Source organism: Sciurus carolinensis, chromosome 1, assembly GCF_902686445.1.
Source record: "Sciurus carolinensis chromosome 1, mSciCar1.2, whole genome shotgun sequence".
NCBI classification, from domain to species: Eukaryota; Metazoa; Chordata; class Mammalia; order Rodentia; family Sciuridae; genus Sciurus; species Sciurus carolinensis.
In genome coordinates, this window is record NC_062213.1 from 110,345,686 (window position 1) to 110,417,774 (window position 72,089).

The 72,089-nt window shown below is 35.9% G+C and overlaps 1 protein-coding gene and 2 pseudogenes across 1 annotated transcript; 1 reads left to right on the plus strand and 2 right to left on the minus strand.

The window, feature by feature from the left end:
• Window positions 1–22,133: 22,133 nt before the first annotated feature.
• LOC124965507 (transcription factor A, mitochondrial-like) lies at window positions 22,134–22,916 on the minus strand. Its single transcript, XM_047526499.1, is given in 2 exon segments — window positions 22,134–22,372; window positions 22,375–22,916. Coding segments are annotated over 2 exon segments (741 nt in total). The 5' UTR covers window positions 22,877–22,916.
• Window positions 22,917–35,440: 12,524 nt separating this feature from the next.
• Window positions 35,441–36,186, minus strand: LOC124972076 (ATP synthase F(0) complex subunit B1, mitochondrial-like; annotated as a pseudogene).
• An 11,805-nt stretch (window positions 36,187–47,991) lies between these two features.
• On the plus strand, window positions 47,992–54,997 carry LOC124990952 (olfactory receptor 6P1-like; annotated as a pseudogene).
• The last annotated feature ends 17,092 nt before the right edge of the window (window positions 54,998–72,089 follow it).

Here is a 72,089-nt window from a genome sequence, read left to right on the forward strand (position 1 = left end):
AGCTAACAATCAATTTCTTTTAATTCTGCTTTCACCACTCCTACAACATAGTATCTGTATAGACTCACTTCTTCTCTCATTAACATTATATCCTATACCCCTCCCTATCCTATTTGTCCACCATTAAAAACAGTGGTCCTTATTGCAAACCTATTTGTTAAGTTGTAGATAATAATTGAACTCATAATCTCTGTTTATTAAGACAATAAGGTTAATATCTTAATAGGGACTACTTGAGTTAAGGATGCATATAGCTTGTATGGTGTGCTGCTAGTATTGATCTGTCACTTTAAGGTGAGGTATTGAAAACCTGCAGGTACTCTATAAATCTATAGAGGGGAAACTGCAATACCTTAGATCCCCACTGCCAGAAGGGAGTATACATGAACAACATGAGACAACAAGGGAAGAAAGTGTCCCAAAAAAGCCTAGATGCTACATCCATAGAATCCAGTGACAGCATGGCAGAAGAAATGTCAGAAAGGGAGATCAGAATGTACATAATTAAAATGATCTGAGAAGCAAATGATGAGATAAGGGATCAAACACAGCCAATGAATGACTGCACCAATCAAGAGTTAAAAGAGCTAAGACAGGAGGCAAAAGATCATTTCAATAAAGAGATAGAGATTCTGAAAAAAAAAAAAAGAAATCCTTGAAATGAAGGAAACAATAAACCAAATTAAAACTGAATAGAAAGCATAACCAACAGGCTAGATCACTTGGAAGACAGAACCTCAGACAATTCAATCTTGAAAAAAAAGTTGATCCAAACAGAGAAGATGGTAAGAAATCTTGAATGGAAACTGTAAGAATTATGGGATATTATGAAAAGACCAAATTTAAGAATTATTGGGATTGAGGAAGGCAGAGATACAAACCAAAGGAATGAATAATCTATTCAATGAAATAGTATCAGAAAATTTCTCAAATTTGAAGAATGAAATGGAAAATCAAATCCAAGAGACTTACAGGACACCAAATGTACAAAATTACAACAGATCTGCACCAAGACACATTATAATGAAAATACCTAACATACAAAATAAAGATAGAATTTTAAAGACTGCAAGAGAAAAGCATCGGATTACATATAGGGGGAACAAATATGGACATCAACAGATTTCTCAACCCAGACCTTAAAAACTAGAAGGGCCTGGAACAACATATTTCAAGCTCTGAAAGAACATGTATGCCAACCAAGAATCTTATACCCAGCAAAACTTACCTTCAGATTTGACAATGAAATAAAATCCTTCCATGATAAACAAAAGTTAAAAGAATTTACAAATAGAAAGCCTACAGTACAGAACATTCTCAGCAAAATATTCCAGGAGGAAGAAATGAAAAATAACAATATAAGTCAGCATAAGGAGGAAATGCCTGAAAGGAATAACCAAATAAATGAGAAACCAAGTGAAGTTAAAAATAAAAAATATGCCAAAATGTCCAAGAATATAAGTCATATCTTAATAATAACTCTTAATGTTAATGGTCTAAACTCATCAATCAAAAAACATAAACTGGTAGATTGGATTAACAAGAAAGACCCAACAATATGTTGCCTTCAAGAGACTCACCTCATAGAAAAAGATACTCACAGACTAAAGGTGAAAGGATGGGAAAAAACATACCATGCACATGGACTCTGCAAAAAAGCATTGGGTGTCCATCCTCATATCAGATAAAGTGGACTTCAAGTCAAAGTTGGTCAGAAGGGATAAAGAAGGACATTTCATACTGCTTAAGGGAACCATAAATCAGCAAGACAGAACAATCATAAATATTTATGCACCAAACAATGGTGCATCCATGTATGTCAAACAAGTCCTTCTCAAATCCAGGAACCAAATGAACCACAATATGATAATACTAGGTGATTTTAACACACATCTCTCACCTTTGGACAGATCTTCCAAACAAAAATTGAACACAGAAACCATAGAACTCAATAATATAATTAATAATTTAGACTTACAGACATATATAGAATATTCCATTCATCAATAAATAAACTTTCCTCTCAGCAGCAAATGAATCCTTCTCTAAATTAGACCATATGTTATGCCACAAAGCTACTCTTAGCAAATACAAAAAATAGAGATATTACCTTGTATTTTATCAGATCATAATGAAATGAAATTAGAAATCAATGATTAAAAAAAAAACAGAAACTACTTCAACACCTGGAGATTAAATAAGTTATTGAATGATACATGGGTAACAGAAGATATCAGGAAGGAGATAAAAAAAATTCTTAGAGGTAAGTGAGAACAAAGATACAACATATGAAAATCTCTGGGACAGTATGAAAGCAGTACAAAGAGGAAAATTTATTGCATGGAGCACATTCAATAAAAGAAGGAAAAGTCAACAAATAAATGACCTAACATTACAGCTCAAAGTCCTAGAAAAAGAAGAACAGATAAATACCAAAAGTAGTAGAAGACAGGAAATAATTAAAATCAGAGCTGAAATCAATGAAATTGAAACAAAAGAAACAATTCAAAAGATTGACAAAATAAAAAGTTGGTTCTTTGAAAAAATAAACAAAATTGATAAACCCTTAGTCACACTACCAAAGAGAAGGAGAGAGAAAACTCAAATTGCTAAAATTTGTGATTAAAAAGAAAATATCATGAGACACTATTGAAATACAAAATATAATTAAAAGCTATTTTGAAGATCTATACTCCAACAAAATAGAAAATCTTGAAGACATCAATAGGTTTAGAGATGTATGATTCACCCAAGCTGAACCAGGAGGACATACACAATTTAAATAGATCAATTTCAAGCAATGAAATAGAAGTCATCAAAAGCCTACCAACAAAGGAAAATCTGGGACCAGATGGATTTTCAGTTGAGTTCTACAAGACCTTCAAAGAAGAACTCATTCCAATACTTCTCAAAGTATTCCATGAAATGAAGAGGAGAAAACCCTTCCAGACTCATTCTATGAAGTTAATATTACCCTGATACCAAAACCAGACAAATACACATCGAGGAAAGAAAATTTCAGACCAATATGTCTAATAAACATAGATGCAAAAATTCTCAACAAAATTTTAGCAAATTGCATACAAAAACATATTAAAAAGATAGTGCACCATGATCAAGTGTGCTTCATCCCAGGGATGCAAGGTTGGTTCAACATCTGGAAATCAATAAATGTAATTCACCACATCAACAGACTTAAAGTTAAGAATCACACGATTATTTCAATAGATGCAGAAAAAGCATTTGATAAAATATAGCATCCTTTCATGCTCAAACACTAGAAAAAATAGTGATAATAGGAACACACCTCAACATTGTAAAGGCTATCTGTGCTAAACCCAAGGCTAAAATCATTCTAAATGGAGAAGAACTGACAGCATTCCCCCTAAAAACTGGAACAAGGCAGGAATGCCCTCTTTCACCACTTCTATCATCCTTGAAACTCTAGCCAGAGTAATTAGACACACCAAAGAAATTAAAGAGATATGAATAGGAAAAGAAGAACTATTTCTATTTGCCAATGACATGATTCTATGTTTAGGGGATCTGAAAAATTCTACCAGAAAACTTCTAGAACTCATAAATAAATTCAGTAAGGTAGCAGGATATAAAATCAACACTCATAAATCTAATGCATTTTTATTCATAAATGATGAAACCTCTGGAAGAGATCTTAGGAAAACTACCCTATTCACAATTACCTCCAAAAATAAAATAAAATAGTTGAGAATCAATCTAACAAAAGAGGTGAAAGACCTCTACAATGAAAAGTACAGAACACTAAAGAAAGAAATTAAAGAAAACCTTAGAAGATGGAAAGATCTCCCGTGTTCTTGGATAGGCAGAATTAATGTTGTCAAAATGACCATACTACCAAAATCGCTATGCAAATTCAATGCAATTCCAATTAGAATCCCAGTGATGTACCTCATAGAAATAGAGCAAGCAATCATGAAATTCATTTGGAAGAATAAGAGACAGAAGGGCTAAAGCAATTCTTAGCAGGAAGAGAGAAGCGGGGGGTATCACAATACCAGACCTTAAACTATACTACAGAGCAATAATAACAAAAAAAGCATGGTATTGGCACCAAAATAGACAGGGAGATCAATGATATGGAATAGAGGTCACAGAAACAAATCCACTAAATACAGTTTTCTTATACTAGACAAAGGTGTCAAGAACATAAAATGGAGAAAAGATAGCCTCTTCAACAAAAGGTGCTGGCAAAACTGGAAATCCATATGCAGTAAAATGAAACTAAACACTTATCTCTCATCCTGCAAAAAACTCAACTCAAAATGGATCAAGGACCTCAGAATCAGACCAGAGACCCTGCACCTGATAGAAGAAAAAGTAGGGCCAAATCTTCATCATGTCAGTTTAGTACCAGATTTCCTTAACTTGACACCCAAAGCACAAGAAATAAAAGCAGGAATCAATACTTGGGATAGATTCAAACTAAAAATCTTCTTCTAAGGAAAGGAAATAATCAATAACATGAAGAGAGCCTACAGAGTGGGAGAAAATCTTTCCCACTTCAGATAGAGCACTAATTTCCAGGATATATAAATAATTCAAAAAACACCAAAAAACCCCCGAATAATCTAGTCAATAAATGGGCTAAGGAACTGAGCAGACATTTCACAGAAGAAGAAATGCAATCAATCAACAAATATATGAAAAAATGTTCAAAATATCCAGTAATTTGAGAAATACAAATCAAAGCTACTCTAAGATGTCATCTCACTCCAGTCAGCATGGTAATGATAAAGAATACAAGCAACAATAAGCATTGGTGAGGATGTGGGGACATGGTACACTCATACATTGCTGGTTGCACTGCAAATTAGTTCAACTACTCTGGAAAACAGTATGGAGATTCCTAGAAAACTTGGAATGGAACCACCATTTGATCCTGCTATCTCACTCCTTGGTCTATATCCAAAAGACTTAAAATCTGCATAGCACAGTGACATAGCAACATCAATGTTCATAGCAGCTCAATTCATAATAGCTAAGCTTTGGAACCAACCTAGATGCCCTTTGATAGATGAATGGATCAAGAAACTATGGCATATATACACAGTGGAATATTACTCAGTCATAAAGAATAATAAAATTATGGCATTTGTAGGTAAATGGATGGAGTTGGAGAATATCATGCTAAGTGAGATAAGTCAATCCCAAATAATAGAAGGTCAAATGATTTCTCTGATAAGTGGATGATGATACATAATGGGGAGTGTGAGGTAGGCAAGAATGGAGGATGAATGAATTGTATAGAGGAAAATGAGGGATGGGGAGGGAGTGAGAGAAAATAAAAACAACAGAATGAGACAAACATCATTACCCTATATACTTGTATGATTAGGCAAATTGTGTGACTCTACTTTGTGTACAACCAGAGAAACAATAGTTATACCCTATTTGTGTACAATGAATCAAAATAAAGAAAAAAAGAAAAACAATTATGAAAACTAGCAAAGGGAGTAACTACACCAAAGGAATAGTCAAAGGAGAAACTGATAGAAATTAAAAGTCGGAAATAAACCAAAATGACTGGGAATACAAATTATATCCCAATAACAAACTTGAATGTTAATGATCTAATCTCATCAATCAAAAGACATAGACTTGTGCCAGGTACAGTAGCACATGCCTGTAATCCCAGCAGCTTGGGAGGCTGAGACAGAAGGATTGCGAGTTCAAAGCCAGTCTCAGCAATGGCGAGGCATTAAGCAACTCGGCGATATCCTGTCTCTAAATAAAACACAAAATAGGATTGGGAATGTGGCTCATTGGTCAAGGCCCCTGAGTTCAATCCCCGGTACCAAGAACAAGACCCAACAATATGCCGTCCCCAAGAGGATCACATCATAGGCAAAGATATCCACAGACTGAAGGAGAAAGAATGGGGAAAAACATATCAATCATGAATTACATAAACAAGCAGGTTTTCATCCTCATATCAGATAAAGTTGACTTCAAGCCAAAGTTAATCAGAAGGGAGAAAGAAGGTCATTTCTATCTACTGAAGGGAATTATACATCAGCAAGTATAATGATTGTAAATATTTATGCCCAAACAATGGAACCTCTATGTACATCAAATAAACCATTGTCAATTTCAAGAATCAAATAGACCACAATAAAATAATACTAGATGACTTTAACACACCTCTCTCACTACTGGAAATATTTTTGAAACAAAAACTAAATAAAGAAAATCTAGAACTAAATAATACAATCAATAATTTAGACTTAACATATAAATACTGAATATTTCATCCATCAATGAGTGAATAAACTTTTCTCTTGGCAGCACATAGATTTTTTTCTCTACAATAGACCATATCTTATGCCACAAAGCAACTCTTAGTGAATAAAAAAAAAAAAAAATGGAGATAGAACTCTGCATTCTATCAGATTATAATGGGTAAAATGGACTAAATTAGAAATTAATGATAAAATAAAACATAGAAGCTACACTAACACATGAAGACTAAATAATACACTATTTAATGGCAAATTGATAGTAGAAGAAATCAAGGATGAAATGAAAACATACTTACAGGTAAATAAGAATACCAATGCAAATACCAAAATCTCTGGGACACTATGAAGCCAGTAGTAAGTGGAAAGTTCATTGCATTCATCTCATTTATTAAAAGAATAAAAAGCCAACAAATAGATGACCTAACATTACAATTCAAAGTCCTAAAAAAGAACAAGTCAACACCAAAAACAGTAGAAGACAAGAAATATTTAAAATCAGAACTGATTTCAATGAAATTGAAACAAAAATATAAAATTGAACAAAATAAAAATTTTGCTCTTTAAAAAAGATAAACCCTTAGCCACACTAAAAAAGAGAAAGAGAAAAAACTCAAATTACTAAAATTCATGATGAAAAAGGAAATGTCACAATGAACACTACTGAAATATGGAAGATAATTAGAAGTTATTTTGAAAATTTATACTCCAATAAAATAGAAAATCTCAAACACATTCACAAACTGCTAGAGACATATGATCAACCCAAATTGAATCAGGAAGACACACACAATTTAAACAGAACAATTTCAAACAATGAAATAGAAGATGCCATCAGAAGTCTACCAACCAAGGAAAACGCAGGACGAGACAGATTCTCAGAAGTTCTACAAGACCTTCAAAGAAGAATCAAGACCAATATTCCTCAAATTATTCCATGAACTAGAAAAGGAGGGAACCTTTCCAAATTCATTCTATGAGGCTAATATCAGCCTGCTACCAAAACCGGACAGACACATCAAGGAAAAAAAACTTCAGACCAATATCCCTGATGAACATAGATGCAAAAATTCTCAACAAAATTCTGGCAAATCACATGCCAAAACATATTTAAAAGATAGTGTACCATGATCAAGTGGGGTTCACCCCAGGGATGCAAGGTTTGTTCAACATATGAAAAAAATTGCATCAATAGAATTTAAAAAACGAATCATATGATCATCTCAATAGATGTAGAAAAAGCATTTGACAAAATACAACACCCTTTCATGTTCAAAACACTTGAAAAACTTGGGATAATAGGAACATACCTTATCATCATAAAAGCCATACATGCTAAACCCAAGTTCAACATCATTCTAAATGGAGAAAAAAATGAAAACATCCCCTCTGAAAACTGGAACAAGATATGGATGCCCTCTTTCATTATTATTATTCAACATTGTCCTTGAAACTCTAGCCAGACTAATTAGACAGAAGAAAGAAATTAAATGTATGCAAATAGGTAAAGAACTCAAACCATCACTATTTGCCAATGACATGATTCTATATTTAGAAGATCCAAAAATTTCCACCATAATCTTCTAGAACTTATAAATGAATTCAGTAAAGTAGGAGGACATAAAATTAATACGCATATATCAAGTGCTTTCCTATATATCAGTAATGAATCCACTGAAAGAGAAATAAAGAAAATTAACCCATTCACAATCAGTTCAAAAAATAAAATAAAATACTTGGGAATCAATCTAACAAAAGAGGTGTAAGACTTGAACAATGAAAACTACAGAACACTAAAGAAATATTCTAAGAAGATAGAAAGACCTCCCATGCATAGGGTAGGTAGAATCAATATTGTCAAAATGGTCATACTACCAAAACCATTATACAGATTCAATGCAATTCCCATTAAAATCCCATGAAATTCTTCACCAAGCAATCATGAAATTTATTTGGAAAAATAAGAGACCCAGAATGGCCAAAGTAATCCTTGCAAGAAAAGTGAAGCAGGAGGCATCACAATATAAGTCCTCAAACTATACTACAGAGTTATATTGATAAAAACAACATGGTATTGGCACCAAAACAGCCATGTAGACCGATGGTACAGAATAGAAATCACAGAGAAAAACCCACATAAATACAGGTATCTCATACTAGACAAAGGTGCCAAAAATATTCACTGGAGAAAAGATAGCATATTCAACAAATGGTTCTGGGGAAAATGGAAAGGTATATGTAACAAATTAAATGAAATTAAACCTTTATCTCTCACCCTGCATGAAACTCAACTCACAATGGATTAAAGACTTAGATGCTAGAACAGAGAGTCTGAGACTACTACAAGAAAAAGTAGACCCAAATCTTCACCATGTCAACCTAGGATCTGACTTCCTTACCAAGACCCCTAAAGTGCAAAAAGTTAAATGAAGAATCAATAAATGGGTTGCATTCAAAGTAAAAAGCTTCTTCTCAGCGAAAGAAACAATCAATAATGTGAAGAGAGAGCCTACAGATTGGGAGAAAATCTTTACCACATGCACCCCAGATAAAGCATTAATCTCTAGGATATATAAAGAACTAAAGAAACTTAATACCAAAAAACCAAACAACCCAATCAATAAATGGGCTAAGGAACTGAACAGACACTTCACAGAAGAAATATAATTGATCAACAAATACATGAAAAAGTGTTCAATATCTCTATCAATTAAAGAACTGCAAATCAAAACTACTCTAAGATTTCATCTCACTCCAATCCGAATGGCAATTATCAAGAACACAAGCAACAATAAATGTTGGCAAGGATGTAGGGGAAAAGGTACACTCATACATTGCTGGTGGGAATGCAAAATGGTGCAACCATTATGGACAGCAGAATGGAGATACCTCAGAAAACTTGGAATGTAACCACCATTTGACCCAGTTATCCCACTCCTTGGTTTATACCCAAAGGACTTAAACGCAGCATACTACAGTGATGCAACCACATCAATGTTTATAGCAGCTCAACTCACAATATCTAAACTATGGAACCAACCTAGGTGCCCTTCAACAAATGTATGGATAAAGAAAATGTGATATATATGTGACGTACATATATATGTAAATATATATGTGATGTAAACTCAGCAGAGTAACAGGATATAAAATCAACACATATAAACCAAATGTATTTCTATAAATCAGTGACAAATCCACTGAAAGAGAAATTAGGAACATTACCCCATTCACAATAACCTCAGGAGGAAAAAAATACTTGGGAATCAACCTAACAAAAGAGGTGAAAGACCTCTACAATAAAAACTATTGAACACTAAAGAAAGCAATTGAAAAATATCTTTGAAGATGTTCTTGGCTAGGTAGAACTAATATTGTCAAATGACCATACTACCAAAAACATTATACAGATTTAATGCAATTTCTATTAAAATCCCAATGATTTTCTTCATAGAACTAGAAAAAGCAATCATGAAATTCATTTGGAAAAATAAGACTCCCAGAATAGACAAAGCAATGCTTAGCAAGTAAAATGAAGCAAGAGGCATCATAATACGTGACATGAAACTATACTAGAGAGCTGTAGTAATTAAAATGACATGGTATTGGCACATAAATAAACATAGACCAATGTTATAGAATTGAAGTCACAGAGACAAAACCAGAGATAAATAGGGTTATCTCACTAGACAAAGGTGTCAAAAACATACATTGGAGAAAAGATAGCCTCCTCTATAACGTGCTGGGAAAACTAGAAATCCATATGTAGCAAAATGCAAATAAACTTTTATCTCTTACCCCGCACAAAACTCAATTCAAAGTGGATCAAAGACTTAGGCACTAGAATAGAGACCCTGCACCTAATAAAAGAAAATGTAGGCCCAAATATTTATCATGTTTAGGACCAGTTTTCCTTAACAAGATTCCTGAAGAGAAAGAAATAAAATCAAGAATTGACAAATGGGATGCATTCAAACTAAAAAATTTCTTCTCAGCAAAAGAAACAATCAGTAACGTTAAGAGAGAGCCTACAGAATTGGAGAACATCTTTACCACATGCACCTCAGATAGAGCATTAATCTCCAGGATATATTAAGAACTCAAAAAACATAACACCAAAACAACAACAACAACAAAAATAACCCAATCGATAAATGGGCTAAGGAACTGAACAGACACTTCACAGAAGAACAAATATATGAAAAAGTGTTCAACGTCTCTATCAATTAGAGAAATGCATATCAAAACTATCTGTAAGATTTCATCTCACTCCAATCAAAATGGCAATTATCAAGAACACAAGCAAAAATAAGTGTTGGTGAGGATGTGGGTAAAAAGAGTACACTCATACATTGCTGGTGGGACTGCAAATTGGTACAACCATTAGGGAAAGAAGTATGGAGATTCCTCAGAAAACTTGGAATGTAACCACCATTTGACCCAGCTATCCCACTCCTCGGTTTATACCCAAATGATTTAAAATCAACATACTACTGTGATGCAGCCACATCAATGTTTATAGCAGTCAATTCACAATAGCTAAACTATGGAACCAACATAGAGATCTTCAATAGATGAATGAATAAAGAAAATATGATATAAATATATATATCATAATATATATATAATATAAATATATATATATAAATATAATATATATATATATATATATATATATATATATATATAATGGAATATTAACCTTAAAGAAGAATGAAATGATGGCATTTGCTAGTAAATGTAGCTGGAGCCTATTATGCTAAGGAAAATAAGCCAGTCCCCTAAGAACAAACTGAGTAATGTTCTCTCTGATATATAGATACTGACCCATCATGTAGGGCTATGGGACTAGGGAAGAATGGAGGAACTTTGAATTGGGCAGAGGGGAGTGAGGGGAGAGGAGATGATGTTGGGATGGGGAGAATGGTAGAATGAGATGGACATTGTTACCCTGTATACATGTATAATTGCACAACCAGTGTGACTCTGCATTGTGTACAGTCAGAGGAGTGAGAATAAGTGCTCCATTTGGTACAATGTATCAAAATGCCTTCTACTGTCATATATAACTAATTAAAACAAATAAAAAATAAAAAACAAATAAATAATCTAAAATTATTCTTTAAAAACATAAAAAAAATGTAAGCACTAGTAGAAGAAATAGATATTCAAAGAAGATATTAAATAGATATTCAAGCAGAAATCAACTAGAGACTAGAAAGACAATAGGAGGTCAGACCAAGATGGCAGACTAGAGGATGACTGCATCTCATGTAGCTCCAGAATTCAGGATGCAAGAAGAGGAGGTATTAAGAGACTCGGGACCAACTCAGAGTTGCCAGGTGAGTCTCTCCCACTGGGCAAGGCTACCTGTGGATTGGGCGGCAGGCTCAGACCGCAGGCAGCTTCTCGGAGCAGGGTTGCCCAGAGAGAGACTTCTGCACACAGCTAGGATCCCCCTGGCCTGGGCGGTAGGCCCAGACCACAGGGAACATCGTAGAGGAGGGCTGTCAAGGGAGAGACTCACTTGTAGGGCAAGGCTCCCTGAACCGGGTGGTAGTTCCAGAATGACGGGAACTTCTTGGAGGAGAGCTGCCCAGTGACTTCCCCACAGGGTGAGTTTTCCCCACCAAATGAGGCTTTCCCACCAGGGTGGTAGAAACAGTGACCCAGGCCCAGAACAACCATGCCTCAGCCTGCAGTCTAGTCCCCCATTGGCTGACCATCAGTCAACAAGTTGAGGTGCCTCTGCCCACTAGCAAAGAATATACCCCACCTGAAGGCCACCACCCCTAGAGGGGCAGCTTCCTTGTGGAGCACTGCATTATCAAGTTCCTCCAAGATTTCAGGCTACTGAAGGCTAGGAGGTGAGTTATTGGAAATCTATAGGAACACTATAAGTCAACAGGGGATTTCTGCAATATCTCAGAGTTTCACTACTAGAGGGCTACATACCTGAGCAATATGAGAAAACAAGGGAAGAAAATGTCTCAAACAAACCTAGATGCTACATCAATAAAATCCAGTGACACCATGGCAGAAGAAATGTCAGAAAGGGAGTTCAGAATGTACATAATTAAAACAATCAGGGAAGCAAATGAGGAGATGAAAGAGCAAATGCAGGCTTTGAATGAATGCACCAATCAAAAGTTAAAAGAGCAAATACAGGAAGCAAGAGATCATTTCAATAAAGAGAAGTACTGAAAAAAACAAACAGACAGAAATCCTTGAAATGGAGGAAACAATAAACCAAATTAAAAACTCCATAGAAAGCATAGCCAGTAGGATAGAACACCTGGAAGACAGAACCTCAGACATTGAAGAAAAATTATTTAATCTTTAAAACAAAGTTGACCAAATAGAGAACATGGTAAGAAATCATGAACAGAATCTACAAGAATTATGGGATATCATGAAAAGGCCAAGTTTAAGAATTATTGGGACCAAAGGCATGAACAATATATTCAATAAAATAATATCAGAAAACTTCCCAAATCTGAAGAATGAAATGGAAAATCAAGTAAAAGAGGCTTATAGGACTCCAAAAACACAAAATTACAACAGACCCACACCAAGGCACATTATAATGAAAATACCTAACATACAAAATAAAGACAGAATTTTAAAGACTGCGCCAAGAGAAAAGAATCAAATTACATTGGGGGGGGAATCCAATATGGATATCAGCAGATTTTTCAACCCAGACCCTAAAAGCAAGAAGGGCCTGGAACAACATTTTTCAAGCACTGAAAGAAAACAAATGCCAACCAAGAATCTTATACCCAGCAAAACTTACCTTCAGATTTGACAATGAAATAAAATCCTTCCATAATAAACAAAAGCTAAAAGAATTTACAAAAAGAAAGCCAGCATTACAGAACATTCTCAGCAAAATATTCCATGAGGAAGAGATGAAAAACAACGATGCAAATCAGCAAAGGGAGGACCTATCCTAAAGGAATAGCCAAATAAAGGAGAAACCAAGTCATGTCAAAAAACAAAAATGAGTCAAATGACTGGGACTACAAATCATATCTCAATAATAACCCTGAATGTTAATGAACTGAACTCATCAATCAAAAGACATAGGTTGGCAGATTGAATTAAAAAGAAAGATCCAACAATATGCTGCCTGCAAGAGACTCATCTCATAGAAAGAGATACCCACAGACTAAAGGTAAAAGGATGGGAAAAAACATACCATGCACATGGACTCAGTAAAAAAGCCAGAGTATCCATCTTCATATCAGATAATGTGGACTTCAAGCCAAAGTTAGTCAGATGGGATAAAGAAGGACATTTCATACTGCTTAAGGGAACCATAAATCATCAAGACAGAACAATCAGAAATATCTATGCCTCAAACTATAGCTCATCCATGTATGTCAAACAAATCCTTCTTAATTCTAGAAATCAAATAGACCACAACACAATAATACTAGGTGATTTTAACACACCTCTCTCACCACTGGATAGATCCTCCAAACAAAAATTGAATAAAGAAACCATAGCTCTCAATAACACAATCAAAAATTTAGACTTAACAGACATAAATAGAATATACCATCCAACAAAGAAAGAATACATTTTCTTCTCAGCAGCACATGGATCCTTCTCTAAAATAGACTATATTTTATGCCACAAAGCTGATGTTAGCAAATATAAGAAGATACTACCTTGTATTCTATCAGATCACAATGGATCAAAATTAGAAATAAATGACAGAATAAAAAACAGAAACTACTCCAACACCTGGAGATTAAATAATACACTATTATATGATGAATGGATAACAGAAGACATCAGGAGGAAAATTTTAAAATTCTTAGAGGTAAATGAGAACAAAGACACATCATATCAAAATCTCTGGGACTATGAAAGCAGTACTTAGAGGAAAATTTATTTCATGGAGCTCATTCAATAAAAGAAGAAAAAATCAACAAATAAATGATCTAACACTACAGCTCAAAGCCCTAGAAAAAAAGAACAGAGCAACACCAAAAGTAGTAGAAGACAGGAAATAGTTATAATCAGAGCTGAAATCAATGAAATTGAAATGAACAATAGAAAAAACTGACAAAATAAATAAGTTGGTTCTTTGAAAAAATAAACAAAGTTGATAAACCCTTAGCCACACTAACAAAGAGAAGGAGAGAGAAAACCCAAATTACTAACATTCGGAATGAACAAGGAAATATCACGACAGATGCGAGTGAAATACAAAACATAATTAAAAGCTATTTTAAAAATCTACACTCCAACAAAATAGCAAATCTCAAAGACATCAACAGGTTTCTAGAGGCATACGAATTACCTAAACTGAACCAGGAGGACATACACAATTTAAATAGATCAATTTCAAGTATTGAAATAGAAGTCATCAAAAGCCTACCAACAAAGTCCAGGACCAGATGGGTTCTTAGCTGAGTTCTACAAAACCTTTAAAGAAGAGTTCATTCCAATACTTCTCAAAGTATTTCATGAAATAGGAGCAGAGGGAACCCTCCCAAACTCATTCTATGAAGCCAATATCACCCTGCTACCTAATTCAGACAGAGACACATCGAGGAAAGAAAATTTCATACCAATATCCTTAATGAACATTGATGCAAAAATTCTCAACAAAATTTTAGCAAATTGCATAAAAAATATATTAAAAAGATAGTGTACCACAATCAAGTAAGCCTGCCCTAGATTTTGAAATGTCCTTTACCTTATTGGAGTATTTTTGGAATCCCCTCTTCAGTCTCCCAAGCCACTGGGATTACAGACATGTGCCAACTGAACTCAAGTCCAAATAATCTTTAAGTGAATTATGAATCTATGTCAATCAGGTTTTCATTACTATAACAAAATACCTAGGGGGGGGGACAAATTAGAGGAGGAAAGATTTATTTTGTTTTTAAAAATTTTTTTATTTGTTCTAATTAATTGTACATGACAGTAGAATGCATTTATACATTTTGATAGATCATATATAAATAGCATAATTTTATATTTTTCTGATTTTACATATTATAGTATCATATCAGTCATGCAGTTATATATGTACATGAAGTAATAATGTCTGTTTCACTCTACTATCATTCCTATCCCTAAACCTCTTCTCCTCCCTTCACTCCCCTTTACCTAATACAAAGTAACTTTATTCTCCCCTAGCCCTGCATCCTCTTATTGTGAATTAGTGTCCATATATCAGAGAAAACATTTAGCCTTTGGTTTTTTGGGTTTGGTTTATTTCACTTAGCATATCCTCTAACTCCATCCATTTACCAGCAAATGTCAGAATTTCATTCTTCTTTAAAGCTGAGTAATATTCCATCATGTATATATAACACATTTCCTTTATCCATTCATCTGTTGAAGTGCACCAAGTTTGGTTCCATAGTTTAGCTCTTGTGAGTTGAGCTGGTATAAACATTGATTTGGCTACATCACTGTAGTATGTTGCATTTAAGTCCTTTGGGTATAAACCAAGGAGTAGGATAACTGGGTCAAATGGTGGTTCCATTCCAAGCTTTCTGAGGAATCTCCATTCTGCTGTCTTTAATTGCTGCACCATTTTGCATTCCCACCAGCAATGTATGAGTGTACCTTTTCCCCTACATCCTCACCAACATTTATTGTTGCTTGTGTTCTTGATAATTGCCATTCTGATTGGAGTGAGGTGAAATCTTAGAGTAGTTTTGATTTGCATTTCTCTAATTGATAGAGATGTTGAACATTTTTTCATGTACTTTTTGGTTAATTTTGTGAAATTTCTGTTCAGTTCCTTATCCCATTTATTGATTGGGTTATTTTTTTTTGTTGTTTGTTTGGTTTTTTTTTGGTGTTAAGTTTTTTGAGTTCTTTTTTTTTTCTTTTTTTATTTTATTTTATTTGTTTTTTGAGTTCTTTATGTATCCTGGAGATTTGTGTTCTATCTGAGGTGCATGTGGAAAAGATTTCCCCCCATTCTGTAGGTTCTCCCTTCACATTATTGATTGTTTCTTTTTCTGAGAAGCAGCTTTTAGTTTGAATGCATTCCATTTGTTGATTATTGATTTAAGTCCTTGTACTTAAGAGGTCTTGGTAAGAAAGTCAGATCCTAGGCTGACATGGTGAAGATTTGAGTCTACTTTTTTTTTTCTAGTATTCACAGGGTCTGTTCTAGTGCCTATGTCTTTGATCCACAGCGAGCTGTTTCGTGCAAGGTGAGAGAGGGTTTGATTTCATTTTGTTACATGTGCCTTTCCATTTTTCCAAGCACCATATGTTGAATAGGTTCTTTTCTCCAGAGAATGTTTTTGGCACCTTTGTCTAGTATGAGATACCTGTATTATGTGGGTTTGTCTCTGTGACTTCTATTCTGTACCATTTGTCTACATGGCTGTTTTGGTGACAATATCATGCTGTTTTTATTACTATAGCTGTGTAGTATAGTTTGAGGACTTATATTGTGATGTCTCCTGCTTCACTTTTCTTGCTAAGGATTGCTTTGGCTATTCTGGGTCTCTTATTCTTCCAAATGAATTTCATGATTGCTTGCTCTATTTCTATGAGGTATGTCATTGGGATTTTAATTGGAAATGCATTAAATTTATATAGCACTTTTGGTAGTATGGCCATTTTGACAATACTAATTCTGCTTATCAAAGAACATGGGAGGTCTTTCCATTTTCTAAGGTTTTCTTTAATTTCTTCCTTTAGTGTTCTGTAGTTTTCATTGTAGAGGTCTTTCACCTCTTTTGTTAGATTAATTCCCAAGTATTTTATGTATTTTATTTTTTTGAGGCAATTGTGAAAGGAATAGTGCTGTTTATTTCTCTTTCATTGGATTCATTACTGATGTTTGATTTATGGATTTGATTTTATATCCTGCTACTTTGCTGAATTCATTTATGAGTTCTAGAAATTTATGGCGGAATTTTTTGGATCTTCTTTGAAACATGTCATTGGTAAATAGTGATGGTTTGAGTTATTCTTTACCTATTTGTATACCTTTAATTTATTTCATCTAATTGGTCTGGCTAGAGTTTCAAGGACAATGTTGAATAAAAGTGTGAAAGAGGGCATCCTTGTCTTGTTCCAGTTTTTAGAAGGAATGCTTTAAATTTTTCTCCATTTAGAATTATGTTTGCCTTGTGCTAGCATACATAGCCTTTACAATGTTGAGGTATTTTCCTGTTATCCCTAGTTTTTCAAGTGTTTTGACCGTGAAGGGGTGCTGTATTTTTTCAAATGCTTTCTGCATCTATTGAGATGATCATTTGATTATTTTCAAGTCTATTGATGTGATGAATTATATTTATTGTTTTCAATATGTTGAACCAATCCTGCATATCTGGGATGAACTCCCACTTGATTGTGGTGTGCTATCTTTTAAATATGTTTTTGTATGCAAGTTGCCAGAATTTTATTGAGAATTTTTGCATCTATGTTCATCAGGGATATTGGTCTGAAGCTTTTTTTTCCTTGATGAGTCTTTGTCTGGTTTTGGTAGCAGGCTGATATTAGCCTCATAAAAGGAGTTTGAAAAGGTTCCCTCCTTTTCTATTTCATGGAATAATTTGAGGAGTATTGGTCTTGATTCTTCTTTGAAAGTCTTGTAGAACTCAACTGAGAATCTGTCTGGTCCTGAGTTTTTCTTTGTTGCTAGACTTCTGATGACATCTTCTATTTCATTGTTTGAAATTGTTCTGTTTAAATTGTGTGTGTCTTCCTGATTCAATGTGGGTAGATCATAAGTCAATTTGTCAATGTGTTTGAGATTTTCTATTTTATTGGAGTATAAATTTTCAAAAGTTTCTGATTATCTTCTATATTTCAGTTGTGACCATTGTGATATTTCCTTTTTCATCACATATTTTAGTAATTTGAGTTTTCTCTCTTTTTCTTTTTGTTAATGTGGCTAGGGGTTTATCATTTTTATTGGTTTTTAAAGAACAAACTTTTTATTTTGTCAATTTTTAAAAATATTTCTTTCATTTCAATTTCGCTGATTTCAGGTCTGATTTTAATTATTTCCTGCCTTCTACTGTTTTTGGTGTTGATTTATTCTTCTTTTTCTAGGGCTTTGAGTTGTAATGATAGGTCATCTATTTGTTGACTTTTATTCTTTTAATAAATGAGCTCAATGCAATGAACTTTGCACTTAGTACTGCCTTTATAGTTTTTTTTTTTAATATAGGTGTTTGGTGCTATAAACTTTCCTCTTATAACTGCTTTTGTTGCATCCTAGAGTTTTCATGTGTCACGTGTTCATTTTTGTTTTTCTCAAGACATTTTTATTTCCCTTTTGGTTTACTCTTTGATCAATAGGTTGTTTGGTAGCTTGTTGTTTAATTTTCACATATTTGTGAAATTTCCTGCTTTAAACCATAATAGTTGACTTCTAGTTCCATGCCATAAAGATCAGAAAAGATTATTTGTATTATTTACATCTTTCTTACATATCTTAAAACTTTAAACCATAATAGTTGACTTCTAGTTCCATGCCATAAAGATCAGAAAAGATTATTTGTATTATTTACATCTTTCTTACATATCTTAAAACTTACATATCCTAGAAAATATTTCTTGTGTTTTTGAAAAGAATGTGCTATTGGATGGAATGTGCTGTGTACTTCTAGGAGGTACATTTGATCTAATGTGTAGTTCAAGTCCAATGCTTACTTGATACAATGCTTATTTGATATTTTCTGTTGGGTGATTTGTCCATTGTTGAAGGTGGGCTATTAAAGTCACCTACTATTTTTGCATTGTTCTATATTTCTCCAATCAGATTTATTAATATTTCATTTACATATTTAGGTGCTTCAGTGTTGGGTGCATACATATCTATATGTTATATTCTCTTGAACTGATCACCTTGTCTTAAAGTAATGATTTTCTTTTTCTCTGATTAAGGTTTTTTTCATTTAAATTCATTTTGTCTGATACAATTGTAACTACTCCTGCTGGTTTTTTTTTTTCCATCCTTTTAATTTTAATCTATGTGTATCCCTAAAGCTGAATTAAGTCTCTTGCAGGCATCATATAGTTGGAAGTTATTTTTTTAAGAAATCTATTGAGCAAATTCTGCTTTGATTATAAAATTTGATCCATTTACATTTAAAACAAGTATAAAGAAGGACTCATGACTGACATTTTATTGATTGACAGCTGATTTATCTATCATTTTTCCCTTTTTTCCTGTCTTCCTTTGAGATTTGTTTTTTTTTTGTGTAGTAGTATGCATTTGATTCATTTCTCTTTTTTGTCTCTGTTATAGACTTTTTATTTATGATTAACATGAGGCTTACATTAAACACATTACAGTTATAGCATGTTGTTTTAGGTTGTTAACAACTTAATTTGATTGCATACAAAAATTTTCCTCCCCCAATTTTGTTTCTGATGTTACAATTTATATCTTTTTACATTGTGTATCCATTAAAGATTTTTACAACTGCTGTTAATTTAGTTGCTTTGTTCTTTAACATTTGATCATACACCTATGTCATTAACATACCACAATTTTAATATTAAGATATTCTAAATTTAGCTTATATTTAACTTTACTGTTGAGTTTTCTATTTTCAAAATGTTTATTAGTAAATTAGTGGATTTTTTAAATTTAAAAAATTCTTTTAACATTTCTTGTGAGACAAGTCTAGTGGACAAACACTCTCAGTGTTTGTTTGGAAATGACTTTATCTTGCTATTACTTATGAAGGATAGCTTTGTCAATCATACTATTCTTTGCTGGCTGGGTTTTTTCCCTTTTATTTCCAATACATTTTCTCACTCTCTCCTGGTTTTCAAAGGGATTTTTTCTGTTGAGAAGTCTTCTGTTGACCTTTGGTGGTTCCCTTACATATGAAAATCATTTCCCTTACTGCTTTCAAGATTATCACTTTGACTTGACAATATAATTACAGTCATACCTCACTTAAAGTATGGGGAAACATCCTGAGCAATGCCTCATTAGGAAATTTTGGCATTGTGCAAACATCTTAGAATATACTTATAAAAACCTAGACAATGTAGTCTAGTACACACCTAGGCATTCCTATATGTAATTCACCATTGACCACCATCTTATGTGCAATTCATCATTGCCAGAAATTCTATTATATTGTGCATGACTGTATAATGTGCCTTAGTTCTTCAAATATGTCTTGCTGGATGTCCTTGGACCTTCATGAATCATGATGTCCACATCTTTTCTAAGATTTGAAAAGTTTTCCAACAGTATTTCTTTAAATGAACTTTCTTTCTTTTCCTCTTGCTCCTCTTCTGGAAGTTCCATAATTGTATATCATTGTGTCGGATGGTGTCCCATATGTCCTTTGTGCATTCTTCGTTCTTTCTCTTTGTCTCTTTCTTTCTTTTCTTTTTATTTGTCTTTTCTTTCCTTTTTCTTTTTTTTTTTTTTAAGGTACATTTTATTCAGCCATAGCAAATAATTTGAGACTCTTATTTCACATAACATGGATCTTTTTCATTATACTGCAACATAACGTTGAGACTGAAGATTACTTTCCTTGCTAACAGTGAGGAGCAATTGTTTACCTTATATAGCTTATGTAGGTTTTTCTCTTGAGTGCCGATTCTAAAACAAGAACATCTGAAGCAGCTAAAAAAAACTATCCTAACATTACAATACATAAGAACCTTAGTCACTGTGGACTATGCTATAAAACATGAATTGGCAAATTGTATCCATAAAGGGTTAGATAGTATGAATTTTAGGGTTTCCAGATTAGTCTTGGTAGCAGCCAGTAAACTTCGTCATGATAGCACAAAAGCAGTGATACATGATAAGCAGAATGAACATGACTGTGTTCCAATAAAACTAAGCACACTAAATTTCATGTTAATTTTTACATTCATAGTCTTCTTTTTAAAAAATCATTTAAAATATAAATAAGATTCTTAATTTACAGGACATGAAAAGTAGGCAGAGGACTAGATTTGACCCATATACCATAGTTGGCTGTCTTTTATGAAGACCTTTATAGTTATGCAAAATGCTTCAAATTCCTGACGGAGACTTGCATGTTTTAGATTTCTCATTTAAAAATTTACCACATTTTTTTTGGTGTGCGTGTGTGTGAATAAACATACTAACTTAAAAGAGAAATAATAATTCAGAAAAAATAAAATTCCCTCAAGAAAAAATGTTCCATTTACAAATACATAATTCACAAATGTATAAAATGAAAAATTAGAATTTTTATTCTATGCAATATAAAATAGTATGCATAGATTTCATATATAATTTCTTAGTTTTTACTTTAGTTAAAAGAAAGACAATGAGAAAAAGGTTTATAAATGTAAGTCCCTTTTATAAAAAGTTACTATTGAAACCAACTGTTACGTACATGTACAACCATCAACTCTGAATAAAATATGAATTATACCCAAGGAATAGGAATTTACCTAGATGAGCTCTGGCTGCTTTTTTAAAAATGCATAATTACATCATAGAACACTCTGTCATCTATAATATGTCACAACTTTGAAAAGAAACTCCTGCTTCCATAAGGAAACAATTCTCTTTCCATAATTGTCTTCCAATATAAAAAAACTTCACAGACTGGTTTACCTTTATCAAAGGTAAAATGATTCACTGCTCCATTTGTATGGATTATCTTGATCCTCAGTAGTTCTTAAACACAAAATAAAAGTTTGCATGAACTTTCAACTGTTTAGGTTGTCAAAATACTAATACAAAATGTATTCAACTAGCAGAAGCTCATGAGCTAAAGAAAAAGGAATTGCATATAAAATGTTCACCAACTTTATCCTTTCTAATTTTACACAGCTTCAGGTTACTGAGACCTAATTGGTTTGTTGTGCCTAATTGTCATGAACACAGCTCCATCTTTTATCTTAACACTCCTCCTCAATGCCATCTTTTGTTTGGCTCTTCATTTTGCGATGTATAAGATTACTTCGTCCAACTTCAATCATTTGTTCTTCCCAAGATTTCATTTCATTATCATAACGAATTTTATCATCTTTAGCAAGTTGAATATATACTTGCTTTTGAGAATTAGATAGATTTTTCCAAGTTTCATTCACAGATTTCAGCTTTGCCTGCGATGAACCATCCTTAACTTCTTGGAAGCTTCAGATACAAAAATGTTATAAGCTGAGCGAGGTCTCTTTGGTTTTCCAAGCATTGTTAACTCTCTCTTTTTTATTAAAGCTTTCTTTCTTAAACGTTTTTGCATGATTTCTTTTTCCAAAGATATCATTTGACTTGGAGTTAGCTGTTCCTGAATTCCGTTTATCTCTTCTTTGTATGCCTGCCAGTCTGCCTTATAAGCATCTTCATATATTTTTTTCTGTGACTCAGGAAGTTCCCTCCATAGCTCCGCAATTCTTCTAATTAGTTCTGATACTTTCAGATCTGGGTTCTGAGCTTTAAATATGGGTAGCTGTTCTTTAGAAAATCGAAGGTATGAACTCATAGGTTTCTTTGGATAACTACCCAAGGTGGATGAAAACCACTTCGGAAAATACACAAAACTGAAGGGTGAGCGCAGACGATTTCCACAGCCGGAGCACAGCTCTACTCCAGACTTTCCCAAGTCCCTCAGCACACCCCACACTCCCCGCAGGAGCGCCATGGCAGCGGTGATGGCCGACAAGGCAGTGGCCGGGTCCAACTCCCCCAGGACCCTCCTTGCGAACCGTAACGGCCTCAACAATGACAACTCGCTGCGTGTGACCCGCCTGGATTTGTTATCATGCCCTTCTTTCCTTTTTCTAAATGCTAATTTCAAATGACTTACTTGTCTTTAAGTTCACTAATTCTTTCTTCTGCATATTCTAGTCCAAAATTAAAACTATCTATTAAATTTTTCACATGTCATTGTTTTCTTCATCTCCAGCATTTCCATTTTGTCCTTTTATATGTTTGCTATTTCCTTATTAAACCTCTAATTTTGTTCATGCACAGTTTTTCTAATTTCATTTAGTTTTCTATTTTCTTACATCTCATCGAGCTTCTTTAAGATGATTATTTTGAATTCTCTTTCAAGCAATTCATAGATATCCATTTGTTCAGTTCAATTGGTAATGCTTTATTGGTTTCCTTTGATGCTGTCATGTTTGCCTGATCCTTCACTATTGATATAGCTTTTCAGATGGATTTGTGCATTTGAGGAAGCAAGCATCTCTTCCAGTCTTTATATATACTGATGACATCAAGGTAAGAAATTTTATTGTTAGGGTTCCCTGGCTAATGGAATTGCCTACAAGATTGTGGATAAATACAGTTGAAGCTAGGTCACATGGCTGCTACTGTGTCTACTTTAGGGGTCCATTGTTGAAGGGCTCGTTACCAAGGTCTGTAGTGAGTGTAGATTCTATCCTGTCCCTGGGTGGACTTGAGAACCTACAAGAACCTTGGTGTAAAGAGATATTCTTTTGATAAATGTCTGTTTAGTTCTTTTGCCCACACATTGATTGGGTTATTTGGTAGATTTTTGTGGGGCTTAATTAATATTTTTAGTTATTTTTATACTCTGGATATTAATCCCCTGTTGAAGGAGTAGTTAGTGAAGATTTTCTTTAAGTCTGTATGTTCTATCTTTTTATTAATTATTGCCTTTGCTTTGCAAAAACTTTTTAATTTGATTTCATCCACTAATTGATTCTTGGTTTTATTTCTTGAGCTTTAGGGTTCTTGTTAAGGAAGTCAGTTTCTGCACCAATATGTTGGAGTGTTGAGCCTGTTTTCTTCTAGTTGTTGCAAAGTTTCTGGTATTATTCCTAGGTCTTTGATACACTTTAAGTTGACTTTTTTGCAGGGTGGAATATAGGGATCTAGCTTCATTGTTCTACATACGGACATCAAGTTTTTCTAGAAATATTTTTTTAAAAGATTTTCTTTTCTCCAACATGTATTTTTAGCATCTCTCTTGAATATTAGATGGTTTTATCTATGTGGATTTTTTTTCTGTGTCTTCCATTCTATTCCATTGTTTTTCCTGTCTGTTTTGATGCCAATATCATGCTGTTTTGTTACTATAGTTCTATAGATAATTTGATACCAGGTTTTGTGATTCATCCAAGATTACTCAAAAGAAGAAATAAAAAGGCCAACAAATAGGTTCAAAAATGTTTAATCAGGGAAATGCAAATGAAAACTACATTTTTTTTTTTTAAGTTTATGTTTGTTTATTATTATTGAATTCATGGATATTTACATATTTGATGAGTTTAAATAACAATGTCCACATTTATTCTTTTTGGAGTCTGATTGTCCTACTTAGGTCAGTGGAAGTCCTATGAAGTTGGTCCTCTGTCCTTTGATGTGACTCCATTTGGTCTTTTTTTTTTTTTTTTTTTTTTTTTTTTTTTTTTAATTTATTTATTTTTTTTACGTTTACATAGGGTAATGATGTTTATTATATTTTTCCCCTCCCCCCCACCCCTCCCACCCCTCCCACCCCTCTTTTCCCTCTACACAGTCCTTCTTTCCTTCATTCATACTGCTCTCCTTAGCCTAACTCTAAACCTAACCCTAAACCTAATGCTAGCCCCTCCCACCCCCCATTATATGTCCTCATCCGCTTATCAGCGAGATCATTTGTCCTTTAGTTTTTTGAGATTGGCTTATCTCACTTAGCATGATATTCTCCAATTTCGACCATTTGCCTACAAATGCCATAATTTTATCATTCTTCATTGCGGAGTAATATTCCATTGTATAAATATGCCACAGTTTCTTTATCCATTCATCAACTGAAGGGCATCTAGGTTGGTTCCACATTCTGGCTATGGTGAATTGAGCAGCAATGAACATTGATGTGGCTGTATCTCTGTAGTATGCTGATTTTAAGTCCTTTGGGTATAGGCCAAGGAGTGGGATAGCTGGGTCAAATGGTGTTTCCATTCCAAGCTTTCTGAGGAATCTCCACACTGCTTTCCAGAGTGGTTGCACTAATTTGCAACCCCACCAGCAATGTATGAGTGTTCCTTTTTCACCACATCCTCGCCAACACCTATTGTTGCTTGTATTCTTGATAATCGCCATTCTAATTGGGGTGAGATGAAATCTTAGGGTAGTTTTGATTTGCATTTCCCTTATTACTAGGGATGTTGAACATTTTTTCATATATCTGGTGATTACTTGTACATCTTCTTCTGTGAAGTGTCTGTTCATTTCCTTAGCCCATTTGTTGATTGGATTATTTGTATTCTTCGTGTAGAGTTTTTTGAGTTCTTTATAGATTCTGGAAATTAGCGCTCTATCTGAGGTATGGTTGGCAAAGATATTCTCCCACTCTGTAGGCTCTCTCTTCACATTTCTGATAGTTTCCTTTGCTGAGAGAAAGCTTTTTAGTTTGAATCTATCCCAGTTGTTTATTCTTGCTTTTATTTCTTGTGCTATGGGAGTCCTGTTAAGGAAATCTGATCCTGAGCCAACAAGTTGAAGATTTGGACCTACTTTTTCTTCTATAAGATGCAGGGTCTCTGGTCTGATTCCGAGGTCCTTGATCCATTTTGAGTTGAGTTTTGTGTAGGGTGAGAGATAGGGGTTTAGTTTCATTCTATTGCATATAGTTTTCCAGTTTTCCCAGCACCATTTGTTGAAGAGGCTATCTTTTCTCCATTGCATATTGTTGGAACCTTTGTCTAGTATGAGAAAATTGTATTTATTTGGGTTTGTGTCCATGTCCTCTATTCTGTACCATTGATCTACCTGTCTATTTTGGTACCAATACCATGCCGTTTTTGTTACTATTGCTTTGTAGTAGAGTTGAAGATCTGGTATTGCAATACCCCCTGCTTCGCTCTTGCTACTGAGGATTGCTTTAGCTATTCTAGGTTTTTTATTCTTCCAGATGAATTTCATAATTGCTTGCTCTATTTCTGCGAGGTACATCATTGGGATTTTAATTGGAATTGCATTGAATCTGTATAGAACTTTAGGTAGTATAGCCATTTTGACGATATTAATTCTGCCTATCCAGGAACATGGGAGATCTTTCCATCTTCTAAGGTTTTCTTGAATTTCTTTCTTTAGTGTTCTGTAGTTCTCATTGTAGAGGTCTTTCACCTCTTTTGTGAGATTGATTCCCAAGTATTTTATTTTTTTCGATGCTATTGTGAATGGAGTAGTTTTCCTAATTTCTCTTTCTGAAGATTCATCACTTATGTATAAAAATGCATTGGATTTATGAGCATTGATCTTGTAACCTGCTACTTTACTGAATTCACTTATGAGTTCTAAAAGTTTTCTGGTGGAATTTCCAGGTTCCTCTAAATATATAATCATGTCATCAGCGAACAGGGATAGTTTGAGTTCTTCTTTTCCTATTCGTATCCCTTTAATTTCTTTGGTTTGTCTGATTGCTCTGGCTAGAGTCTCAAGGATGATGTTGAATAGAAGCGGTGAAAGAGGGCATCCCTGCCTTGTTCCAGTTTTTAGGGGGAACGCTTTCAGTTTTTCACCATTTAGAATGATATTAGCCATGGGCTTAGCGTAGATGGCCTTTATAATGTTTAGGAATGTTCCCATTACCCCAATTTTTTCTAGTGTTTTGAGCATGAAGGGATGCTGTATTTTATCAAATGCTTTTTCTGCATCTATTGAAATAATCATGTGATTCTTAACTTTAAGTCTGTTGATATGGTGAATGACATTTATTGATTTCTGAATGTTGAACCAACCTTGCATCCCTGGGATAAAACCCACTTGATCGTGGTGCACTATCTTTTTAATATATATTTGTATGCGATTTGCTAAAATTTTGTTGAGAATTTTTGCATCGATGTTCATTAAGGATATTGGTCTGAAATTTTCTTTCCTTGATGTGTCTCTGTCTGGTTTAGGTATCAGGGTGATATTGGCTTCATAGAACGAGTTTGGTAGGGTTCCCTCCTCTTCTATTTCATGGAATAGTTTGAGGAGTATTGGAATGAGCTCTTCTTTAAAGGTTTTATAGAACTCGGCTGAGAACCCATCTGGTCCTGGACTTTTCTTTGTTGGTAGGCTTTTGATGACCTCTTCTATTTCATTGCTTGAAATTGGTTTATTTAAGTTGTGTATGTCCTCCTCGTTCAGTTTAGGTAGTTCATATGTCTCTAGAAATTTGTTGATGTCTTCAAGGTTTTCTGTTTTGTTGGAGTATAGATTTTCGAAATAGCTTCTAATTATGTTTTGTATTTCACTCGTGTCTGTTGTGATGTTTCCTTGTTCATTCCGAATTTTAGTAATTTGAGTTTTCTCCCTCTTTCTCTTTGTTAGTGTGGCTAAGGGTTTATCAATTTTATTTATTTTTTCAAAGAACCAACTATTTATTTTATTAATTTTTCCGATTGTTTCTTTTGTTTCGATTTCGTTGATTTCGGCTCTGATTTTAACTATTTCCTGTCTTCTACTACTTTTGGTATTGGTCTGCTCTTCTTTTTCTAGTGCTTTGAGCTGTAGTGTTAACTCGTTTATTTGTTGATTTCTACTTCTTTTTTTGAATGCACCCCATGAAATAAATCTTCCTCTAAGTACTGCTTTCATAGTGTCCCAGAGATTTTGATATGATGTGTCTTTGTTCTCGTTTACTTCTAAGAATTTTTTTATTTCCCTCCTGATGTCTTCTGTTATCCATTCATCATATAATAGTGTATTATTTAGTCTCCAGGTATTGGAGAAGTTTCTGTTTTTTATTCTGTCATTTATTTCTAATTTCAATCCATTATGATCTGATAGAGTACAAGGTAGTATCTCTATCTTCTTGTATTTACTAACAGTAGCTTTGTGGCATAAAATATGGTCTATTTTAGAGAAGGATCCATGTGCTGCTGAGAAGAAAGTGTATTCATTCTTTGTTGGATGGTATATTCTATATATGTCCGTTAAGTCTAAATTGCTGATTGTGTTGTTGAGATCTATAGTTTCTTTATTCAATTTTTGTTTGGACGATCTATCCAGTGGTGAGAGAGGTGTGTTAAAATCGCCTAGTATTATTGTGTTGTGGTCTATTTGATTTCTGGAATTGAGAAGGATTTGTTTGACGTACGTGGATGAGCCAATGTTCGGGGCATAGATATTTATGATTGTTATGTCTTGCTGATTTATGCTTCCCTTAAGCAGCATGTAATGTCCTTCTTTATCCCTTCTGACTAGTTTTGGTTTGAAGTCCACATTATCTGAGATGAGGATGGATACTCCAGCTTTTTTGCTGTGTCCGTGTGCATGGTATGTTTTTCCCCATCCTTTCACCTTTAGTCTATGGGTGTCTCTTTCTATGAGATGTGTCTCTTGCAGGCAGCATATTGTTGGATTTTTCTTTTTAATCCAATCTGCCAGTCTGTGTCTTTTGATTGATGAATTCAGGCCATTAACATTCAGGGTTATTATTGTGATATGATTTGTATTCCCAGTCAATTGACTCATATTTGTTTTTGACATGATTTGGTTTCTCCTTTATTTGGCTATTCCTTTAGGCTAGCGCCTCTTGTTGCTGATTTGCATCGTTGTTTTTCATCTCTTCCTCATGGAATATTTTGCTGAGAATGTTCTGTAATGCTGGCTTTCTTTTTGTAAATTCCTTTAGCTTTTGTTTATCATGGAAGGATCTTATTTCATCGTCAAATTTGAAGGTAAGTTTTGCTGGGTATAAGATTCTTGGTTGGCATCCATTTTCTTTCAGGGCTTGGTATATGTTGTTCCAGGCCCTTCTAGCTTTTAGGGTCTGGATTGAAAAATCTGCTGATATTCTTATTGGTTTCCCTCTGAATGTAATTTGATTCTTTTCTCTCGCGGCCTTTAAAATTCTGTCTTTATTTTGTATGTTAGGTATTTTCATAATAATGTGCCTTGGTGTGGGTCTGTTGTAATTTTGTATGTTTGGAGTTCTATAAGCCTCTTGTACTTGGTTTTCCATTTCGTTCTTCAGATTTGGGAAATTTTCTGTTATTATTTCATTGAATAGATTGTTCATTCCTTTGGTTTGTTTCTCTAAGCCTTCCTCAATCCCAATAATTCTCAAATTTGGCCTTTTCATGATATCCCATAGTTCTTGGAGATTCTGTTCATGATTTCTTACCATCTTCTCTGTTTGTTCCACTTTGTTTTCAAGGTTAAATATTTTGTCTTCAATGTCTGAGGTTCTGTCTTCCAGGTGTTCTATCCTATTGGTTATGCTTTCTATGGAGTTTTTAACTTGGTTTATTGTTTCCTTCATTTCAAGGATTTCAGTTTGGTTTTTTTTCAGTATCTCTAACTCTTTATTGAAATGATCTCTTGCTTCCCGTATTTGGTCTTTTAACTGTTGATTGGTGCGATCATTTAATGCCTGCATTTGCTCTTTCATCTCCTCCTTCAATGCCTGCATTTGCTCTTTCATCTCCTCATTAGCTTCCCTGATCGTTTTAATTACGTACATTCTGAACTCCCTTTCTGACATTTCTTCTGCTGTGCTGTCATTGGGTTTTATTGATGTAGTATCTAGGTTTGTTTGGGACATTTTCTTCCCTTGTTTTCTCATAATGGTCAGTTGTCTGTGGGACCCTGAGATATTGCAGTTTTCCACTATTGGCTTATAGTGTCCCAGTAGATTTCCAGTGTATCACCTCCCAGCCTTCAGTAGCCTGATGTCTTGGAGGAATCTGATAAAGCAGCTCATTCGAAGAATACTGCCCCTAGCCCCCTACTGGTTCCACGTTTTGGAACTGGCTCTGTGCGGAAATGCTCTCACTGTGGGCCTGCACCGTGCAGCTGGCCGTGTGGGAAGAGCCCACTGCCGGAGTGTGGAAGACTACCTTGGGAAGACTCAAGCTGCCCTGCCCGGCTCTGCTAAGCCACCTCTATCTGGGCCTGCCACCCGGGCTGAGCTTTACCCAGTGGGCAGACTCACCCGTGGCTCCACTTCAGTCCGAGTCTCTCAATGCCTCCCCTTCTTAACTCCTGGGTTCTGGAGCGACCGGGGGTGCAGTCTCCCTCTAGGCCGCCATCTTGGATCGCCCCGTGAAGAGAGCCCGCAGCCGGAGTGGGCAGAGCCGCCTGAAGAGGTCTCCGGCTGCCCTGACCTTATCCCTGAGGCTGACTGCAGATCGAGCCTCTCCGCTGGTTCTTTGCAGGAGTACACTGCACTGCAGGGGCTCCGGGACTCGGAGCGTGCTCTGTTCAGACAGGCTCTCACTAGCGGGCCAGTTCCGTTCCGAGAACCTGGAGAAGCTGGCTGTGTGGGCGGGGCCCACCGCCGGAGTGCGCAGGACTGCCTGTGGATGACTCTAGCTGCCCTGCCCGGCTCCGATAAGCCACCTCTATCTGGGCCTGCCCCCCGGGCCGAGCTTTACCCAGTGGGCAGACTCACCCGTGGCTCCACTTCAGTCCGAGTCTCTCAATGCCTCCCCTTCTTAACTCCTGGGTTCTGGAGCGACCGGGGGTGCAGTCTCCCTCTAGGCCGCCATCTTGGATCGCCCCGTGAAGAGAGCCCGCAGCCGGAGTGGGCAGAGCCGCCTGAAGAGGTCTCCGGCTGCCCTGACCTTATCCCTGAGGCTGACTGCAGATCGAGCCTCTCCGCTGGTTCTTTGCAGGAGTACACTGCACTGCAGGGGCTCCGGGACTCGGAGCGTGCTCTGTTCAGACAGGCTCTCACTAGCGGGCCAGTTCCGTTCCGAGAACCTGGAGAAGCTGGCTGTGTGGGCGGGGCCCACCGCCGGAGTGCGCAGGACTGCCTGTGGATGTCTCTAGCTGCCCTGCCCGGCTCCGATAAGCCACCTCTATCTGGGCCTGCCACCCGGGCCGAGCTTTACCCAGTGGGCAAACTCACCCGTGGCTCCACTTCAGTCCGAGTCTCTCAATGCCTCCCCTTCTTAACTCCTGGGTTCTGGAGCGACCGGGGGTGCAGTCTCCCTCTAGGCCGCCATCTTGGATCGCCCCCGAAAACTACATTGAAAGTTTGTCTCACTCCAGTTTGAATGACAATCATCAAGTATACAAGTAATAACAAATATGATGAGAATGTGGGGGAAAGGTACACTTATATATTGTTGGTGGAACTGCAAATTAATTCAACCACTTTGGGAAGCAGTATGGAGATTTCTCAGAAGACTAGGAATATATAAAAAAATCACCACATGGCCCAGCTTTTTCACTCCTTGTTATTTATCCAAAAGAATTAAAATCTGCATACTATGGTAATATATACACATTAATATTTATAGCAGCACAATTCACAATTGCCAAATTAGGGAACTAATCCAGGTGCCCATCAGCAGATGAATGAATAAAGAAAATGTGGCATATATACACAATGGAGTTTTACTCAGCCATAAAGAAGAATGAAATTATGGCATTTGCTGGTAAATGGATGGAGCTAGAGAATATCATGTTAAGAGAAATAAACCATACTCAGACAGTCAAGGGTCAAATGTTTTCTCATGTGGAAACTAGATCAAAATAAGGGGAAATAAATGGAGGACCTCATGAAAATAGAAGGGAGATCAATAGAATAGTGGAGGAGGATTGAGGGAAAAGAAGGAGGAATGGGAAAAGGGAAGAACTGCAAAAAGAATTTGACCAAATTTTGCTATGTACATATATGAATATACACATTGAATTCCACCTATATGTATACCTATAAGGCACCAACTTAAAGATAGATATATTGAAGAAGGACAAGTGCAGTAGAGGAAGGGGGACAGGAGGAGGGAGAAAGAAAGGAAAAGAGGGGATGCAGGAACCTGTCAAAATGAACTCCGTTGTTATGTATAACTACAATACACTAATAAAAACACTTTTTAAAAAGTGATGTACTTGGATGAGAATCCATTTAAGTATCTGTAGTCAGTGAACCTGCTACTATGTGTATGGACGAATATGACTTTCTCAAGTTCCCAGGAAGACTCCTGCTGGATCACTACTGGATATTAATCCTCTGTTGGAGATTAATATCCAGTAGTGAGTACTACTGTTCTGGTCTATGTCTTCAGGATCCACATCCAGAACCCGGATCAACATGTCTGCCTAGTAAGCTTATTTCCCATTGTGTCCCTGTATGTCTGGACTAATCTCAGACCACTTCTTAGAGGGGCTAAGGTTGAGATTTAGAGCCATTTCAGGATCCACTGTGGGGATGTGGTTGAAAGAATTGCCTGCTCTGGCAAACATCTTCCTAAGGGACCTTGTGCTTCCAGCAGGACTCTTCCTTGACCACTGCTGAGAGAGCCTGAAGCTAATTCTCAGTGCTGCTTCAGGTCCACAGCCTGGGATGCCAGAAATCCTTCCATGGTTACGCAGGTCAACATGTCTCTCCTGGGTCCCTATTCTGATAGCAGGACCAAGATCATGAGCTATTTAAAAATCCAGCCATTACCTACAATTTGTATCTCTAGGACCTGGACAGTTTTCTAAAGTCTTCTTGTTTTTGGCATTAATTACATAGATAATATCTTGAAATGGAAGTTCTTTATTAAGGCAGTCAAAGAGAATTTGTATGCACTTTTACACTGTTTTTAAGAATAGGCACGGACAATAAATAGTTCTATTCAAAATCAAAGGTCTGTCAATCTCAGTTAAATTCCTGGGTATAATCTACTCTTCCAACAGTTGCAAAATACTTACAGTTGAACATAAGCTTGTATAACTCCACCAATCCAAGGGACTTTGTCATGCTCAATGCCTGTTAAAGCTGTATATGTTGAGGCCACAATATATCTCATACCTTTTAGGTTTACTTCCTATTTACCAAGTTCACCTACTTCCACTGGGGGAAGCACCAGCAATAGGCATTGAAATTAACTCAGAAGACTACATAAAACCAGGCAGCTGGTTCTCTAGAAAACTGATTTTAGCTTTGAGTCATTGACAATCACTGGCTAAGTATTCTATTGCATTGAGAATAAACATGATAAAAAATGACTCCTTGTGGCCTTTTGGACCTGGAGGCTACTGTCAACTGCCTGGCATGCACCAAATATTTGTTCCCTGAACTCTTATAGAGTCTGAAATGTACAGTGACCACCACAGTTGAAACTCTATACCCAGAGTCCTACCCTACCATGGGTGAGAGATTTCCCCCAAACAACAACCTAACAGAGCCTAGCTTAAGTGGAAATGGCACCTTCAGTAAAAAGTTACCCTGAACCAACAGGTTCTTTCTACCTTCTAGGAAGTTTTAACTTCCTCCACGACCAGCCCCTTGCCCATAGACATGAAGCCATTGATAATGGCACCTCCAGTTCCTCAACCTCTGGAAAATGGGGGCCACTTGGAATCAACTATCTGACATGGAAAGGGAGTTGAGCTACTTTAGTGATAATAGTGACATTATATCTAATGAAGTCCACTGGAGAGCCATGCCCTATCTCCTGACTTTGAGTTCCTCTTTGATAAGGGTCAGTGTCTTTGGGTTTGCCCAGCTTGCAGAAGTAAGTGCTACAACTGAGTCATATCATATCTTCATATAAGTTGGCCTTATATGATGCCCTTGCTACACAGCTTCTTCACACCTGGATTTTTACTGATTGATGGTCAGATGCTAACCATTTTGTATTCCAGCTAAGCAGGTGGATAATCCACTTCAGATTGATATATCCAAGACACAGCAATATTTTTCTCCATAGCTACCAGTTAGAAGACTTTCTTCTGAGAGGACAAAGAAGTCAGCATTTCTTATTCTGATCCTAGTTACCTGTTGCCAAGATTAAATCCTGAATGAGTGGAGTTGAGAAGATAATCCTCCCTCTGCCTCCTATCCCTGATTTATGGAAAAGAATCTCTGTATTGAGTGTTTCATTAAAAAAAATAGTACTCTGAATAGCCTTTCCTAAACTCATGAAGTGGTTTCACATCAGAAGAGACAAGTCAAGGTTATCTCAGCCTAATGCCCCCACCATCTAGGAATTTAATTCCTAGGGAAGGTTATGATGCAATAAGAATGTTGCCATTGTTTTTACCTGCATTTAGAGAACCCTGTCTTAGAGATTTTCATCGGGGGAGAACAGGCATAAAACAGATCATTTCTAAACTTGTCTCAAATATACTAGTTTTATTTGCAAAAGAGATGAGAAATTCAAGCCTAGAGCACTTTCAAGTTGAGAGTTAAAGAAAATTGGCATATATTAAAGACAAAGTAAATTGTAGAGAGTTACTAGTTTTCAAAGGGAAACAGATAGCAAGATGGATGGGAGAAGCCTTCCTATACTCTGAAAAATACCATGCATTGACCACAGAAAATATTCCTTCTAAGGACCATGATTTTATTGGATTAGTTTGCAGAGCAATATATACTTTGGGGCATCATTAAAACAATTGAACAACTGATCAAAAATTAGTGGAGTTTAGTAGGTATATATGGTCATGGAGACTGGAAGAGAGCCCTGAGAGTAACACTGTCATCTGTAATGGTTAATTTGAATTGTCAGCTTGATTGAATTAAGAGATGTAGAAGATTAAGAGGCTTCTGGGTGTGTCAATGAGGGTGTGTCTAGGAATGACTGGCAAGTGGGATAACAAACAGAAGTGGAGACCCTTCCTAAGTGTGGGCAGCACTGCTCATTAGAATGGTGGCTTAGATGGAATAAAAGTTGGAAGAACAAAGAAGCAGGAGAAAATGTGAGCTTAATTCTTCTTGAATGAGTTTTTGATTGCTGCTGTGATCACCTGAAGATATCAGATTCTCCTTCACTTTTCCAAAGCAGACTCTGCCAGTGATTCTCCAGGGAGTATCCAGAAACTTTTGGTCTTTGACTTGGATAGCATCACTTATCGCTTTTGTTTCAAGACTTCAGCATCTTGAACTGCACAGTTACTGGTTCCTCTAGCTCTCCAGACTGCAGATAGCCATTGTGGTCTATTCAGCTCCTGGTTGTGTGAGACAATCTAATAAATCGTCCTTTATGTTTTGTTTTAATCATTACTTTATTGAAAGCTGATAGAATTAAGTATAAATTTAAATTGTAACTTGGTAATCTTTCACCAGGCACTATGTTTTAATAAAAGCAAACTGCTCTTTCAAAAGTGGTCAAAGAACAACTCAAAATTCAGAGTAATGATGAGAAATATCTGACTGGCCTACAGATTTAGCTTTCTCACTAAAAGAAACTTCAACTTTTCTTTTTTAGAAATGGTAAACTATAATTTCAGTAGATAGCAATACAGAAAGATTTTGTCACATAGACTAGTTTCCATCTATTCAGTCAACTGTGTTTAGCTGTTTCAACTGGGACAGATACATTTACATAACTGGCTGAGCTTGAGCCTTTTTTGCAAGCAGCTGGAGATCTGCAATGTACTTGGCAATCCTCTCCTTTTCCTGCTATGCTGAGATTCTGTACCATGTGCTTCTCCACTCAGTTTATCATGTACTCTTGTTCCTTTTGATGCATCATATTCTGCACAGAGATATGATAATTTAGGTGATTTCTTTACCTCCATGTATACTTTATGTAGCCATTTCCAGTAAGTAACCTCCAAGGTCATAGCAATATTATTCCTCTGGACATCAAAAAGAGAGTGGTGCTTCTGAACCAGCACCTGCTGTGACTTCGCCAACTCAATTAAATTCTGGATTTGTTTGATGGAAGCCTGTTTCACCTCTTTTAGTTGGGCAATTTTTGCTCATTGAGATTATCAATAAATTCTCCAATAAGGGCATCATATTTTTTAATTACATAGACAAGTAACTCTACTATTGATATGGTAGAGAAGTTCTTTGGGGTAATCATACATTTCTTTGGATAGAAAATACAAGATAAGCCCAGTTCCACCAGTTTTAGGACAACGAAATTGGAAGAATTCCTCAGGGATCATCCCAAGATGAACCTTTCCTCTATATTCAGGAAGAGGTAGTAAAGAGGTAAGATGTGGCTGCTCTGTGTGAAAGATTCTTGTTGCCGGCAATACCCTTGGTCTCAGGAAGGCTGCATTCCTGAGATAGGGGGTTGCTGTGGTGGCAGCAGAAGTGACCACCCATAAGAGCATGGTCAGCAAATGTCCAGGCAGTAGGCTTAGTGTCCCTATGACCCCAAATGGAGACTCTGTCAGGGGCAGGAGGAAGATGGCCACTGACTAAATCCCCTTTTTATAATCATACTTCCTGTTGATTCTGTTCCTCTAGAGAATCCCAATTAATGCAGAAATTGGTACCAGGAGTGCTTCAAGAGAAAGACAATTGTAAGGATGAATTTCCTTAGTTGGTTTTGGGGTTTCTGGAGTTGACTCTCTAAATTGGTTAGGCCAAAAGTTGCTAAAGTCTTTCCTACTGGTAGTATGGAGAGAACTGATAATCCATGGTGTGAACTATTTAAAATAAAGAGATGCGTAAAGTAAATGCATTTGATGGTCCCAATATTCCACTTGTAAAAAGCAAGGAGTTTAGTGACTCTATACATGATAGCTTTGAACAGTTCTGGAAAACTAAGAAATGTGATGATTTTGGTTGGTTGCTTCTGGCTTAACTGGACAAAGTAACAAAGAAGAAGGATGAACTCAGAAATTCAGTTTCTCAGCTGCAGACACCTATAACTAATCTGAAAGCTGCTTGGTGTGCTCTGAGGGAGAATCTTCTCTCTGGTAGTCATAAGGCTGAGGTTGCTGAAAACCAAACACAAACCCTCACCATGCAATTGGCTGAAGTAAAGCATAAGTTTAACTCTCAGTCTCAAAAGGTGTTTCCGTTAAAGTAAGGGTGCTTCTTAGAAATTGGGATGGCGATGACAACATGGTGGGAATCTGAAGGGTGCTGTGGACATCGACCGCCCACATTCTGATGAGTTTATTTTTCCAGAAGTTGTTGAGCCCCCACCCTTAGCCATGACTGAGGCATCACTACCTCCACCCTTCTGTGGCATTGACTTCTCCATCTCTCCTGGAGGGAACTAATCCTGCTTTGCCTGTGGAAATAGTAACAACCTTTCATGATTCAGTTGCTCAGCATAAAAATATTGAGACTCCTCAGGACCCACATTCACCACCCACTTTTTCCTCCAGGACTATAACTATATCCAAGTCTAAGCAGGCCCCTAGAGGTGAGGTACAGAGTGTGACCCATGAGGAGTTATACTACATTGTGATAGAAATTCTTTTCAATTTCATACAAACAAAGGGCTGGGGAACATGTGTGGGAATGGATTTTAAGGGTGTGGGATAATGTTAGAAGAAACATAAAATTAGATCAGAATGAATTTATTGATATGGACCCATTAAGAAGAGATTCTAGATTTAATGTAATAACACAAAGTGTTAAAAAAGGTGCTAATAATTTGTTTAGATGGTTGGATGGAGAGGGGATCCAACCATGGCCTACTATGAATGAACTGGAAATGCCTGAAATCCCTTGGTTTACTGCTGATGAAAGAATTCAGAGGCTCAGAGAGATTGGGATGATGGCATGGATCTGTCATATATGACCTTCTCTTTCATACTTGGAGGGTCCAGAAGATGTGCCCTTCACCAAAACTATAAGAAACAAATTTGTGAGGGGAGCACCAGCATCCATGAAGACCTCTGTCACTGCTCTTCTTTGTATGCCAGACCTTACTGTGGGAGCTGTGGTTAATTAATTGGGAGACTTAAATATGATGGGAATAATTGGATCCTGGGGAGGGTCCAAGTGGCAGCCCTCAGTTGCCAAAGACAGGGTGGTCATAGTTACTGTAGTAGACAGCAAAGGGAAAGAAATGGAAAAAATGTTCTGACTCATGTAGATCTCTGGGGTTAGCTAATTAATCATGGTGTTTCTGGAAGCCGAATAGATGGGAAACTCGTCAAATTCTTACTTGACTTATGTAAGCAGAAAAATTCCAAATCAAATGTACAAAAATCTTCCCTAGATCATAATAGCAGAGAGTGGTTGGAAGTGGAGCTCCAACCACTTCCCAGATTTGAGTCAATTTATAAATCCAGAATCCCTTGAAAAAAGGGGAGGCCAGGCCCCATTGAGGAAGGACCCCTGGTATAGTGCCCCAAAATCTTTGCTGTTAATCTTTCTCCTATGCTCCCTTTGTCACCAGTTTTCCCGTTATGTTCTTTCAAGTTCCCTGACCAGCCAGGCAAACCACTGGCTATGGCCCAATGAATCAGTATATAGTTGCACATCTGGTCATTTTTCCTTCCAGGAAAAAAACACAACCATATGTACTGTCCAAAGTGCAGCCTTTTCGGGCTGGGGATATAGCTCAGTTGGAAGAGTGTTTGCCTCACAAGAGGGCCCTGGGTTCAAATCCCCAGCATCACCAAAAAAAAAAAAAAAAACCAAAAAAACAAAAAAACAAAGTGCAGCCTTAAACTTTCTTTTCTAAAAATTTCTTTCCATTGTAGATGACCACAATACCTTTATTTTATTTATTTGTCTTTAATGTGGTGCTGAGGATCAAACCCAATGCCTCACACATGCTAGGCAAGTGCTCCACCTCTGAGGTACAACCCCAGTCCTGGAACTGATTCTAATAAACTAAGATGTATGTGGAAAACTCTGGAGCACCCACTAAATATAAATACAGTGAAAAACTCATTAAAGATATAATGTTACCTTACAAAATATTCACTTAGTACAAAAGAAAGTTGTGATGGGAGAATAGAGAAACAAAAAGTCATGAGACAAATAGAAAACAAAAGTAAAATTATAATTGTAAAACCAACTACATCAATAATATCATTAAATATGGTTGGATGAGAAATTTAATTAAGAGCAAAGATAAAAATGATCCAACTATGTACTGTCTATGAAATGTACACTTTACAATCAAAGATACAAATATGTTGAAAGTTGAAGGCTACAAAAAGACATAAAGCAGAAAATCACAAAGTTATTATAGTGCCTATAATAACATCAGACAAAATAAACTTTGAAAAAAAGTGCTACTAAAGCTAAAGGATAAACTTGATAATTATAAGAGGATAAATATCCCAGGAAGATATAGTGAGTATAAATATATGCAGGCATTTAATACAGAGTGCTAATACACCTGAAGTAAAACCTGAGAAAAATGAAAGGAAAAATAGACAATTCAAAAATGTCAGTAAGAAACTTCAATACCCCATTTTTAAATAATGGGTAAAACAATAATACTGAAAATCAACAAGGAAATAAAAACTTGGAGAATTCTGTTAGAATTAACAGAATTTAAAGAATACTATTCTTAATAATAAAAGAATGTACACACTATTCAAGTTCACATGGAACATTCTATAGGATACACCATGTACTGGGAAATAAAACAAACAAAAAACTTAAAATAATAGAAGTAATATGAACTATGTTCTTTTATCAGAATGGAATAAAATTTGAAATAAATATTAAAGGAAAATTTGGGAAACTCACAAAAATGTGAAAATTAAACACAATAAGTTACAAATGGGTCAAAGAAATAAAAATGGAAAGGGAAAATAAAAAATACTTTGAGATTAATTAAAATCAACACATGATTTCAAAATTTAAATGATGAAGATTGAATTGTGTTAAAATAAAATTTACAGCTATTAATGGTATTTAAGAAAAGAGAAATATTTTAAATCAATAACTAAAATTCTTAAGTCTTAAGACACTGGAGGGTGACAAAATAAACCTAAATCAAATAGAAATAATGAGAAAAGACAGACTAAGGAGTAACTAGTGGAATATAGAATTGAAAGCAACAGAGAAAACAAATGAATTCAAAAGTTATTTCTTTGTATAAAAAAGAATAAAATTGGCAATTTTGATCAAGAAAAAAGAGGAAGCTCAAATTATTAGAACATAGATGAAAGAGGATATATTACTATTAATTTTAAAAAACAAAGAGAATCAGAAAAAATAATGTGAACAATAGTATGTCAATAAATAAAATAATTTCAACAAAAGACTTAAAAGACATAAGCTATCAAAATTTACTCAAGAAGAAATAGATGATTTAGGTAAATCTACAATAAGAGAATATAATGGATTAATACTAACAATATACTACTTTCAAAGAAAAACCCATGCAAAATGGCTTCACCATTGAATTCTATCACTGAAAGAGGAATTAACAGAAATTCTTCTCAAACTCTTTCTAAAAATAGAATAGAGGGAATAATTCTGGCTTCATTTAATGAGGCCACCATTAGCCTGTTAAGTACCATTGTCCCAGATGTGAACACCTATTAAAACTTAAATTTAGCATCAAATATAGCATTTACACTAACTTTTAAAATAAATATTGTTTGTTTTTCTAGAATTCTGTTTTTGAGAAAAGTGATAGGTGAATGATTAGAGCTTTTGAATATAAATGAAAGTATATATAAAAGATATATAAAAATATAAGCTCTAGATTATTATTTTCAACATTTTTCAATTATTTTCAACCTTTTACCTGTGTCAAATTCATTGAAATTTTCACAGAATTGAAAATTGAGAATTAATGGGTCAATTATCATACCCAAAGCAAACCAGACAAAACTAGAAATGTATACACCAAATCTTTTATAAATCTGAAAGGAAGCATCAATATACAAAAAGAAAAATACCAAATGTAATCCAGTAACATGTGAAAGAAATTATATACCGTAACACAGAGGTATTTATCCTGGGGACATAGATTAGTTTACACTGTTATCCCCCTTCCCCCAGCTCGCCAATACTCATGTTTTTAAAGTATGATACCCAATACAAGAAGGTTCAGAGGTGGCGCTATTAGGCAGTGATTAGAGTGGCAATCCCATCAATTGATTAATCCATTTGATGGATTAATAATTTCAATGTATTATGAGTAGTTACTATGCAGGCGGACATGACAAGAGGAAGTAACTCACATGGGTCATGACCTTGAACTACATTTGTCCTTGGACCATTCCTCAACTTCCTGGCTGCCATGAACTGAGCAGCTTTCCTCCACCATGCCTTCTGGCATGATGTTTGGCTTTACCTCAGACCCAGAGCAATGGATATGACTGACTATGAACTGAAACCTCTGAAAACTTGAGCCTGAGCCAAAATAAAATATTCTTTCTCTAAATTATTCTGGTCAAGTATTTTGATCACAGAATGAAAATATGATCAACACAGAAATTAGTACCAAGAATAGAATTGTTGTGACTAACCTGACAATGTAGTTCAGAATTCTTTGGAACTGCTTTGTGGGAGAAGTTTGTAAATGTTTGGAGATGGAGACTAAAGAATTCTTATAATGTCATAAAGAGAATATAAAGAGCAATTCTGCTGTGAACCCAAGAGACCAGAGTCCTGATACAAAAGTGGACAGTAAAGTCTGTACTCGTGAGAATTCTATTAAGAATTGGACTGGAGGCCATTCATGTTCCATTCTGACAAAAACTCTTGTCCACATTTTGTTCATACCATGAGATTTTATGTGAGGCTGAATTTAAGAGGATGGACTAATTAATCTGGTGGAGAAATTTTTAAGGCAGCATAGCATTGAAGCAGTGACATTAGTATTCCTCATGATTTTTAGCCAGGTTCACTGTGAGAATTGGGATGAAAAGCAAAGAGTAAATATTTGAAAAACCTGTAATTTGACCAGAGATGAAGCACATGTAAAATTGGAGCCAGGAAGGTGTGCTTGCTGAAGAGATTGTAGCCACTGAAGAGAAGCGAATTAATTTTAGCAGAGACAATAGGAAAAATGCCTTGAGGGCATCTCAGGAATCATCAAGAGCACATGCATGGCAGGCTCAAGTATGTAAAAGTGAAAATATGTTTGAGAAGAGGTCACAGGGGCATTCTAATTGCATAGGGGTTCCCAGAAAGTTGTTTCACCAGGATTCATTTCACCACTCTCAGCCATTCAGTAACTCAGAACCTATTATAGCCATAGCCCAAGGGTACCTGGATACTGCTCCAGTTGGTGTCAGATCTTGGTTTTGTCCACATGATGATGATTCTGCAGGAATGCAAGATGTTGGAGTTATGGGGCCACAGAGACTTCCACTGAGATTTCAAAATAAGACCTGGAAGACCTGACAAAGTATAGCAGGGTTCGAATTTTTGTGGGCAGCTTCTGAAAGGGTAATTTATGAAGCTGTGAGAGTGAAGCTGCAGTGGAGACCTCAGGGATTAAGGTATGCTAGGAATGTGGAATATCTGTAGAGGAGAACTACAGGCAGAAAGCAAAGTAGCCACCAAAGAGAAAGTCCATGTAAGCTGCAACTGGCAAGGCCATATGGTCAGGACTGCCAAGCACTTTGTGGTCCATGTTTCAGTATCATGTGCTCCAGATGCCAAACATGGGGACACAGGACTTAGTATTTGCCCCACTGCTTTTGTCTCAATCCTTCTTTCTATTTCCCATTCCTCCCTTTTCTAATAGGATTGTTTACTCTGGTTGTATATTGGATGTATATTGGATGTAGGTAATTTGCTTTTCATTTTTACAGAGGCTCATGGATAAGGATTGCCCTGTATCTCAGAGGAGGCTTTGGAATTGGGCTTTTGAATTATGCTAGAACTGTTAAGACTATGGGGATTCTTGGAAATGAACTGAAGATATTTTGCATTTTGAAGTAGGCACGAGTTTTAGGGGCCAGGGGCAGAATGCCATGGTTTGGGTCTGTAAATTTCCCCCCAGAATCTCATGTTTTTAAAGCATAATCCCAAATTCAGCAAGGTTTGGAAGTGGGGATTTTAGGAAATTATTAGGGCTATAACATCAACAGTGGATTAATCTATTTTAAAGATTAATCATTTAAATGGACTACTGAAGGAAGTGGGCATGGATGGAGGAAGAAGCTTACTGTGGACATGGTCTTGGATTATATATACCCCTGAAGACTGTGACCCTTTCTCTCTCTCTCTCTCTCTCTCTCTCTCTCTCTCTCTCTCTCTCTCTCTCTCATCTTTGCTTACTGACTGCCATGAATTGAGCATCTTTCCTTCACTAGGCCCTTTGTTATGGTTTAGATGTAATATCCCCCAAAAGCTCACATGTGAGACAGTGCAAGATTTGGAGGAGAAAGATTGGGTTACCTCCTTAATTTAATCAGTGAATTAATCCCTGATGGAATTAACTGAGTAGTAACTGGAGGCAGATGGGGTGTGACTGGAGGAAATGGTTCATTGGCTATGGGGTATATATTTTGTATCTGGAGAGTGCTCTCTCTCTCTCTCTCTCTCTCTCTCTCTCTCTTCACCATGTGAGCTGCTTCCCTCTGCCACACTCTTCCGTGATGATGTTCTGCCTCACCTCAAGCTCCAAGGAATGGAGCTGGCCTCCTATGAACTAAGACCTCTGAAACTATGAGCCATCAAATAAACTTTTCCTCCCCTAAAATTGTTCTGGTCAGATCTTTTAGTCATAGCAGTGAAAAAGCTGACAAATATACCTTCTTCCATGCTATGCTGTTTCACCTCGTTTATAGCAAGGAAGTCATCTAACTATGGGTGAACCTCTGCATCTGTGAGCCAAAATAAATATTTCCTCCTCTAAGTTGTTCTTGTTGTGAATTTTTCTCACCAATTAAAAGTTAATGGACACAAACATCAACAATAAGTTAATCTAACACATCAATTAGTAGGCTAAGAAGCAAAGTTTACATTTTCATCTAGCTCAAAAGATGCAGAAAAAGCATTTGACAAAATCCAATACTCTTCCATAAAAATGGCTTAAATAGAAGAAAACTCTCCCACCTGATAAAAGGCATCTATAAAACAAATGAAAACTATCAAAACAGCTAACATCATATTTAATGATCAGAGACTGCATGCTCTCTCCCTAAGATCTGGAGAAAGGCAATCTACAAACAAACCAATCTAAATACTCACCATGTACTGAAGAAGATACTAGTCAGGAAATTAGGCAAGAAATGGAAATAAAAGTCACCTAGATAAGAAAGGATGAAGGAAAATGACTTCTATTCATAGAGAACATGATCTTATATATAGAAAATCCTAAAAAATTCACCAAAAACTATTAGAACTAATATATGATGAGTTACAGTATACAAGATCCATATACAAAAATCAACTGGAGAGGAGATTTCTGGGAAGATGGAAGATTAGGAAGCAACAGAATTTTTCTCCTTGCCCAGATAGAAATTGCATTGGTAGAATCTGACTGATGTAATTATTTTAGAATTCTGTTTTACTGTAACTTCTATGTGAAAGCTTGCATGATAAATTGTGGTTAAATTTGGTTAAAGTCTTGGTAAAAAAGCAGATTCCCATCCCCCAACTCTTCAACTGTGAGGCAGACAACAATGCACAAGCTTCTGGAGATCCAGGGTGAGCAAAAAAGAGTGCTGTTGTCCAAGTATCAATGATTTATGTGCTGATAGCTGCTTCTGATCAGAGATGTAGACAAAAAACAGGAATGATCATTGTTACTTTACCTCTCCACATTGTTATAAGCTCTTTCTCTCTGGCTGGTTGAAGTGACTTTCAGAAAATATGATATTCTGGTGTCTACTTATCCCCCTTCATTTTATTCTTTTACCCTTTTGGAAGCCAGATATTGTAGACAGTCATTCACATTTAATGGCATGAACATTGAAAAATAAAGGTCACTGTGCACAGCCAGAGGGAGATATATGCTCACAGAACAGAGATGTTAAGTGCCATAGTTTGGATCCAAAAGGGCATGTGTTAGGGCTTTGTCCCTAGGCAGTGACACTGGGGGAACATTTAGTAGATGGGGCCTAGTGGAAGGAAGTTAGGTCGTTAGGGAATTGGGGAAATTCCCTTGATAAGGATATCTCAGGATTATTACCATTTTTTTTTCTTCCCGATGCATTAGATGAACAGGCCTCCTCCACATACTCTCATCATAATGTACTGTGGTTCCACAGGTCCAAAGTAACAAGGCCGAGTGACTATGATCTGAAATCAAGAGCCAAAATGATCTCTATGGTTTAGATGTGAGGTGTCATCCAAAAGCTCATGGTTAGAAAAGAATTTTCAGAGGTAAAATGATTGGGTTAACAATCACTTTTTAATCCACTGACATGGGTTAACAGGGCAGTACCTGTAGGCAGGTAGGGAGTGACTGGAGGAGGTAGGTCACTGGGGAAATGCCTTTGGAGTTTACATTTTGTCCCTGGTGCACTGAGCTCTTTGCTTCCTGATTGCCACGTCCTGAGCTGCTTTTCTCCTCCACACTCTCCCACCATGGTCTCTGCCTCACCCTGGGTCCACTGCAATGGTGTTGACCATCTAAGGGCTGATACCTTAGAAATTGTGAGCACCAAATAAACGTTTCCTTCTCTAAAATTGTTCTTGTCAGATTTTTTGATCACATTGTGAAAATGTTGACGAAAACATGACCCTTCCTTCTTTTGATTTATCTTAGGTGTTTTTCTTAAACTTTTATTTCTATATTTCAGAAAATCTACTTGAGTACACATTGAAACAAGAGCACAACAAAATAGAATGTACTTCAAATGTTGAATATACAAACCATTATAGTTCAAAGTAAGACACTGATACTTTCCCCCTTAAACTCTTATTTATTTATTTTTTAATATACTTTTACTTTTTTACTTTTTATTTGTTCTTTTTAGTTATGCATGACAGTAGAGTCTATTTTGGCATATTTATACAAACAAGGACTGTATATTACCATCTTAAACTTTTAACTAAAAAATACATAAAAAGTAAAATAAATAAGAGAAAGAAAACAAACTCCAGGTACTAGAGCTAACTGACAAAAATTTATGCTGCACCTGAACTTCCAAGTGACAGTAGAGCCAACACTGATGTGTCTTCATACATGCCAGGGCTGAGTGAGTGGCACTGGCATGTTCTAACAAAAGCCCAGAATCAGTTGTTAATTTTTCCACAATTAAGAAACTCACAGACTTAAACTACCATGTAAAATGTTACATGTAAATTCTACAGCAATGCTGTACTAGGTACAAAATTTTTAAATTTTTCTTTTAATAAAATAACTTTTTATAAACATTGATGTGGCTGTGTTACTGTAGTTTGCTGATTTTAAGTCCTTTGGGTATAAACTGAGGAGTGGGATAACTGGGTCCAAAGTGGGGGTCCATTCCAAGCTTTCTGAGGAATCTCCGCACTGCTTTCCAGAGTGGCTGTACCAATTTGCAACTCCACCAGCAATGTAAAAGTGTGCCTTTTTCCTCACATCCACATCAACATCTATTATTGTTTGTGTTCTTGATAATAGCCATTCTAATCAGAGTAAGTTGAAATCTTAGAGTTATTTTAATTTGCATTTCTCTAATTACTAAAGATGTTGAACACTCTTTGATATATTTATTAATCACCTGTATGTCTTCTGCTGTAAAATGTCTGTCCAGTTCTGTGGTCCATTTATTTACTGAGTTCTTTGTATTTTTGGTGTAAAGTTTTGTAAGTTCTTTATAAATTTTAGAGATAAGTGCTATACCTGAAGTTCATGTGGAAAAGCAGCTCAATTCACAATAGCTGGATTATGGAACCAACCTAGATGCCCTTCAACAGATGAATGGATATAAAAAAAATGTGGTATATATACACAATGGAATATTATTCAGTCATAAATAAGAATAATATTATGGCATTTGCAAATAAATAGATGGAATTGGAGAATATCATGCTAAGTGAAATAAGCCAATCCCCAAAAATCCAAAGGCTGAATGTTGTCCCTGATAAGTGGATGATGATATATAATGGTGGTGGTGGGGGGGTAGGAAGTGAGAGAAGAATGGAGGAACTTTAGATTATGTAGAAGGAAATGAGAGGGAGAGAGGGTATGAAAAATGATGGAATGAGACAGACATCATTACCCTATGTACATGTATGATTACATGAATGGTATGAATCTGCATCGTGTAGTTCCTGGACAGCTGAACATGGTAGAATTCTCTAAAATTTTCTCTGCCAGATAAACTAGTATAACATATTTAAAGTGATCCTTTCACAAAGTCTCAGGACAAAGACAAAAGAAAACACAATTTTTTTGCAATAATGTAACATAGATGACTTTTAGTTCAATTTCCAATAAAGACCTTAATTCCATCTGAGACCTCATGAGCATAACCTTTACTGTGTGGATTTCTATCAGCATTCTATTCTCCTGAAACTTCACCAGAACAACCCATTTAGATCCATTATATCATTCTAAGTTTTCTCTGCTTGTTTCTCCAAATTTTTCCAAATTCCTCCTGAAAATCAGTTTGAAAGACTTCTGAACCAAATTACTAGTTACAGTCACAGCAACTACACAACTTTTAGTATCAATTTTCAGTGTTAGTCAGCTTTTTATTGCTGTGAAAAAATACTTGAGAGAATTAACTTAAAAAGAGGGTAAGGCTATTTTGGCTCATATTTCCAGAGGTTTGAGACCATGGTTAGTTTACTCTGTTGCTTTTGGAACTATGGAAAAGCCATACATCATAGTGGTAGCTCTATGGTGGTGGAACACATGAACCTGATCACAGCCAAAAAGGAAAAGAGAGGAAAGGAAGGGCCAGGATCCCAATATCTCCTTCAAGGCAACACCTCCAATGATCTAACTTACTTCCAATGTGCACCATGTACTAAATGTTCTACCACCTCTCAACAGTGTCACAGACTGGAGACTAAGCCTTCAAGACATGAGTCTTTGGGAGACATTCAAAATTCAGACTATAGCAAGGATATATTCAAACAGTTCTACACTGAGAAACATTATAATTTTACTGTAAAGTGACTAAAACAGATGGCTGTCATTCAGGCAGTGAATGTGAGGATTTTATTCTATCTCAGAGGAGACACTGCACCCAACTTGCACATTCAGTGTATCACCTGTGTCTAGGACAAATTGTCCGTGAGGTGACTTAAACACAGTCCTGTCGGAGGAGGCAGGTCTCCGTGACAGTAGGTCCTAAGGGGCTATGTCCCTGATGAGGGACAATCCTGATGATAAAGGCTGGTCGCAGCTGCCGCTGTTGGTTTCAGGACCCATCTGTTCGACATCTGTCCTGTAATGCCACAAATGACTCAGAGACCATCATGAAGTATGAGTTTTCTTGAAATGTGCCTGGGACAGACCATGCCAGCCCAGAAGGAACAGGTAACCAGCCATTGACAAACGCCCAAGGACAGAGGTGAGAGTGAAAGTGGAGAGCAGGCAAGAAGGGAACTTGGGAAGCCTCTGTGGGAAGAGTTGCCCTAAGGCACAATGGACGCTCTCAGATCGTCCAGTGTTCCCTGTGGTTTGGAGAAATTTAAATTTCCCCAGATGTTCAATGTGCTTCAAATCTGAAAAATCTTAATGATCTAAACATTTCATAGCGAATACCTGCTATTTTAATGCTATAAGCATGAATTATGATTATGGAGATGGTACCTTTAAAATACATTTGAAACATTCACAGGTATAAGGGATGTTTTCATTTTAGTTCTTTTTAACAAACATGTCCTGATCTTTATGGGATACAGTGTAATATTTCAACACATGTTTATAATGTGTGATGATCAAAGTAGGGTAACTCATATTTCCATCTCATGATATGTGTTTGGGGTCTTTAAGTTTCTCTCTTATAGTTCTTCATAACAGACAATGGGTTACTGTAAACTATAGTCTCTTACTGTTCTGTCAAACATTGGAAATTATTTCTGTCTCACTGTGTCTAGGTACCCAATATCCAACCCTCCTCTGTCTTGTCTTTCTTTTCCTTTACACTTCATAGCCTCTAGTAATCTCTCTTCTACTCTTTTCCACTTTGAGACCAACTTTTTAGCTTCTACATATGAAAGAAAACATAAGGTACTTGTCATTCTGTGTCTGGTTTATTTTGCTTAACACAGTGTCCTCCAGAGACATGCATCTTGCTGCAATTGAGAGGATTTCATACTTTTTTAAATAGCTAAATGATATCCCATTTTGTACACATATTTTCTTTATTCTTTCATCGTTTGATGGATACCTCAGTTGATTTCAAATCTTGGTGGATTGTGACTAGTACTAAAATAAAGTTGGGTGTGCAGGTATCTCTTTGATATGCTGATTTCATTTCCTTTGACTATTTACTCTGAAGTGAAGTAGTTGGATCAGATGGCAGACAAATTTTTTTTGTTTTGTTTTCAGAGGAGCCCCCATACTGTTGTCTAATGGTTGTGCTAATTTACATGCCCACCAACAGTGTTAAGAGTTCCCTTTTTTCTATATCCTTGCCGACATTTATTGTCTTGTGTTTTTTTGATAATAGCCATCTGACTGGTCCCAGATGTTAACTCCTTATGGTTTTGATTTGCATTTCAAAAGAGATATTTTTAAGTGAGACTGTGGTAAAACTTTGGAGACTTATAATGATGTCAGATAAGGCAGGAAATTATTTATGGTTAAGGGGAAACTCAGAAAGCAAAGGGCAGTGGTAAGGAAGCAGGAGTCAATCTCAAAATCTTTTGGGGATGGTGTTCCCTTTGCCCTAAGACCAGGCCCAAAGTCATACCTACCATGTCCATATTAACACAGACTGAATTCAAATGCAATTTTAAACAACTATGGATAGACTTTAACTGTCATACATACAGAAGCCAAACAAACGAACATAGTTTTACATAAATGAGCCCATCTGGCTATACCCAGGGACATATACTTCTTTCCATAGAACATATATAGGATAGAGGTTAAGTTTGTAGTCATAACTCCATGGATAATCTGCACTTATCCAAGTGTGGCCATTTCCTAAATGTGTGGCCTTGAGGAAAAAAACACTCATATTTGTTTCAATTACAGATAAAGGTGCTTAGACCCATGGTGCTGTTGTGAGGATTAAGTCAGTATATGGAAAGAACTCAGTGTCTGGCGCACCACAATGCATTTCACTAAACCTTCCTTAATGCCTGTGGACACAGACTGAGAGGGCAATTAGAACTCCAGTCAGTTCTCAGTAGCTGATTCACTGAATTCTTAGCTAAGGCATTGAGAGTCTTCAATTTGTAATGATCACAGGAAGAATTCAAGAGAAAAAAACAAAAACAAGTTTCCTTCAAAACAGGGATGTGATGATGTATGGGGCTCTACCAATGTGTCTTTGATGAAGGTCTGTGCTGTTTCCTGGGGGAACCATAGGAGGCCAGAAAATGGAGTGTTAAAGCTTCATTTATATAACACCAGAAATTCAGAGCATTTTGCCTGTGCAAATAACCAATTAAGTGATCCAAAAGATGTTTGCGTGGTTTTAGGCCCACAGACCTATGGAATCACCAATGTTTTCTAAAATAATGATCTATTTATTTTACTTTGTAAGCTAAAACCTCTTCAGCCAAATTTTCTGTTTGTCATACTCTAATGATGTAGGAATAGCATATTTCAGCAACAGCAGCACTATTTGACAGCACTATTTGTCTCTGTCCCTGAGACAAGACAAAATATTACATTCCCAGATTTTTCAATTATTGCCTTATTTACTTAAATCATCTGATAACTATTTATTGGTCACATATCAGGTATAAAGAACTGACTTTCAAGTAGGATAGATAAATAAGAGTTTCTGCTCTTCAGTAGGAAAAGTGCCAGTAAATACATTACCTCATGGATCAGAGTCATGGTCACAGCAATAGATGTGAGGGACCTATTGGACAAAGTCTTCACAGAGACATTCATGTTTATTGCAATTATTCATGTGCAAAAGACCATAGTTAAAAAACAGTGTGGCACCTTGAAGAACTCTGATGTGCTGGAAGTTTAAATTAGATGGATGAGCAATAGGTATTAGGCTGGTTGACCGTGAAAGGAGTATTCAAAGCAGGCAGAAGATGGTTTGCTCAATACCATCAATATCCTTTAGTCCCGAGGACCTAGCAGTCGAGAGCTGCTCTTGATTCTGGAAGAACCGCATTGGAAGGAATCATCAAGCTCTTCCCCATGAGTTATTTTTAGGAATATTACTTGTCAAATGAGTAGGTTGCATTTAAAGAGCTTATCATTGGGTTGATGTGAGAATTTCAGGTTCAGCTGGCCTGTGCTGCTCTGATGGTAGAATGCTGCTCTGATGTCATGAAAATCTCCAAGTGTTAACAGAGGAGAAAGGTGGTTTCCAAACTGATGAGAAGGAAGAGGCACAGCCCAGCAGTTACAATAAATAGGTAAAGAAAGAACCATTAAACACAAGTCCATTGCACACTGATATACTTGCTGCGATAGGAACGATCTGGACAGTGTACCCAGACATAGTCTATGTAGGAGAACAGCTTCCAAAAGGGAGGGCAGGTTTGAAGCAGGGCACAAAAAAGGGGAAGAGATGGTACCCAGAAGAGATTAGGGACCAAAGTTGTCTTGCCTGTAGAAAAGTTTTGGCAATATTAAGCCAATTTGAATCATAAACAGGATTCCATTTTCAACAATTGAGTTAAAAACCAATGATAATAATAATGTGAAAGGTTACAGAGGAGCGGACAGGAAATTAGGGTTACAAGTACCTCTGGGCGCAAGGTCTCCATTTACAGGCTGGCTTTTAAAGTGGCTGCAGAGCCTACAAATGGACTAAGAAAATGAGCAGACTCTTCACAGTAGAGGATCTACAAACAATCAACAGATACATGAAAAAATGTTCAACATCTCTAGTAATAAGAGAAATGCAAATCAAAACTACCCTAAGATTTCATCTCACCCCAATTAGAATGGCGATTATCAAAAATACAAGCAACAACAGGTGTTGGCGAGGATGTGGGGAAAAAGGTACACTCATCCATTGCTGTTGGGATTGTAAATTAGTGCAACCACTCTGGAAAGCAGTGTGGAGATTCCTTAGAAAACTTGGAATGGAACCACCATTTGACCCAGCTATCCCACTCCTTGTTTATATATCCGAAGTGAAAAGTCAAAAGGAAATTGATGCTGAAATCTTTCTCATTTGTGGTAATAGTCATGAATGCACGTAAGAACTGAAAAAAAGCTCAGTCCACATTATTAGAAGATGGTTTTTCCAATAAATTTTTAATATTGTTTCTAATATAGTTTTTCAAAATTTATTATATATTTGTTATTTTGGCTAAATGTATGCTAAATATATAATATCTAGAGGAAATTATTTTACAAAGCACTTATAATCGCAAGAGTACAGAAAACAAAAAACATGTAGACAGTTATAGAGAAATTCATAAAAGACTTGCAATTATACAAAGACATTACATTACTATGAATTGTGACTATGATGAGATAAATAATGTAAAAATTCCCATATTTTAAAGACACTTATTTACATAATTTTTGAAATAAGTTTTAGTGGGTATCATGGCTTTGATATTTAGATTCCATTGAACCTATAAGGAAGTGATATAGTAGTTTCATTTAGAAAGGTCAATATTACTGATGCAGTGGAATTAAGAGTTCATTTAACTATAGAAATGTCTGATTAAAAGAATTTATCAAGCTGGCATAGTATTTTAAATTTTATTTATTTATTTATTTATCGTAGTAGGAATTTAATTCAGGGGTGCTCTACTACTGAGCTATATCCCCAGTTCTTTTATTTTTTTTACTTTAACATAGGGTCTTGCTAAGTTGCCTAGTGCCTCCTTGAATTACTGAGACTGGCCTTGAACCTACCATCTTCCTGCCTCAGTCTCCTGAGTTGCTTGGGAATACAGGCATATGCCACAGGACCTAGCCCTTTTAAATTTTTCTTAAAGGGAATAAATATAAAGGGCTTAAGTCCTGCCAAAACTGGAAATGACTGATGATATCTCACATATGACCCTAGCACAAGTCAAATCTTCAGTTTTACCAGAGGTTCTCTGGAGATATCAGGTCACTGGCAAGGTTGATAGGAGACAGGAAAGGCATAGCAGAATGATTAGGGGGATCACCTCTTTTCTTTTGCAGTCTTTCCAATTTCCTGTGGCTGCTGTAACAAATTGACACAATTTGCTGACTTAGAACAACAGAGCTTTACTCTCTTATAGTCCTGCAGTCCAGAAGTCAGAAATCTGTATCACTTGGCTGAATTCAAGGTGTTGGCAGGGTCATGCTTCCTCTGGAAGTTCTGTGGGTGAATTCCTGCTTTGTCTCTTCTAGCTTCTTGTGACTGCCAGCATTCCTTACCTGGTGATCAAGTCATTCCAACTTCTAGGGCTTGTAATCTCTTCTTCAAATCTCTGCTCCATGTTCACTTTGCTTTTCCTCTCTGTGTCTATTTCAAATTTCTCTCTCTCTCTTTTTTAAAGGGCCCTTTGCATTTAAGGACCATCTAGATAATCAGAATAATCATATCATCCCCAAATTCTTAATTCAATCACATTCAAAAAGTCTTTATACCATATATAAATTCCAGAACTTAGAACATACATACCTTTTTGTTTTTGTTTTTCAGTTTTTATCCAGAGTCTCACTATGTTGCCCAACCTTGTCCCAAACTCCTGGCTCAAGCAATCTATTGCCTCAACCACCTGAGTAACTGAAACTACAGGAACCACCACAGTACACAGTATGCAGGATATTTTTTTGACCTACCACACCAGCCCAGAAATAATGCAGTCTAACTCTGGCGCAAAGAATGTACTGAAAAAATAGTTGTTAAATGAATGGGAAAAATGTACTCTTTTCTGAAACAGAGTTTCCTAATTTCTATTCTGAATTGTTTCTCTAGTTGTGAAGGAACACTTTTCAAACCAACCTTCCTTCTGCTACGTTGCTTTGTTTACAGCTCAAAAAAATCTCTTCAAGTTACAACTTCTTAATTTCCTGTGAGAGATAAACTCTCAGGCTCCAGTTTGCTGTTACCTTCTTTGATATATTTGTTCTTTCAATAAATATGGAGTAAAGATGCTATAGAGCTCAGGAGTTTGTTGATATTACCGAGGAAGTGAAAGAAGAGCATGTCATGGATTAAAACAACAAGAAGAATCAAAATACCAAGACTGGTTCTGAAATCTCTCAGTAAGTATTCATCAAATACCATTGTTAAGATTGCTAGTTATTAAGTCCAGTCCTCAACCCTGAAATGGAAGGTAAAACAGCAAAAAGGAAGGAAAAAATGATAAAATAATAATTGATAATATACCACTGACTTTCTTTAGTGGTTACGGTCTGTGAGAAGATGTTAGAGGTTTGATCCACCTGTCTTTCGACCTTTTTCTCTTCCTGTTACCTTTTCAGGCACTCAAGTGGACAGAGATCATGAGAAATTTGAGTGGAGGCCATGTGGAAGAGTTTGTCTTGGTGGGTTTCCCCACATCTCCACCCTCCAGCTGCTCCTCTTTGTCTTCTTTTTTGCAATTTATCTGTTGACATTGTTGGAGAACGTGTGTCCTGCCAGCCATGATGGCCTATGACTGCTACCTGGTCATCTGTGATCCTTTCCGATACCTTAATCTCCTGCCTTCCAGCCTTACCGCTCCTCTTGCTGCTGCTGCCTCTTGGGGAAGCCGATTCTTCAGCTCCATGATGAAGCTTCTGTTCATTTCCCACTGTACTACTGTGACCTAACATCGTCAACAACTTTTTCTGTGTATCTCCCCACTGCTTAACCTCACCTGCTCTGACAAGGAGCAAAATAAATAGATCATTATTTTAGAAAACATTGGTGATTCCATAGGTCTGTGGGCCTAAAACCATGATGATTCTGCTCCCTCTGGTGGCTGTGATTTCATCTTATGCTATGATCATTACCACCATCCTGAGGATCCCAACTGCCCAAGGATGTCACACAGCTTTCTCCACTTGAGCCTCTCACCTGGCAGTGGTTGTCATCTGTTTCTCCTTCACTCTCTTCACCTATGCATGGTCCTGAGCTATATATCTTCAACCACAACAAAATCATCTCTGTGCTCTACACTGTCATTGTATTATTCCTCAACCCAGCCATCTACTGCCTGAGAAACAAGGAGGTGAAGGATGCCTTCCGAAAGTCAGTCCTGGGCAGATGTCACTATCCTCAGGATGCTCCAGACTGATGTGTGGCAGATCCAGGCAGGGAGAAAGTGACAGAGTGTTAATCAGACCTCATCAAGGAGTCACAGAGTGGGCCAAAAGGGAATATAAGTATCAATAGTCCATGGTTTCTCTAAATACTGTGTAGGAATCTTCTAATAAGCTACTGATTTTGTACAGGAGTTTCCAAATTAAGTTTGGTTTAGCTTCTTGTTAACATGAAGAATTCCAGAATATACATGGAGAGTCTAATAGAGTATATCTGAGTTGAACTCCACCAAGAATAATTTTTTTAAAACATCCTAGGAACTCCTGTTTAACAAATGGTTTCAGTTTTCCTACTGAAAACCAAGTTCATTACTTTGTACATGAGAAAATCTAATATGAGAAAAATAAATTTTGAAGATCCATATTATTAAATCCAACTTTTATGAGAAAATGTAAAATTACACATTCATCCCCAAGAAAAATCTCATGTCATCTGATAAATACCTATCTCTATACACCTGATATCCCACTGAAAGTCAGCATAGAGAAATGTACAGCTTGGTATTAAATCATAAATGCACCAATGAATATGGCTAAATACCCTCTTCATTTTTAAATCTCAGGAAGATATGAAACTGGTTAACTGATTGAATATCAAATAGGTAGTTGCTAAAGTGTGTTAGAAAGCTTTTACAAAGATTCTTCTCCAACATTATAGGTCGCATCTGTTTCAACTAGTTGGTGTCTGGGCCATACTGTTGTCAAATATTAAAATTTTGTCCCCAGGCAAAGGACCATATGAACAGAAAGTGTCTTAATATGAGAGAATATTTGAGAGCCATAGATAGGATGCAGATATCTCTGTGACGAATGTGATGAATCAGGTTCATAGCCTAAATTGTAGATATTCTACCAAGTTCCCTTGAGTTTTGCAAAGTTGTCTGAATCATTCAGAGATATTATTGTATCCAGACTGTTGATTCATTTACCCAGATTTCAACATATTGAACCAAATTCAATGGTTACTTAGATATGGGATACATAAAAAATGAAATAAATATGCAATTGAGCAAATTCTAATAAATGCAGATTATTAGTCAGTGCACAGTTGCCTATTTTGACCCAGGCTTTGGAAGGAAAAGAAAACCACTTGATCAATAATAATTTTAGATTTTGTAGTATCTAAAATAATATGGCCAAAAATAATCTGGCATTTAAACAATGTAAGTTACTTTATTTTCATAAAAATTCTAGTCTTAGAAACTTCTCTGCGTATGATTAAGTTTACATACATTCTCTTTTCACTTCATGGAGTTATGAAGGGCATGGATTTTATGCCCTTCATAAAATTCAGATCCTAGACACAACCAATTTCAGTTTGCTCCTGACTTTTCCATAAAAAAGTTATATGATCAGAGACAAAGAACTTTACTTCTCTGCTCTTCATTTCTTCTTTTTATAATGAAAATGATATCATCTACCTCATGTACTTATTGTGAATATTAAATAAATAATATGGATGTGAGCAAAAGGTTATTAAACTCTTTTCTCTTTCTCTGTGAATAAATTTGAACTAGGTTTAACTTCCGACTTCTGATTCCTTGGAAATATTGCTAAGCAACATTGTTTATGACACAAATTACCTGTGACTAGTACATGCCCTCTGGACTGGGAAGATAATACATACATACATTATAAAAGCCCAGTGAGAAATAATAGCTCAACTACTTCTATAACTTGTCCTTTTTTGCAGGGAATTCTGGAAGCAATGGATGCCCTTGAAACTGACACAAGAGATACTGACTTTTATGGGGCTTGAGGATTTCTAGATAAGGTGGATTCTGTCCTCCTGAGTACAAATTTCACATTTTCATAACTCAGCTGTGATCTTGAATGGCAGAATCTTGCCAATTGGCTATTTTTAGTACTCTTTCCCTTTAAGAGAAACTGCTAATGCTGCCCTGAGGGGATGCTGTGTTTCCCACTCTATGTTACTCTAAGTTGATTTGATGCCAGGCATCAAATGTATGTGTTTGTCCAGTGAAGTTTAGGAAGACCTTCTGGGATATAGTGCACTGAGCATTCAATGAATTTAAAGTCCCATGATTATTGTCATTTTTGTCATTGCAGTATCATATGCTTTCTGTGTTAAGCATCCCTGTAACTATTTGGAGAGGATAACAAGCTGATTAGAAAGTTAGCATTCTCGATTACATAACCTGAACCTGATATTGTACTGAGGTGCCGTTGGTTTGAGTCAGTGAAGTCCTTCATTTTATCTCTTAACAAGGATCAGAGTATATCACACATCTTTGCTAGAATGTCAAAACTGGTCTCTATGCTTGCCTTAGCTATTTTAGCTTAGTTTTCATGTTCTCTATTCTTCTTATATATATTTGCCTACATATTATAGGAGGAAGGGCTGGACATTTGTAGCCATCTGCTACAAGGGCTATTTGTACCACTCTTGCCATGTCAAGTCATGTTTTTTTTTTTTTTTCTGGTGTGTGTGTGTGTGTGTGTGTGTGTGTATGTGTGTGCGCGTGTTGGTACCAGAGATTGAAACCAGGGGTGCTTAGGCACTGAGCAACATCTCCAGCCCTTTTAATATTTTTTATTGGTCTCAAATTTGCTCTGCCTCAGCCTCCAGAGTCACTGGGATTACAGGCGTGGGCCACCTGACCCGTCTTCCGTTCAGTTTTGAATGTGTACTCAGTGCAGCCAGCTTTTAACCAGATAGTGGTAAGGGAGAATAAGAGGGTAGCATGCAGTCAAGCTCATCATGGCTTTTGAAATAAAATCAAACTCTTTTAAAATAGGTGCACTGTCCATCACATCACATAAGAATGTACTCGCATTTAAAAAGGAAACATAAACTATGTAATATTTTTACTCACAAAACACTTTATAGAGATCACAGACATGGTTATCTGCCCCCAAATTTTATGACTTAAGAGAGGAAATAGATAATACATGCCTTTCAGAAATAATTATAAAATACTAACACAAAGGAAAATATGAGTTTCTGTACTAAACCTCAATTCATTCAGTTCATCACTAAAGACAAGTGTATATTCATACAGAATATTTCCCTAGAGCCATGCATTTTATGGTATATAAGCACTGTACTATTTCAGACTCAACTCAAAGGTGTAATATATGAGTTTCTTTTCCCCAATGTAGCCCTTACTTAACTATTATTTTCTTTTGTGTCAGGAAACAATAAAGAACAAACAGAATTCCCTTTCACTTCAAGTACTCACCTTTCTAGCTACTTTTTGTACCAAGTTAAATAATTATAACAAGAAAAGACCACATTCCATTGGCATCAGTTCTTAGTTCATAATAGCAGCTATGAAGACTTTTAAAAGATTAAAATCTTAGCTACTAATTAGTTTTGTCCATAAATCTTCCCATGATAGTGTTTAATCCATCAGGTTCTTCTGCTATTCCATGTATTATTCTATATTAAAGTTATACATTTATTATGTCATATAAATAAAATAATATTTCCTCTTTGAATAGATATCATTGTTGCCTGATATGCACTATATACTGTATTAGGAAACAATGAATTGGGTATTGAGAACTCTTAGCCCAAGAGTTTTAAAATTGATTTTAAGGGATTCAGTCTTCCTATGTTCCACCAAATTTTCTAAAGTAAATAAACAGGACTTTTTTTTAATTGTAAACAAATGGGATACATGTTGTTTCTGTTTGTACATGGCGAAAAGGCATACCATTTGTGTAATCATAAATTTACATAGGGTAATGTTGTTTGATTCATTGTTATTTTTTCCCTTCCCCCCCACCCCTCCCACCCCTCTTTTCCCTCTATACAGTCCTTCCTTCCTCCATTCTTGCCCCCCCAACCCTAACTCTAACCCTAACACTAACCCCTCCCACCCCCCATTAGGTGTCATCATCCACTTATTAGCGATATCATTCATCCTTTGGTTTTTTGAGATTGGCTTATCTCACTTAGCATGATATTCTCCAATTTCATCCATTTGCCTGCAAATGCCATAATTTTATCATTTTTTATGGCTGAGTAATATTCCGTTGTATATATATAACAGAGTTTCTTTATCCATTCATCAATTGAAGGACATCTAGGTTGGTTCCACAATCTGGCTATTGTGAACTGAGCAGCTATGAACATTGATGTGACTGTATCTCTGTAATATGCTGATTTTAAGTCCTTTGGGTATAGGTCAAGGAGTGGGATAGCTGGATCAAATGGTGGTTCCATTCCAAGTTTTCTAAGGAATCGCCACACTGCTTTCCAGAGTGGCTGCACTAATTTGCAGCCCCACCAGCAATGTATGAGTGTATCTTTCTCCCCACATCGTCGCCAACACCTGTTGTTGCTTGTATTCTTGATAATCGCCATTCTAATTGGAGTGAGATGGAATCTTAGGGTGGTTTTGATTTGCATTTCTCTTATTACTAGAGATGTGGAACATTTTTCCATATGTTTGTTGATTGCTTGTAGATCTTCTTCCGTGAAGTGTCTATTCATTTCCTTAGCCCATTTGTCGATTGGATTATTTGCATTCTTGGTGTAGAGTTTTTTGAGTTCTTTATAGATTCTGGAGATTAGTGCTCTATCTGAACTATGATTGGCAAAGATTTTCTCCCACTCTGTAGGCTCTTTCTTCACATTGCTGATAGTTTCCTTTGCTGAGAGAAGGCTTTTTAGTTTGAATCTATCCCAGTTATTGATTCTTGCTTTTATTTCTTGTGCTATGGGAGTCCTGTTGAGGAAGTTTGGTCCTAAGCCGACATGTTGAAGATCTGGATCTACTTTTTCTTCTATAATCTGCAGGATCTCTGGTCTGATTCCGAGCTCCTTAGTTCATTTTGAGTTTAGTTTTATGCATGGTGAGAGAGAGGGGTTTAGTTTCATTCTGTTGCATATGGATTTCCAATTTTCCCAGCACCATTTGTTGAAGAGGCTATCTTTTCTCCATTGCATATTTTTGGCACCTTTGTCTAGTATGAGAAAATTGTATTTATTTGAGTTTGTGTCTGTGTCCTCTATTCTGTACCATTGATCTACCTGTTTATTTTGGTACCAATACCATGCCATTTTTGTTACTGTTGCTTTGTAGTATAGTTGAAATTCTGGTATTGTGATACCCCCAGCTTCATTTTTCCTGCGAAGGATTGCTTTAGCTATTCTGGGTTTCTTATTCTTCCAGATGAATTTCATAATTGCTTGCTCTATTTCTGTAAGGTATATCATTGGGATTTTAATTGGAATTGCATTGAATCTGTATAGCACTTTTGGTAGTATGGCCATTTTGACAATATTAATTTTTCCTATCCAAGAACATGGGGGATCTTTCCATCTTATAAGATTTTCTTTAATTTCTTTCTTTAGTGTTCTGTAGTTCTCATTGTAGAGGTCTTTCACCTCTTTTGTGAGATTGATTCCCAAGTATTTTATTTTTTTCGATGCTATTGTGAATGGGGTAGTTTTCCTAATTTCTCTTTCTGAAGATTCATCACTTATGTATAAAAATGCCTTAGATTCATGTGCATTGATCTTATATCACACTACTTTACTGAATTCACTTATGAGATCTAAAAGTTTTCTGGTGGAATTTCCTGGTTCCTCTAAGTATATAATCATATCATCAGCAAACAGGGATAGTTTGAGTTCTTCTTTTCCTATTCGTATCCTTTTAATTTCTTTGGTCTGTCTAATTGCTCTGGCTAGAGTTTCAAGGACAATATTGAAAAGAAGTGGTAAAAGAGGGCATCCCTGCCTTGTTCCAGTTTTTAGGGGGAATGCTTTCAGTTTTTCACCATTTAGAATGATATTAGCCATGGGCTTAGCATAGATGGCCTTTACAATGTTAAGGAATGTTCCCACTATTCCTATTTTTTCTAGTGTTTTGAGCATGAAGGGGTGCTGTATTTTATCAAATGCTTTTTCTGCATCTATTGAAATAATCATGTGATTCTTGACTTTAAGTCTATTGATATGGTGAATTACATTTATTGATTTCCTGATGTTGAACCAACCTTGCATCCCTGGGATGAAACCCACTTGATCATGGAGCACTATCTTTTTAATATTAAACAGGACTTTTATTTAGGAATTTGCATACTGTAAGCTCCATGTTTAGTTTGAATAAAGACTGGAAAGATGATGTAGGAGAGGAGCCTGTTAACACAGGTCACTTAATTGGAAATAACTTTATTATTTTATTCAAATATTTGAGAAATTTCCAAAGTGCCAAGGATTCTTATGTTCATATGAAAGTATATTTCAGAGGAAATTGGAAATTAACTTTTCCCTGAAGACCTTCTATTAACTAGACATGATATTCATAAATAAGAGCTTTCATTCACAAAGAAAGTGCTGTTCTAAACACCTTATATACATTAACCTATATGTTCAACACAAGAATTCTAAAAAAACTATTCTTATTATATATTTTCAATTAATAAAAAGAGAACAGAATATCTTGCCTTAAGTAGTGTAGGTAGGACATTTCTGAGCCAGAAATTCTAACCTAGGGCTCTAGCTTCATAATCCATCATCTGAGCTATTTACTCAATACTAACTTTTGTGTTAATGTTAATATATCCTTTTAAAGTTGAAGAATATCATACTTGGAGAAGCAATTTGAGAATTTGTTTCCATATCTGGACAAAAAGCAATGAAAACCCACATTTTTTTCTTCTAAGTTCATGTCCTTTTTGCATTTTACCTCTTTGAGTGACCTGTATCACATTTTCCTTCTTTATGTCAGGAAGATGGATTAAATTTCAATGGTATTAACCTTGGTTTCCTATTTGCTTGTATTTTAATAACAGAGGAGGTTGTGAATCTTTTTAAATTTGTTCCAATTAATTTTGCTAATTATGCATAATGGAATACATTTATGCATTATTATAAATTATATATAAATGGAGTATAATTTCTCATTTTAAAGGCATAAGTGATAAGTGACTCACATACAAGGAATTTTAAGATTTTTATCAGATTTCTCATCAGAACCATTGGAGGCCAAAAGGCAGTAAATTGCTATATTTAAAGCACTAACACAAAAATAAATCCTGTCAACCAAGAATTCTATATCTAGAACAAAATTATCCTTCAAAATGAAGGAGACATTAAAGCAGACATTTCAAGAAAGACAAATGCTTGCAAGATTTTTTTTTAAACCACAAAATTTGTTCAGCAAGAAATGTTAAAGGGAGTTCTTTTTCACTGCTGTGACTAAAAGATCTCACAAGAAAAATTGTAGAGGAAGAAAATTTTATTTGAGGGCTCGCAGTTTCAGAAGTCTCAGTTCATAGACAGTAGGCTCCATTCCTCAGGGCTCGAGATGCAGCAGAACATCAAGGTAGTAGAGTGTGACAGAGGGAGACAACTCACGTGATGATCAAAAAGCAGAGAGAGAGACTCCACTGACTAGAAACAAAATATATACCTCAAAGCCATACCCCTAATGACCCACCTCCTTCAGTCACACCCTACCCACCTTCTGTTACCACTAAGTTCATCCCCATTCAGGAAATTAATTTGCTGATTGAATTAAGGCTCTCATAACCCAATCATTTCTCCTCTAAACCTTCTTGCATTGTCTCACACATGAGCTTTTGAGGGACACCCACATCCAAACCATAAAAGTAAGTTTATTTGAAAATAAGTTTATTCCATCCTTTCATCCTTGCTTATCTAAAAAAGCAAGGGTAGCTATGCTAATATCAGACACAAGAGACATTAAATCATAAAATTTACAATAGATTAATAAGGGAAATAAACATATATTAATGAAAGGTTCTATTCAGTAACATATAATAATTATAAAAATATATGCACCTAACCAAGAACATCAAAATATATGATGAAATTTAATAGAATTGAAGGGAGAAATAGTGCTAGAATAAAAGTTGGAGACTTCAATACCCTATTTCTCAATAGTGGATAGAACATCCAGACAAAAATAAACAAGGAAAGAAAAGAGTTGGAAAACATGATTAACCAACTAGATCTAAAACACATACACAGGATACTCTACCCAATGATGACAGCATACACATTCTTCTCAATTGTATGTTGGACATTTTACATGATAGAACATATTTCTATTCCATTGATTAAGTCTCAATTTGTTTGAAAATAAAGATATCAAAACATCTTCTCTGACCACATGATAAAACTAAAAGTGAGAAAGAAAAAAACTGGAAGTTTCCCAAAATTATGGAAATTAAACAATATGCCCTTCAATATCAAAGAATTGAAGAAGAAATCCACAAGGCAAATCATAAAATGCTTACAGACAAGTGAATATGAAAATACAACATGGCACACAGTGAAATCACTAAGAAGAGGAAAATTCATAGCTATGTATTTGCATTAAAAAATAAGATCTTAATTCATCAACTTAAGTTTTCTTCTTAAAAAAGAAGAAAAAGAAGAAAAAAATACAAAGCTTGCAAAAGTAAGAAAACAATAAATTTTAGCCCAGAGAAAGAGAGAATAGAAAACAGAGAACATAAGCAAAACCAAAATTTGGTTCTTTGAAAAGGTCAACAAAATTGACAAACCTCTAGCCAAGCATAAAAAAGAGAAGGACTAAGCATAAAAAGAGAAGGCTCAAATTACTGAAATAAGTAATGCAAGTGAAAGTATTCCTACCAACACTACAGAAACAAAAAGGATTTTACAAGAGCATATTAAAAAGTTCACATACCATGCTAAGTGAAATAAGCCAAACCAAAAAAAACCAAAGGACAAATGTTTTCTCTGATATGCGAAAGCTAATTCACAATAAGGGGTGGGGGAATAAGGAAGAATAGAGGTACTTTCTATTAGGGAGAGGGGAGTAAAGGGAGGGAAAGGGGCAAGGGGGTAGGAGGGACAGTAGAGTGAAACAGTCATTATTACCTCATGTACATATATGACTGAATGACCAATGTAATCAGTGGTAATGCACCCCTGGGTTCAATCCCCAGTACTAGGTCAGGGACAGGGGGATGGGTGAAGAGGACTAAGGCAAGAATATCTAGTTTTGCCATTTGTGTTAACCTTATTCTGGGGAAGTCCTAGACAGTGCTATTAGACAAAGAAAGAAAAGGGCATCCAAATTGGAAAAGAAAAATTAATAATATCTCTGTTCATAGATGGTGTGAACCAAAAGATTCGCAAACACAAAAAAGTTTGATCTAATAAACAAATTCAACAAAGTAACAGGGTACAAAGTAAACACAAAAATCAGAATAATTTCTATACATGAACAATAAATAATCCAAAAGGAAATAAGAAATGACTTTCATTTACAATAGCATGAAAGAGAATAAAATATTTAGAAATTACCTTAACCTAAGAGTTAAGAAACTTGTCCAATAAAAAGTACAGAACATTTCTAAAGAAATTAAAGAATATATCAATAAATGTAAAACACCTCATGTGTATGGATTTGAAGACCTAATATTGTTGAAATATCAATGTTACCCAAAGCAATCTACAAATTCAATGTAATCCCTGTCAATATTCCAAAGAATTTTTTCAGAAATTGAAAAACCTATGATAAAAGTCACATAGAATCAAAAGTGGCACCTGATACCCCACAAAAAACCTAAAAATTATGGAACAAAACCAGAGGTAATTGTACTTTCTGACTTCAAAACTTACTACAAAGCTACAGTTATCCAAACAGTGTGGTACCAGCACTAAGACAAATATTCAGACTAATGGAATAGAAAATCAAGAAATAGCACCTTACATTTGCTCAAGTACTTTTCAATATGAGAACCAACAATATTCAAAGAGGAAAAGGTTTTTTTTTTAAACAAGAAGAGGATATCCACATACAAAAGAATTAAGTTGAACCCTTATCTAATGTGATATGTGAACATAGAAATGGGTAAAAAAATCTAAACATAAGACATAAAAATATAAAAAACCAGAAAACCAGACAACAGAATGTTTATTTTCTCAGTTATGGAGGTAAGAAGTACAAAAATCAAGGTTTCTATGAGGCCTCCCTCCTTGGTTTGAAAATGATCATCTTCTCATTGTCTTCACATGGTCTTTCCTCTATATGTGCACATCTCTGGTTTCTGTGTGTCCAAATTCCTCTTCTTAGACCCAAGTTATATCAGATGAGTGTCTGCTCTAGTAGCATTATTTTAAATTAATCACTTCTTTAAATGTTTTATTTCAAACTCTCGGATTACTGACTCTCATGTCCAGCGCTGCTTTCCTCTGAACACTCTTCTGCCATGATGTTCTGACTCACATTAGGCCCAGAACTATGGATTAAGAACTCTGAAACTGTATATGTTACAGGATTCCAAAGAAGCAACCCAACTGTACTTATGTGGGTATGTCTCCATGTCTTCTATACTGTACCATAGGTTTACTAGACAAAGGTGCCAAAAACTTACAATGGAGAAAAGATAGCCTCTTTAACAAATGGTGATGGCAAAACTGGAAATCCATATGCAGTAAAATGAAATTAAGCCCCTATCTCTCGCCCTGTACAAAACTCAACTCAAAATGGATCAAGGATCTAGGAATTAGACCTGAGACCCTTCACAAAATAGAAGAAAAAGTAGGTCCAAATCTCACATTGGCTTAGGACCAGACTTCCTTAACAAGACCCCTATAGCACAAGAAATAAAAGAAATAATCAATAAATGGGATAGATACAAACTAACAAGGTTTTTCTCAGCAAAGGAAACAATCAATAATGTGAAAAGAGGGCCTACAGAGTGGGAGAAAATCTTTTCCATATACACCTCAGAAAGAGCACTACTCTCCAAAGTTTATAAAGAACTTAAAAAACTTTACACAAAAAAAATACAAAATACCCAATAAATAAATGGGCTAAGGAACTAGGCAGACACAACACAGAAGATATACAGGTGATCAACAAATATAGGAAAATGCTCATCATCCCTAGCAATTAGAGAAATGCAAATTAAAACCACTGTAAGATTTCATCTAACTCCAATTAGAATGGCTATTATCAAGAACACAAGCAATAATAAGTGTGGTGTGGATGTGGGGAAAGAGGCACATTTATACATTGCTGGTGGAGTTGCAAATTGGTGCAGTCACTCTGGAAAGCAGGATAGAGATTCCTCAGAAAACATGGAATGGACCCACCTTTTGACATAGCTATCCCACTCCTCAGTCTATACCCAAAGGACTTAAAATCAGTATACTACAGTGATGCAGCCACATCAATGTTCATAGCAGCTCAATTCACAATAGCTAGATTGTGGAACAAACCTAGATGCCCTTCAATTGATGAATGGATAAAGAAACTGTGGTATATATACACAATGGAATATTACTCAGTCATAAAGAAGAATAAAATTATGGCATTTGTTGGTAAATGGATGAAGTTGGAAAATATCATGCTAGGTGAAATAGGCCAAGCCCCCCAAACCAAAGGCCAAATGTTTTCTCTGATAAGTGCATGATGATATATAACTAGGGGGAGAGTGGGAGGGGGGAAGAGAAGAATGAAGGAACTTTGGATGGTGTAGAGGAAAATGGGGTGGGAGTGGGTGGGGGACAGAAAGATAGTAGAATGAAACGGACAGTACTACCCTATGTATATATATGATTACATGCATGGTGTGAATCTACACTGTGTACAACCATACAAATGAAAAGTTGTACCCCATTTGTGTACAATAAATCAAAATGCAGTCTATAAAAATGAAAAAAAAAATTAATAAAAAAAAGAAGCCACACAATTCCTCCAGCCTTGCCTGCATAGCATTTGAGTATAGATGATCCTTACGAAATCAGAACTCTGTATTTTCTCAACCTGGGCCTTGAACATTTATTTGCCTGCAGGTTTAGAGAAAAGTGTCAGTGCTGAGAAGTCTCTTAGGGTAACTAGGTATATGGACAACACAAGAAGAAAAAAAAACCTAAGTATGAAATGTCTGGAATTTACTGGTAATTCATGGATGAAAAATATTTTATCTATTTAAATATTTTTACTTACTTCTTTTCCTTACCTGCATGTCTTAATGGATTGAGTCTTCAATTAATAAATGGGCAAATGAATTAAACAGACACTTCTCAAAAGAAGAAATACAAATGGCCAACAAATACATAAAGAAAAAATGTTCAACATCATTAGCAATTAGGAAAATGCAAATCCAAACTACACTGAGATTTCATCTCATATCAGTCAGAATGGCAGTGATCAAGAATACAAACAAGGCAGGAATGCCCCCTTTCACCACTTCTATTCAATATTGTCCTTGAAACTCTAGCCAGAGCAATTAGACAGACCAAAGAAATTAAAGGGATATGAGTAGGAAAAGAAAAACTCAAACTATCCCTATTTGCTGATGATATGATTACATACTTAGAGGAACCAGGAAATTCCACCAGAAAACTTTTAGAACTCATAAGTGAATTCAGTAAAGTGGCAGGATATAAGATCAATGCTCATAAATTTAATGCATTTTTAAACATAAGTGATGAATCTTTGGAAAGAATAATTAGGAAAACTACCCCATTCACAATAGCTTCGAAAAAAATAAGATACTTGGGAATTAATCTAACAAAAGAGGTGAAAGACCTCTACAATGAGAAGTATAGAACACTAAAGAAAGAAATGAAAGAAAACCTTAGAAGATGGAAAGATCTCCCATGTTCTTGGATAGGAAGAATTAATATTGTCAAAATGGCCATCCTACCAAAAGTGCTATACAGATTCAATGCAATTCCAATTAAAATCCCAATGATATACCTTACAGAAATAGAGCAAGCAATTATGAAATTCATCTGGAAGAATAAGAAACCCAGAATAGCTAAAGCAATCCTTCGCAGGAAAAATGAAGCTGGGGGTATCACAATACCAGAATTTCAACTATACTACAAAGCAACAGTAACAAAAATGGCATGGTATTGGTACCAAAATAAACAGGTAGATCAATGGTACAGAATAGAGAACACAGACACAAACTCAAATAAATACAATTTTCTCATACTAGACAAAGGTGCCAAAAATATGCAATGGAGAAAAGATAGCCTCTTCAACAAATGGTGCTGGGAAAATTGGAAATCCATATGCAACAGAATGAAACTAAACCCCTCTCTCTCACCATGCATAAAACTAAACTCAAAATGAACTAAGGAGCTCGGAATCAGACCAGAGATCCTGCAGATTATAGAAGAAAAAGTAGATCCAGATCTTCAACATGTCGGCTTAGGACCAAACTTCCTCAACAGGACTCCCATAGCACAAGAAATAAAAGCAAGAATCAATAACTGGGATAGATTCAAACTAAAAAGCCTTCTCTCAGCAAAGGAAACTATCAGCAATGTGAAGAAAGAGCCTACAGAGTGGGAGAAAATCTTTGCCAATCATAGTTCAGATAGAGCACTAATCTCCAGAATCTATAAAGAACTCAAAAAACTCTACACCAAAAATACAAATAACCCAATCGACAAATGGGCTAAGGAAATGAACAGACACTTCACAGAAGATCTACAGGCAATCAACAGGTATATGAAAAAATGTTCCATATCTCTAGTAATAAGAGAAATGCAAATCAAAACCACCCTAAGATTTCATCTCACCCCAATTAGAATGGCGAATATCAAAAATACAAGTAACAATAGGTGTTGGCGAGGATGTGGGGAGAAAAGTACACTCATACATTGCTGGTGGGGCTGCAAATTAGTGCAGCCACTCTGGAAAGCAGTGTGGAGATTCCTTGGAAAACTTGGAATGGAACCACCATTTGACCCAGCTATCCCACTCCTTGGCCTATACCCAAAGGATTTAAAATCAGCATATTACAGAGATACAGCCACATCAATGTTCATAGCTGCTCAATTCACAATAGCTAGATTGTGGAACCAACCTAGATGTCCTTCAATTGATGAATGGATAAAGAAACTCTGGTATATATATACAATGGAATATTACTCAGCCATAAAGAATGATAAAATTATGGCATTTGCAGGCAAATGGATGAAATTGGAGAATATCATGCTAAGTGAGATAAGCCAATCTCAAAAAACCAAAGGATGAATGATCTCACTGATAAGTGGATGATGACACCTAATGGGGGGTGGGAGGGGTTAGTGTTAGGGTTAGAGTTAGGGTTAGGGAGGGGGGCAAGAATGGAGGAAGGAAGGGCTGTGTAGAGGGAAAAGAGGGGTGGGAGGGGTGGGGGGAAGGTAAAAAATAAGAGAATGAATCAAACAACATTACCCTATGTAATTTATGATTATACAAATAAAAAAAAGAATACAAACAAAAATAAATGCTGGAGAGGATGTGGAGAAAAAGGAACACTTACACTGTTGGTGGCATTGTAAATTAGTGCAACCCCTGTAGAAATCAGTATGGACATTCCTCAGAAAACTAGGCTTGGAATCATCATATGACCCATCTATACCACTCCTGTGGTTTATCCTAAAGAATTAAAGTCACTATACTATAGCAATACATACCTATATTTATACCCATATTTAGAGCAGCACAATTCACAGTAGTCAAACTATGGAACCAGCCTTGATGTCCATTGATGGATGCATGGATAAAGAAAATGTGGTATACATACACAATGTAATTTTTTATTCAGCCATAAATCAGATTGAAATTATCATTTGCAGGAAATTGGGTGGAACACGAAAACATTATGTTAAGTGAAATAAGCCAAACTCAGAAGGTCGAGACTCACGTTTTCTCTCATATGTGGAAGCAAGAGTGGAAAAAGGAAAAGAAAAGTCGGGGTCGGGTGGATCAGGAATCTCATGAAAATTAAAGTGAGATCAGTAGAATAGAGGAACGGGACCAGGGGTAGAAGATGGTGGGGAGGGGAGAAAGGTAGGAGGCATTGCAGAATGATATTGGCCAAATTATATTATTATACTGTGTGCACATACAAATATACAGCAATAAATTTCACCATTATGTGCAACTATAAGGTACCAATAAAAATGTGGAAAAGTAGATGAATAAAATTCAAAAATAAAAAACAAATATTTTTATTTCCTTCTTTTCCTCATCTGGTTTTCCTACTGATTGCTCATGCTCACATAATACTAATAAAATAAAATTATATTTTAAAAATAAGTTAATGTCCTATTTCCAAAATACAGTCAGGTTCTGAGTTTTGGGGTAGGGCTGGGGATTCAACATATGAGTCTTTGGGAGACAAAATTAATCCATAAAAGGTCATTTAAGGAAAGGCAAAAAGTAGATTAAAATCTAGAACCAGTTCAAGGTAAGAATCTGAAGGAGACTCCCCCTTTTCTAATGTTAGGATCTCAGAGGAGTAGACCAAAGGCCTATGTGTTAAGGCTTGGTCCCCAGGGTGGTACTGTTTGGAAGTGATGAAATCTTTAACAAGTGGAATCTAATGGTAGGTCTTTAGGTTTCAAAGGCATTCCACTCATGCCCTGGAAGGGAATTGTATGGACATGGTCCACTCTTTCATCTCCTTTGTTTCCTGGTTAGGAGGTAAGAGGTCTTGCTCTGCCACATGCTCAACCACGCTGTGCTGCTTCTCCACAGTCCTCAAAGCAATCAATCATGGACTGAAATCTCTCAAACTGTGAACCAAAATGAACCTCCTCTCTTTATATATTTTGTTACAGTAATAGGAGTATGACTTAAAAATGCAGCTTCCCCAGAAAACTTGCAAAAGAATATTCAAATAGTCAAAAGAGAAAATGCAAGCTATGCTTCAATTCCTGATTGACAGAAACATTTAGATAATAAGTGTTTTTTTAGCTACTAACTTCATGGTAATCTTCTATGCTGCATTATATAGTAGTCCTTCCTTATCTGAAGCTTTGCTTCTCATGGTTTCAATTACTCCCAGTCACTATGGTCTGAAAGCATTAAATAAAAATTTTGGGAAATAAACAACTTGAAAGTTTAAATTGCACATCATTCTGAGTAGTATAAAATAATCTTTTGCAACCTTTCCTTGTCCTTCCTGGGACATGAACAATCTTTTGTTCAATGTATCCCACTGTATATACTACCCACCCATTAGTCATTAAGTAGCTGTTTTGGTTATCAGATTAATTGTCAAGGTGTCACATGTGCCCCAGTAACCTTTATTTTATTTAATAATGACTCCAAAACACAAGACTAGGGATGTTGGAAATTTTAATATAGTACGTAACAGTCTGTTTCAGTAATTTTTATGGCTATTGATATCTTACTTCACCTAATTTATAAATCAAATGTTATCATAGGATGTATGTATAGAAAAAACATAACATATCTAAGGTTCAGTGCTGTCTGTGGTTTCAGGAATCCACTGGGGTCTTGGAATGTAATGGACAAGAGGGAGCTACTGCATAACTAATAATTTTCTCTCCGGGAGCTTCAGAATTTTTTCTTTTTGAAAGTCTTAATTTTCATTTTTATAGGCAATGATTTTTTCTTAGTTCTCTTACTTGATGGTTTATGGATACTCTCAATATCTTTTTATTTTCTTTAATTCTGGAAAAGTGGCTTTTAGATTAAAAAATTGTTTTTACTTTTATTTTTGTGTCACTTCTATTATTCAGATGTTGGAACTTCTACTTTTATCATACATGAATTTTAACTTTTCTTTTTATATTTGCTCTTTTTGGTTTTCCTTATTGCCTTTCAACATTCCCTACATGCCTTCTTCTTTTTATCTATTTAGTGTGTTTTTAAAATTTTAACTCATGTATTTCAGACAATATATTCATTTTTAGGTTTCCCTCTGATTCTCATTGATATAATTTCCTATTACAGGTGCTCCTCAACTTACAATGGGGTGCATCACTTCAAAATTATCATAAGTTGAAAATATAAACATGCATTTACTACTCTCAGCCTACCAAGAATCATAGGTTAGCAACACAGTACACTGCAGAGTGTGGGTGGTTTACCTTGTGATTGTGTGACCAACTGGGAATTCCTGCATCATGAAAGAGTATCACACTGCATAGTACTAACCCAGGAACAGATCAAAACTCAAAGTATGATTTCTACTGAATGTTTATTGCTTTCATACCATCACCTAGTGAAAAAATGTTAATTAAGCCATCATAAGTCAAGGACCACCTGTGCTTTAATTTTCTATATAATGTGATTGCACACTTAAAATTTCTGTTCTGTTTAACTC